The sequence below is a fragment of the Brassica napus genome, chromosome C8 (assembly GCF_020379485.1).
Source record: "Brassica napus cultivar Da-Ae chromosome C8, Da-Ae, whole genome shotgun sequence".
Lineage (NCBI taxonomy): Eukaryota > Viridiplantae > Streptophyta > Magnoliopsida > Brassicales > Brassicaceae > Brassica > Brassica napus.
In genome coordinates this window covers 12,467,246-12,528,193 of record NC_063451.1, presented here as the reverse complement: position 1 = coordinate 12,528,193, position 60,948 = coordinate 12,467,246, and the positions used below count along the sequence as shown (strand labels likewise).

General features: G+C 35.6%; 3 protein-coding genes and 1 long non-coding RNA gene across 4 annotated transcripts; 1 reads left to right on the top strand and 3 right to left on the bottom strand.

The window, feature by feature from the left end:
• Positions 1-16,768: 16,768 nt before the first annotated feature.
• Positions 16,769-18,624, top strand: LOC106415912 (uncharacterized protein At4g37920-like). Its single transcript, XM_013856724.3, has 5 exons — positions 16,769-17,027; positions 17,180-17,680; positions 17,758-18,002; positions 18,078-18,265; positions 18,340-18,624. Exons 1-5 carry the CDS (start codon positions 16,907-16,909, stop codon positions 18,497-18,499), a joined length of 1,215 nt encoding a protein of 404 aa, XP_013712178.2. The 5' UTR covers positions 16,769-16,906; the 3' UTR covers positions 18,500-18,624.
• Positions 18,625-22,175: 3,551 nt separating this feature from the next.
• On the bottom strand, positions 22,176-23,173 carry LOC106411724. Its single transcript, XR_001282419.3, has 4 exons — positions 22,874-23,173; positions 22,668-22,765; positions 22,347-22,480; positions 22,176-22,279 (listed from the first exon to the last, which is right to left on the bottom strand). It is a non-coding gene; the product is annotated as an uncharacterized LOC106411724 (long non-coding RNA).
• A 1,989-nt stretch (positions 23,174-25,162) lies between these two features.
• LOC106415509 (serine hydroxymethyltransferase 7) lies at positions 25,163-27,781 on the bottom strand. The gene is made up of 4 exons (XM_013856249.3): positions 26,601-27,781; positions 25,873-26,278; positions 25,680-25,781; positions 25,163-25,590 (listed from the first exon to the last, which is right to left on the bottom strand). The coding sequence occupies exons 1-4, from the start codon at positions 27,633-27,635 to the stop codon at positions 25,364-25,366; spliced, it is 1,770 nt and encodes a 589-aa protein (XP_013711703.2). The 5' UTR covers positions 27,636-27,781; the 3' UTR covers positions 25,163-25,363.
• A 19,784-nt stretch (positions 27,782-47,565) lies between these two features.
• LOC106412518 lies at positions 47,566-48,012 on the bottom strand. The gene has a single exon (XM_013853426.1). The coding sequence runs from the start codon at positions 48,010-48,012 to the stop codon at positions 47,566-47,568; it is 447 nt and encodes a 148-aa protein (XP_013708880.1).
• Positions 48,013-60,948: the final 12,936 nt, after the last annotated feature.

Sequence of the window (60,948 nt, the reverse complement as noted above, 5' to 3'; positions counted from 1 at the left end):
TCCCCTTGGAAAATTAAGTCACCATCGATCGATAGATACGGTTCAACATCGATCGACACTCAACCTCACCAACCAAACCACCTTCGAGCATCGACCAAAAATGGCTACTTCCCATCGATCGACACTAACGTCGACGCTACCAGAGACGGTGATTACTCAATTGGCAGTTAGGCAGATGATCGCTATCACGAGAGCTACGCAGTAGAGACAGCATACCGTGATCAAGGAGATGATGAACTTCATGAGGGTTTCACATACGAGGAACTTCTCAACATGCAAAGACGCGATGAAACAGATAAGAATTGAGCAGAAGCTGCTTGGGAAATAACACGTTTCAGCCATCCGATCGACATGGAAAGCCGTCCATCGATCGACATCAATCATTTAACATCGATCGACATCAACAATACAACATCGATCGACATCCGTCCAATACCAAAAACCACTGTAAGCGAAAAATATAAATTTGATAACCACTATTTAACTCCAGACAAATTTGGTATTTTCAGGGACCCAAATGCCTACGCAAGAGAAATAGACGGACGTACACTGCACATATCTCGAGAGGACATCGTAAACATCCTTCAGACAGCTAATGGAGCAGACAACGTGTTCATACATCAACGCAACATTCCAATACACCAACAGAAGGCTACAAAAGAGTTCTATGACACAGCTGGTGGCATAGACAAAAGCTTTAAACAAAGGACTCGCCATCCAACTCAACCATCGATCGACGTTGACGTCCTAACATCGGTCGACAGACGGCTAGAATTCGACAGAAGAGCTTTCGATCTTTTGGGTACAAGGAGATACTGGGAAGAGAAGGATGAATAGGGAATCTACATAGATGATCAAGGATACGCCAGAGATCTAGATGGACACACCATTCGTGTTCACAACAGAGATATCAAAAGACTTCGGGAAAGGGCTTCAAGAGATGAGCCAAGCTACATATGTCTTCCTGAACATGCTAGCTCATTCACATAAACCAAGCTAGTACCAGAGATCTACACCAAGGACGAGATCAATGGGATGTTCTATGGAGTCTGTGGAGAACAAGAGAAGAACAAAGAAGCCCTCCAGATGAAACTTGATGGTGTCTACTATCCACTGAATGATAGTATCAGCTGGCTGACTACTTGCATGGAGGAGATGAAGCAAGACATAGCCAAAATTCAGCGCGCGACCGACGTTGCTCGACCTACATCAATCGACAACCGCTTACACACATCGATCGACAGTCACTTACACACATCGATCGACAACTGCATACCAGCATCGGTCGATGACAATCCACCACACCCACATTCGATAGAGTCTCAACCAAATTTTCACACCAGGGCAGAGCTCTGGAATCTACAGAAGAGAGGCTTGATGGGAGATGTGATGACATCTATTTCCCAATGGATCTTAGCATTAGTGCTTTGACCTCAAAGATAGAAGCTATTCAAGGGGAATTGGCGGAGATTCAGAGTTACATTGCCCGTCGACCAGAAGCATCGCCATCGATCGACAGACGCAACAACAAATCGACCGACATTCATCAACAGATATCGGTCGACAAAGCTTCAAACCGTGGAAGGCTAGTACAAAAGATAACATCAGACATGTCTGATACACACAACCATGGAGAGGAGATCTCAGCTGACACATACTGACACATACGCCAGACTTATGAGACATCAGTTCAATCTGGAGAGTCTTGGAGATAGATTGCAGAAGATAGAAGATGCAACTACAATAATGAAAGACAAATGGCGCAGAGGAGATGAAACAATGAGAGACTTCACTGGTACATGGTTCAACAAGCGCAAAGAAGATATGGAGACTTGTTTCCCAACAAGTGCCAACTTTCAACATCATTAGCCCAATCACCTCCAAAGTCAAGCTAAATGACTATAACAAAGCGCTGAGTTGGAGGCAACCCACTATTAGGTAATATTTATTTAATTTTTATTATTATACTATTTATGTTGGTTTTTACTTATTGCAGGTCATAAAAATAAAAAAGAAACAAAAACAGATCCGAGAAGACGATTGTCCTTAGTATCGACCGATGAGACACTGTCGACATCGATCGACAGAACATCACCTGCATCGACCGATATCAACATCCTTACATCGGTCGACATCCATTCCGGTCAGGTATATCGTTCTAACTCGTTATATTGAGTACTTATGATTTATTATCAACATAACTCCAACTGAATTTACACTGGGGAAAGTGTAGTTCAAGTCTGGGGAGGTTTACTGATATTAGTTTATTTATGAATTAAAAAAAATATATATATATATTTTCAAACATAAAGTTTTTATTGAGTCAAGAAGAGGATAATGAACTTATTAGATTTTTGCTTGTTATCTAACCACTCTTTAGCACCATTCTAGACTTACTGATTGCAGATAGTACTAAAGATACTAAAGTGGATCAACATGTCAACTATGTTACACTTGCTGAGATTGTTTGAAGGAACCAAAGCTGACCTCCAACACTAAACTTGATACAACTGCTTGTCTTGGGGCATGGTATACATGGGATCAGATTCTTCAAACAAGTCTGGAAGGTAAAGCCTTGTGTAGATATATTTATCACCCTCTCTCTATTTTTGAAATATAGATATACAATAAAAATATTTATATATATATTTATATCTATTAGAGATTTATTTAGGAAGGAATACGAACATGACTTGGTGGCTACAACCATTAAGGCTTGCTTCACAAATAATCCTAGGATATAGGTCAAAAAGAAGTGTACAGGACTTGGTGGCAACCACCATTAAGTCTTGATTCATGGAAACCTGTCCAAACTTGGTCAATGATCTTGCAAATGTAAGCAGACTTTGACTAGGAGAGAAAATTAGTAGAGAGAGAGAGGATCTGAACTAATGTTTTCCTACAGGTCCAAATACTTGTTTGAAATTCCTTGCATCATGTGATCGATATTCCCAAGGTAAAGCCTACACTTTTATTTATGCTAAGAAAGGAGGTTGGTGGAGAGGAATGTCAGATAATATTTGCTAAGTTGTTGGCTAGGTGAATTTGGTTGCTAAACTAGGATATGGTATAATGTGCTTTTGTGATTAGGACTTTTTAGATGTGGATTGAAATATTGTAGAGGTGATGATTCTAAGTTTTAAATCATGTGAGTCCCTGCTGTTTTCAAACCTCTTTCAGAGAGACTGCCTATTTGTTTTCCTTGAGGACAAACAAAAGGGTAAGTCTGAGGGAGTTGATAGACCATGGATTTGACTCATTTTCATCCATGGTTTATAGGTGTTTTTACTATCTATTAGTATATTATAGAGTCTATTTATTATATTTATAAGATCATGAGTGATTCAGAGATAAGTGATGACTTTGGAGCATTTTGGAGATATTTGGAGCAAGCACCCGAGATGACCATCGAGCTCGACCATCGGTCGATATTGGAGGAGGAATATCGATTGATGTTCACACCTGAACATCGATCGACAGCGAAGCGGGCAGAAAGCCCGTTTGGTCACAGCCGACTTGAAGCCCAAGTCTTCACCGATTTACAAGATACCCCTGACGAGTTTTAACCTAACTATATAAGCTTTGCACCATTATTAGAGGCAAAGTGTGTTTTTCTGTGTTTTTAGTTTTATTACTTTCAGCAAAAGGTTCTACGATTGTGATAGATTGGAGAGAAGATCCAAAGTTATAATTTGTGATTGGAACTCCATTAATATCTATTTTACTATTCTATGAAGTTTTCTAACCTAATTTCTTTCATGAATTGCTTGGTCATGTCTGAGTAGTTCCACTGTTAGATTTAGGGTTTAAATAGGTTATGAAGGATTAGCCCCAACTATAGATTGCTGAGTTGTGGTAATTATCATTAGGATTGTTCATTAATGCCTATTTCTACATTAGCTACATAGAACTTGCCCTAAGATTGATAGATAAAAGCGAGAGCTTCATTCTCATCCTGAAAACATTCTAACTGAGTTAAGTTTCTTGCTAAGAGTAAGGCGAAAGATGATCTAGTGAGCTTAGTAAGCATTATTCAACCCGTGCATAAAGCTTAATTTGAAGCGCGTCGATCGATATTCATATTGGATAATCGATTGGCGGAGCAAAAAATGTATCGATCGATATCCCTATAGGATCATCGATCGACACTGCTATTGATCGAACACATTTGTTTGGGTTATTAGATCTAGTTAATAGACAAGTTCAAACATGCGATAGCTGATGGACTTGTTGAATTGATAGTTGAGCTTTACATTATCATGCATGCAACTCATTAGGCATCTGTAGGATTATAATTCCAAGTTTCCTGAATAGAAACCCTAAGTCTAGCTATTTCCTTTTAAGCACCAAAACCTCAACCAATCAATCGAGCAATTACTTGCTCAATCAAAACTGCAAATTTACATTTTAAATCTTAAAAACTTCCTACTTAACAAATCATATTAGATCTACTAGGTTCCCTAACTTCATGTGAATTCGATCCCTAAGTACTACAACTCGACCTCTTATTTGAAAGAATATAAATCACTCCTTATATATATATATATATATATATATATATATATTAAATATTTATTAATTTAACAAATAAATTATCCAAAAATAATATAAAATATAAAGTACAATATTTTTCCTTCCAAGAACACAAAATAAAATATACTCTTCAAAATAAAATTTCAAAAAGGGTATTTTTAAAATAAATTATAAATCAATATCAAATGTGTTTTCTTTAATAATATCTAAATCTATACTATATAAAAGTTGAGGCTATAAGCCATTGAAGACGTCTACGTAGGATGTTAAACGACCAATCATAATATGACAAATCAGATTTTTAATTTATTATTTCGAAAATGCAAATGTTTCCAAAGAACTATTTGTTTCATAATAAAAATAAATATCGAATAAGAAAAACTAATGAAAGTACAAATATTATACATATATTAACCTAATATATATATATATATATATATATATATATATATATATATATATATTAATAATTACGAAATTTAACATAAATTAACTAAAATAATCATTAATTTTAAAATGCAACAATTCAAACAATTATAACTATAAATTTAACTCATGATTTTCAAATTTAGGCTATATGCCTTTGGAAATATTCATATTAACATACATTATATATAAGCCAAGAATATAAATCAGTGAGAAACAATTCATTATATTTTCATTAGGATTAATAAATTCAATAAAATTATTTAAAATAAAATAGAAACTAATATCAAACAAGGTAAGTTAACAAAAGCAAAACATTATCAATAAATTTACCTTAATATATATAAAATTTCTCGAAATGTGTTATTAAAATAAAATACAAAATAAGAATTAATATTAAAAATACAAGATTTTCAAACAATTATAAGTAAATTAATTTAACTCATTATTTTCAAAATTTAGGCTATATGCTATTGAAAATATTCAAAAATAATTGAGAGTACACACATAGGATTAGGAAAAAAAACAATCAAAATCATAATTGTAGTTTATTATTTTAAAATGTTAAAATTTCGAAAATTGATAATACAAAATGGAATTCAACATCAAATAAGGTAAACTATTAAAAAAAAGTTGAGAGTATAAGCCATTGAGAGCGTCCACGTAAGATTTAAAACAACCAATTATATTATTACAAATAAGTATTTTAATTTTATTATTTTTAAATATGTCAATGTTTCCAAAAAATTGTTTATTTCATAATAAAAAATAAATCAATATCGAATAAGGCAAACTAACAAAAGTAAAAACATTATTCATATACTAAATTAATATATATATATATATGTTTGAAATTTAACATAAATTAACTAAAAATAATAATTAATTTTAGAATGCAATAATTCAAACAATTATAACTATAAATGTAACTCATGATTTTTAAATTTAGGCTATATGCTATTGAAAATAATCATAAATAACATACATTATATATAAGCTAAGACTATAAATCGGTGAGAAACAATTCATTATATTTTGATTAGGATTTAAAAAATTCCATAAAATTATTTAAAAAAAAATAGAAACCAATATCAAACAAGGTAAGTTAACAAAAGTAAAACATTATAATTAAATTTACTTAATATATAATATTTCTCGAAATGTAACATTAAAATAAAATACAAAATAAGAATTAATATTAAGAATACATGACTTTCAAACAATTATAAGTAAATTCATTTAACTCATTGTTGTCAAAGTTTAGGCTATACTATTGAAAATATTCAAAAATAACATATACTATATATGCGGCTGTAAGTCATTGAGAGTATATACATAGGATTAAAAAAAAACAATCAAAATATGAATAATCATAATTATAGTTTACTATTTTTAAAATGTTAAATCCAAAATTGATAATACAAAGTGGAATTCAACATCAAATAAGGTAAACTAATAAATAAATCATTAAAATTCAATTGATTCATATATATATATATAAAATATTTGAAATTTTAACAAGGGTTTCTTTCAAAAATGACTGAAAATTTCAATTCAAACACAAAAATAACCTATGTTTTTTTGAAACTTTGTTTTGTCCTATTCACTCTAGAAGTTCTAGTTATTCACGAAAATGCCATTACTTTTTTTTTCCGAAAATAATGCTTTTACCTTACCATCCTCATCTTCACCAAATATTTACAACTTTGCTATTGACATCAATACCTCAACCACCATGAACTACCAAATTGTGAGTGTTAATGCCCTGAAGTTACGTAGAAGTTTCGTGAGAAATTTGACTTTTTGTAGAAGACTTCTAAGGAAGTATTCCTGGAGAAAACTTCTACAGAAGTCTTCTGAAAGTCTTTCCTATAGTCTTGTCAATGCCGGAAGATGTCTGCATGAGTTACATTTGCTATTGAAAAATAATAGTAAAATATTTAATATCAATGAGAAGTAAAGAAGTCTTTTTGAGTTTAATTCGGGGTTTTGATCAAACCTTTGCCCACGAGAGAAGACTTCTAGAGAAGTCATCCAACGTAAGACTTCTAAACAAGTCTTCTCTCTAAAAGTCAAATATAGTCAATTGAAAAAGTAACTCAGCAGACTTCTTGCAACATTAAGAAGACTTCCGGAAGACTTAGAGAAGACTTCTTTTGAAGTATTCTCCAGGTAGACTTCCCTAGAAGTCTTCTACAAAAAGTCAAAATTCTGACCAACTTCGGTCAAATTCAAAAGTAACATGTTTATCCGAGAAGACTTCTAGAAGTCTTCTCTGAGAATTTCGAAAAAATTTCAATTTCAAAAGTAAGCCAATATTTACAAAGGAAGACTTCTGGAGATGTCTTCTGTAGAGTAGACTTCTTAAGAAGTCTTCCTTCGTAAATTTTCAATTGTAAAAATGACCTAAACAAAAGACTTCTTTTGAAGTCTACACAGGGTAGACTTCTTTTAAAGTCTTCCATGGATGGCTTCAAAAGAAGTCTTCTACGTAAATCTTTATTAAACTTCAAATTTATCCAAAATTAAAATGAATTTTTAATATTTTTTTGCTAATTCATGTTTATTAGTCAATATTGGGACTACTGAATCGAATTCATAACTTAATTGGTGATAATTATGAAGTTACAAGCATTGATGTTTAATAATGTTTTTAGCTAAACGGAGAAGTCTTCTGTAAGTCTTCCTCATAAGTGTTAACTTTCAAAAGTGTTAAGTAACTTCAAGAATATCAAGTCATGTGGTTTAATGTGTCTTTTTAAATCATAAGATATAATTTTTAACTTACATGAAATTTAAAAAATTTCAACTTTCACTTAAAATTCAAGTTTGATCTTTTGTGAATTTGACTAAGTTTTTTTTTGTGAAGTCTTCTCTCTTAGTTTAGTAAATTTGACAAAGTTTTTGTGTTGTTGTGTTTTGTTATGAGTGGGTTGAATGGTTAAAAAAATTCTTTTGATTAATATTTCTTGAAGTTTACAAAAGAATTCACAGCTAAATAGTGCACATACAAATCATAAAATAGACCATAAAAAAAACTATTACACATGGAACTAGATATCATTCCTCAACATAGATAAGCTTGGTCTCCACTTGACATCATTCCTTTGTACCACTTTGAGCAGAAGACTTCCCGAAGATTTCGTGGGAAGTCTTCTAGCATAAAATACATTAGAAGACTTCGGAAGAAGTCTGCCAAGAGTCTTTCGAGTGTTTCTGAGAGTCTTCCAAGAGTCTTCTGAGAAATCTTCCAAAGTCTAACTCATATCTGAAAAATCTGCATATTCAAAAGCATTCAAATGACTTCAAACAGAGAAATCTTCAAAAATATTTTTTTATGCTTAAATAATAAATAAAACAATCAAATTTGGTTGAATCTATAATTTTTTAGAATCTAATATATAAAACACACAATACATATCCAAAATTTGTATAACATTGAGCATAAAACTTTGGAAGACTTCCTGAAAACTTTGTGGGACGTCTTCTAGCATAAAATGCATTAGAAGACTTTCCACAAACTATTCCGAGAGTCCTCCAAGAGTCTTCTGAGAAATCCTCCAAAGTCTGATTTAAATCTGAAAGTTTTACATATTCAAAAGTATTCAAATAGCTTCAAAACAGAGAAAACTTCAAAAACATTTTTTATGCTTAATAATAAACAAAAAACTGTCACATTAGGTTGAATTTATAATGTTTTAGAATCCAATATATTAAACACAAAAATACATATCCAAAATTTGTACCACTTTGGGCTGAAGACTTCCTGAAGACTTCGTGAGAAGTCGTCTAGCATAAAATGCATTAGAAGACTTGTCTAGAAGTCTTCCGAGAGTCTTCTGAAAAGTCTTTCAACGTCAGTCAAAAACATTCAAATGGCTTCAAAACAGATAAAAACTTCAAAAAGATAATTTTAATGCTTAAATAATAAACAAAACAGTCACAATATGTTAAATCTATAGCTTTTTCGAATATAATATATAAAACACACAATAATACATATCTAACATTTATAGATCTACCTTTGAATGAGTGAAAGATGAGAACCATGTAATGAAAAACCTGCATAAAGAAGATAAATTTGTGAAAAAACATAAGAAAAAAATGAGAAATGGATTTAAAGTTGGTGTTTTGATGTTCAAAGAGATTAGAGAGAGGTTGAAGAGTTTTAGAGTGAGAAACATTACATTTTTGTTGCAGCCATTTGAGAGGAAGAAAGAGAATGTATAAATCTTCTTTATATATGGAGACAAAAATTCCAATTAGGTTAAATATTTTCAATATTTAAAAATAATTCAAATTTAGTAAAACTAAATTTCCATCGTTTTAAATGTTTATTAATACATGATTTCTATTTTTCTCTTTCAAAATATTTTTTATTAAATTTATTAATTAATTTTAAGACCTAGTACATGAGAAGATTTTCCCTAGAAGACTTCGGGAAGACTTCGATTTAGGCAGAAAACCTAAATTTTATTAAATTTAGGCGAAAGCCCTAAATTCTACTAAAATTTAGGCCGGATATGTCAGAAGACTTCTTGGGAAGTCTTCTATGAGTCTTCCAGACCCTATAATCAAATAACTAAGCAAAAAAACACTTTTGTAAACTTTTAAGATATTTAGAAAGTATTTAAATCAAGTTATTAGAAAGTCACTAATCACATATAGGTCAAATTTAAAAAATAAAATAAAATAAGATGAGATTTCAAAATCTAACCCTAAAAATACGATCAATACTACAACATATGTTACCACACCCTAAACCAAAGACTATCATGACTCAATCTACATTCACTCATCTATGTTAAAAATAATTCAATTTCTGTAAAACTAAATTTCCATCTTTTAGAAATGTTTATTAATACATGATTTTGACTTTTTCCCTTTGAAAATATTTTTTAGAAAATTTATTAATTATTTTTAAGATCTAATTCATGAGAAGACTTCCTCTGGAAAACTCCTGGATGACTTATGCAAGACTTTTGATTTAGACAGAAAACCTAAATTTTTCCAAAAATTAGGCGGGAACCCTAAATTCTACTAAAATCTAGGCGGGATGTGTCGGAAGACTTCTTTTTAAGTCTTCTGTGAGTCTTCCACACCCTAAAACCAATTAACTATGCAAAGACACTTTCTTAAACTTAAAAGAAATTTAGAAAGTGTTTAAATCAAGTTATTAGATAGTTACTAAACATATATAAGTCAATTTGAAAAAAAAAAATGAAGGTAAGATTTCAGAATCTAACCCTAAAGATACATACAATACTATAACATATGTTACCAAACCCTAAACCAATTACTCATGAGCCAATATACATTCACTCATCTATGTTGAAAATAATTCAATTTCAGATGAACTAAATTTACATCATTGAGAAATGTTTACTATTACATGATTTCAATTTCTTACCCATCAAAATATTTTGTATAAAATTATAAAATTATTTTTAAGATCTACTGGACGAGAAGACTTACAAAGAAGTCATCATGACTTCTTTGTAATTTTTCTCTAACTGAGGGTTATAATGGTAAAACTGTATACATGTTTTCTGTTTGTTCATAAGGGAGTTGTTGTAATTTACTAGGTTTTTGGGTTACTTTTGCATTTGATTGAATTTGGGGTACACTTTTGTATTCAAAATCAAGTGTTGAGTCACTTTTGGCAAATCCCCCATTTAACAAACAAATCAACCAAAATAATATAGGGCTTTTTGCAGAATTGACCTATAACTTAAAGTCAAACACAAAACTAACCTCCTTTTTTTTTGAAAATTGGTTTTGCCCTATTCACCCCACAAGTTCATATAATTTACGAAAATGCCATCAATTTTTTTTTTCTTTTTTTCTTCGAAAATGACATTTTTACTCTCTCACCCTCATCATCTTCAAGTAATTACAAGATTGCCATTGTTATCAATACCACAACCACCATGAACAACCAATTTGAAGCTCTTAATGCTCCCAAAATCGATTTACCCTTCTTCTTTTTCCATTCTTGTGAACTAAACACAACATATCTCTCACTTTCTCTCCACAATGAGCTAAAAAAATCCAAGATTTTGATTCTACATTTTTTATGGTTCATAGAGTCATAGAAGCTAACGATTCTGGGTGGGTTACTTTCGTTTGTGATTCTGTGTGCTTGGAGAAGCCTTATGTATGCTAAGGAACTTATCTCACCAATTTAAGGTATGACATCGAATTTTTTTCCAGATCTGTTCGTCAGACAACTTACTTGGGAAGTTGTCTGGCTGTAGACAACTTACCTGGAAGTCGTCAGGTCAACGCAGAGGTTATTTTTGCAATTGACTTTGAAATCTGTAACCTGAGACGACTGAAAGTTAAGTCGTCTGTTTTTGTTTGGTTTCAAAAAAAATTCCAAAGAACCTAGACGACTTACATTTCCGTCGTCATAGGTTAGTTTTGCATTTGACTGGATAATTTCAGAAGTTTGACTTCCCCAGGCGACTGACATTTCAGTCGTCTGGCGAAAATTAAAATAATAATAGTTTTTTTAAAAGTAGACGACTTAACTTTAAAATTAGTTTTGCAATTGAAAAAAAAAACTTCAAAATTTAATTATACACAGACGACTTATAATTCAGTCGTCCACGAGACGACTTACTTGTAAGTCGTCCAGGATTTTTTTCCGAGATTCTGGTCAAACCTCGTAAATCCTGGACGACTTACATTTCAGTCGTCTCGTGGACGACTGAATTATAAGTCGTCTGTATATAATTAAATCTTGAAGTTTTTTTTTTCAATTGCAAAACTACCTATGACGACTTAACTGTAAGTCGTCTACTTTAAAAAAAATATTATTATTTTAATTTTCACTAGACGACTGAAATGTAAGTCGTCCAGAAAAGTCAAAGTTCTGAAATAATCCAGTCAAATGCAAAACTAACCTATGACGACTGAAATGTAAGTCGTCTAGCTTTTTGGAGTTTTTTTTTTAGCCAAACAATAGTAGACGACTTATTTTTCAGTCGTCCGAAATAACAGATTTCAAAGTCAATTGCAAAAATAACCTCTGCGTTGACCAGACAACGTATAGTTTAGTCGTCTGGACAACTTAGATTGAAGTCGTCCGCGTCTTCTCCGCTAGTTTTTAAGTCTTCTACGTTAGTTTTTGAATAACTTATATTTTTAAGAGTGATAAGTAACTTCAAGATATGTAAAACTCATATTTACAAAATATGTTCTCTCCCTTAGTTTTACTAAATTTGACTAAGTTTTTCAACGCAAACTTATAATAAAATATGATATGCTTTGACTAGTTACTATTGTTTGTTTCCATCTCTTAAGTATTATTGTTATAGACAATAATGATGACTATTGTTATGAGTTGGAAGAAGGGTTAAAATGCTTCTTAAAATGTTGTATCAATATAAAGCTACCAACATTCTTGTTTATTAAGATGAGAAAAAGGCCATTGGAGTTTATTATTGCATATGAGAGATCCAAAGATAAGAAAAAGGCTACTGAAGTCTATTATTTCATTGATTTGTAAATGTGTAAACACATTGTTAGCACATTTAATACATCTTGGAAAACATTATTACTGATTTTACAAAAAAATCACAACTAAAAGAGTAGACATGCAATTCACAAAACAGACCACAAACAAAACTATTATAGATCATTTCTCTACAAAGACAAGCTTGGATTCCACTTGAGTAGACAAGACCACACGACTTTTAAGAAGTCCAGACGACTTCTAAGAAGTCCAGACGACTTCCAGGAAGTTCAAACGACTTTGTCAGAAGACTTTTAAGAAGTTCAGACGACTTCCAGACGACTTTACAGGAAGTCCAGACGACTTTGTCAGAAGACTTCCAAGAAGTCCAGACGACTTCCAGACGACTTCCAGACGACTAACAGGTAAGTCGTCCCAGAAGTCTTCCAGATCTGAAAAACCTGCATATTAAATCCAGATCTGAAAAACCTGCATATCCAAAAACGTTCAAATGGCTTAAAAACAGAAAAAAATGAGTGAAAGATTAGATAAATCTACCTTTACAGAACACACAAAAATACATATCTAAAAATAATAGATCTACCTTTAAATTAGTGGAAGATGAATACCATCTAATTAAAAACCTGCAAAAAGATAGATTAGTAAGAAAGACATGAGACAAAACTGGAAAATTCATATAAAGTTTGGTGTTTTCAAGTCAAAGAGATTAAAGTGGGTTTGGAGAGTTTTAGTTTGGGAAAAGAGTAAGAACTTTATACAACAAGAAGTTACCAAATACAGAAAAATCAGACATAAGAACTTACCAAAACGCTCAGATCTATTATGAAAGGGAGACTTCGTCAGACGACTTCCTGGAAGTCCAGACGACTTCCTGGAAGTCCAGACGACTTCCTGGAAGTCCAGACGACTTCCTGGAAGTCCAGACGACTTTGTCAGAAGACTTCCAAGAAGTCCAGACGACTTCCAGACGACTAACAGGTAAGTCGTCCAAGAAGTCTTCCAGATCTGAAAAACCTGCATATCAAATCCAGATCTGAAAAACTTGCATATCCAGAAACGTTCTAATGACTTTAAAATAGAGAAAATGAGTGGAAGATTAGATAAATCTACATTTATAGAACACACAAAAATACATATATAAAATTAATAGATTTACCTTTAAATTAGTGGAAGATGAGTACCATTTGATTAAAAACCTGCAAAAGAGATAGATTAGTAAGAAATACATGAGACAAAACTGAAAAATTCATATAAAGTTTGGTGTTTTCAAGTCAAAGAGATGAGAGAGAGGTTGGAGAGTTTTAGAATGATGAACATTACATTTTTGTTGCAGCCATTTGAGAGGAGGAGAGAGAATGTATAAATTTTTCTTTATATAGGGAGACAAAAAATCCAATTAGGTTAAATATTTTTGACTCAGACGACTTCCTGGACGACTTACATTTCAGTCGTCTGGTGAAGAAATTAAAACAGACGACTTACATGTAAGTCGTCCAGAAGAGTTTAATATTTTTAGCGGGAAATTAAATATTTTTAGCGGGAAACTAAAATAGAAGACTTTCCAGACGACTTACAAGTAAGTCGTCTGGTTTAAATTAGTTAAGCGGGAAAATAATTTTTTTAAAAAAATTTAGGCGGGAATATTTGGACGACTTACATGTAAGTCGTCTGTTTTAATTTCTTCACCAGACGACTGAAATATACGTCGTCCGAGTAAATTATTCAACAGACGACTGAAATATAAGTCGTCCACACCCTAAACATAACCCCTAAACTTAATTATCTAATTAAAGACTTCATAAAATCAAATCAAACTTGAAAAGTGTTTACTATACACATAAATAAACACATATAAGTGAAAACTAATTTTTGAAAAAAACATTTTAGTTTTCCAAAATCTAACCCTAACAATACATACAATACTACAACATATGTTTGCCAAACTCCTAAACCAAAGTATTTCATGATTCACTACTTCCACTCATCTATCTTCAAAACAAATCAATTTTATCATATCTTAATTTATATCACTTAAAACTGTTTATAATTACTTGATTTTTATTTTTCACACATCAAAATATTTTTTTACAAGATTTATAAATTATTTTTAAAATAAACCGGTACCAGACGACTTACACTTCAGTCGTCCAGACGACTTCCAACATCTCAGACGATTCAGACGATTTACTAGGGCTATATTCGTAAAAATGGCTTCTGTTTTTTTGTTTGGTCACAATGGGCTGAGCTGTAATTTTACTAGGCTTTTAGGTTAGTTTTGCATTTGATTCAAGTTTGGGTATAGGTTTGGGGTTAAAATCAAGTTGTGGGTTAGTTTTGGCAAAAACACCAATAATATAAAACTAGATCTCGATCCGCGCAACCGCACAGGTTCTTGTTTTTATTTATTTTTATATAAATATTTTGTTTTCAATTATAAATTGGTATATATTATAATATATATGTGTCTATCAATTTTTAAAACATAATAAGTTTACTGTATATTTTTTCATTGAATAGATTGTTTCAAACTTTCACATGTATTTGTATCTTCTTATATATATATATTTTTTCGGATTATTATTTCATTATTAAAATCGTAACTATATATATAAAGATTAGTAAAATATTATTTTATTGTCATATTCAAAGATATTGTAATATTTCATAAATTTATAAAGTTTTTAAAAAATTAAACTTTTCGTTTCATAGATTTATATTATCGAGTAAATAATTAAACATTTAGTTTTTGTTTAATTTTTAAAATAAACTATATAGTTTAAAATTTGTTTTCATTGGTTTAAGGTAGTAAATATTAAATATTGTTAGATAATATGATTTTTGTTATTTAAAAAAAAATCTTTATAATTTTAAAAGTTAACATCGAAAAATATTTAAATATTTAGCATATAGAGGTATAGTATTACATATTAAATTATATCTATTTAATTTATACTATCTATAAATCTAATGGATCATCTATGGTTTAAATCTAATTATTGATATCCCAATAAAAATTTCTGGTAGACCCAAAATTTAAATGATAAGATTAGATATTAAATGTAATATGACTTTCTAGGAATATGTCTATTAGGTCTATTTTTTAAAAAAATCACACATGAATCAAGGTTGTGACTTCTGTTTTAATATAAAAGATATAAAGATACAATATTTTTCCTTCCAAGAACACAGAATAAAAATATACTCTTCGAAATAAAATTTCAAAAAGTGTATTTTCAAAATAAATTTTAAATCAATATCAAATGTGTTTTGTTTAATAATATATGTTTAGAAAAGTCTATTTTTGTAGAAAAGTCTATTTTTGTAAAACAGTTTGTTGAAAAAACATTTATTTTAACGAAACGAAAAGAGAGTAAGTAATATTTACCAAAAGGAATGTTATAGAGGGTAAATAACTTTATTTTGTTGGGTTTTAGTGTCTTTTTTACAGATTCGAGCTATAAGACTTTTATGTGAGTTAATCCAGTAATATTTCAGTTTTTAATAATAAAAGTTAAACCTAGTAATTTTGTCTAAGATAATTGATAGATATAGCTTGCAAAGAAAGCAGAGTTTTTGATGTGAGTCCCTCGTTCAGGTTTTCGGGTTGGATTTATATCAGATCTTATCGGGTCCGGATCTTTCAGATCTTAAATATTTAGATCCAGTAGGATAATTAGAATTTGTCGGTTCGGGTTCAGTTCAGATGATGTCGGGTCCAGACTGGTTTGGGTCTTTTATATATTTTGACCCAATATGCTAATTAGAATTTGTCGGTTCAAGTGTGGGTTGGATCCAGGTCGGGTCATGTCAGGTCCTACCCGAAAATATCCAAAATACAAAAAATACCTGAAAAGATTTAAATATCCAAAAAATATCCAAAATTTTATTCAAAATCTGACTCAAAAACATGAAAAATACGCGAAATTTTATCTGATTGCCCGAATTATATTTTTAAAATCTAAAATTTTACCCAAAACCTAAAACTATACCTGAAAACCCAAACCCAAATTTTTTAAAAAGATATTCGTAATATCAAAAATATACCGAAACAATCATATATATACCTAATATATAATAGAAATTTTGGAGTATCCATGGGGTCAGGTCCAAGATCCGCAGGTCTTTCACAAAAAGATCCAATAGGATAAAATAGCATTACCCGGACATACCCGAACCGTTTTTTTTGGGGTCTGTTCCGGTTTGAGTTTTTGGGTCCGGATAAAATACCCATGAGATTTTAACTAGCATTGATCCTGTTGGGCCGTCTGATTGGGCTATGTAGAAAATAAAGTGTATTCCGGAAAGACCCACGAAGTTAAAAGAATATCTCAAAAACGTCAATAGAGCTCATTTCTTTCCCATCTTTTTGTTTTTGGGGGTAATCAAAACCAATAGACTAAAGGGAACGATTTTCTTTTCTTTCCCATCTTCATCCAGCTAAAACCCTCTATCCATCTGTCAGAGAAAATGGTTTCTGTTTCTTGCTCTTGTGCGGTTTCTAGCTTTTGCTCCGTAGAATATAGAGCTCCTTCCTTTTGTGCCGGAAGTCATGTGCGACTCACTACCCGTGCGCTTCAAATCGGACAAGGTAAGCTTCTATGTTCTTGATTATGAAGGATTTATCTATACCAAGTCTTGTTTTCCTTGCTTGCGAATCCGAAGATTTTCGATGCAAGTAATTTTAATTGGGAAAATTAGATAAATTTTATTTGGCCTTGTTGTTGCTACTACACTTGGTAGGTTATTTCCTAAACTTGAAGAATAAAAGTCCTCACCGGTTCGCTGTTTCCGCTGTTGTGGATGATAAAAGTGTTGTAACGCCTAAAGAGAAGAAAGACGAAAGTGTGGTAGATGAGCAGAAGATGGTCAAAGTTTGCGACAAGCTAATTGAGGTTTTCATGGTTGACAAGCCCTCACCATCTGATTGGCGAAGGCTGCTCGCTTTCAGCAAAGAATGGGATAACATCCGTCCCCATTTCTACAAAAGGTGTCGGGATCGAGCTGATTCTGAGGAGGCTAACCCTGAGATGAAGCACAAGGTTCTTCGTCTTGCAAGAAAGCTAAAGGAGGTTGATGAAGACGTTCAAAGGCACAATGAGCTTTTAAATGTCATCAAGACGACATCACCTGCTGACATTGGCCAACTTGTTGCCAGGCGACGTAAAGATTTCACTAACGAGTTTTTCGACCATTTGCACACTGTTGCCGAATCCTACTATGACAATCCGGATGAGCAGACTGGTAATATTCTTTTTTACTTGTTTGTTTTGGTTGAAACACCGTGTGCTGATTTTGTTATGTTTATTTTCTTCTGAAAGTCCTTGCATCACTTGGGAAGTTGTGTATCGCGGCTGTACAAGCTTATGACACTTCAACAGAAAGTATTGATGCACTAAACGCCGCGGAAATGAAGCTGCAAGACATAATCAATTCACCTTCTCTTGATGCTGCCTGCAGAAAGATTGACAGTTTGGCTGAGAAGAATCAGCTTGACTCGGCTTTGGTTCTTATGATCACAAAAGCTTGGTCTGCTGCAAAGGAATCCAACATGATGAAAGATGAGGTACTAAATGGATGATTTTACATTTTTTCTTGGAATCAATCTAGTTTGAGCCATCTGGTCTTTGTTTTTTGACAGGTGAAAGACATATTGTATCATTTGTACGTTACGGCCAGAGGGAATCTGCAGAGGCTTATGCCTAAAGAGGTGCGAATACTCAAGTATCTACTATCCATAGAGGATCCCAAGGAACAGATGAGCGCTCTACAAGACGCTTTTACCCCTGGAGAGGAGCTTGAAGGGACTGATGTAGACTACTTGTACACGTAAGGACAGAGAAAACTAAACTAGAACTGAGTTTTATATTATAGATATGGAATCTGAGGATGTTTCTGTGTAGGACGCCTGAGCATTTGCAGAGCTTGATAAAAACGGTGCTGGAGGCGTATCATTTCAGTAGAGAAGGGAGTTTAGTGAAGGAAGCCAAGGACCTTATGCATCCTGAGCTTATCGCCAAAATGGAACAACTCAAGCTGGTTGTTGAGAAGAAATATATGTGATTTGAGATTATAAAGATCCTAAGCTCTCTGTTTTTTTTTTAGTTTTTTAGTTTTTATTGTCGTGTATGTATATTGTGTTTTACATTCTCCAGGTTTCACTACTAGTTCACAAATATTCGATACCACCTTAAGGCTAAAGACATGTGTAGGGAACGTTGAAGGTTTCCCTCCGCAGCTCTTAATTTTGATCTATCTTTGGGATTTAAAGGGGCTTATTTGCTAAATAACCAAAAAAAAAAAGAGTAATTAGATTTTTAGTAAAAGGTTAGAGAGAGATAGAAAGAGAAATAAAGAGACAGAGAGTGTTTTTGGTTAGATAGTGAGTTTGTGTTTTTTTTTATGGTTATTAGGTGCAAATTCCCTATAAAGTTTGTCTTGCTTACTACAGTATTTTATACTTCCCCTATTTCACCATATAATTAGTTTGGCAAAAAATTTTGTTTTAAAATATAAGTATTTTTAACATTTCAATGTACTTTTTTTATTTATTGAATATATAAACTTTTTTATAACTGGTTGTAGTTATATATTAAATGAAGTTTTTTAACAAGTAACCAGTTTTCGATATTGATGCTTTTAAGTAAAATCACCTACAAGTTGACATTGAAAAGGTAATAGAAACGATTATGCGATTAGGCAAAGGTGCATGTGGCCTAATGGATAAGGTGTTTTGACTTCTTATCAAACGATTATGCGATCAAGTTGCACCGCGCATGTGTTAATTTGTTTCTTTTAAATTTATCCAATTTTAACAGTTTTTTTTGTCAAATAACAATAATCACTGCCTTCTATGAGCGGAAAATATCAGTTTGGTTGTACGAAGAGGCTGTACAACCCTACATAGATTCTTTCTCATCGTTTTCCTTGTTCAATAAAATTATTGATTACAGATTTTAGTTCCCACAGTTTTAAAAATTTTGGATAAGAAAAAGATATATATTATGGGGACGATTTAACTGAAAACATACTTATGGCTTCAAAAAGTATTTAGACAATGACTGGTGAAAAACGACCAAATGGTTTTTGGCTTTCTGGATGGAAAAAATACGAATGGCATAGAAACATTCTTCGACAAAGACAATGTGTTGGTTTTTATAACGCCTATGCTGCTTCATGGCTAATGGGCCACCCACACCCGTTCTCTCGGGGTGTGGGCCTCATCCCATCCGACTGACGGTGCATTAATTTTTCTAAGTCCTGAAAGTTTTGTTTACTAACCATGCAATCACAACCCGACCTTTCCCTGTATTTTGGCCTCACTCGCACGGTATCACGAACCACTTTCTGATAGGTCATCCATCTTTTTACTACTACAGTCCAAACACGATTAACTCTGGAATTCTAAACGGATGTGTGACAGAAAAGATAAGTCAACTTTGGTGACATAGATAGCCAAATCAATTCTCTTAAGTTTTTTCCATACACCACAAACCAGGATGTTACAATTCAACCCATCTCAAAGAACGCAATGTCCTCATTGCACCCCGTGAAAAGGTCTCAAGACACCTATCGGATCAGAACCAAGACGACTAACAAGATCTGATACCACTTATAACATCCCGACCGCCCACGGCTAATGGGCCACCCACGCTCGCTCTCTCGGCCCGTGGGCCCCATCCCATCCGACGGACGGTGCGTTAATTTTTCTAAGGCCCGAAAGTCGTGTTTACTAACACTACAATCACCACTCGATCTTTTCTCGTTTTTTGGTCTCACTCGCACAGTATCACGAACCACTTCCCGATAGATCACCCATCCTTGCACTACTCCAGCTCAAGTACATTTAACGTTGGAGTTCTAAATGAATGTGTGACGGAAAAGGTAAGTCACCTTTGGTGACATAAGTAGTCAAATCAATTCTCTTAAACTTTTCCATGTACCACAAATCAAGATATTACAGTTTTGTACATGTTATATAGACTAACGGCTCTTTTAAGGCAACACGATAACAAAAATGTCTGACCCAATTGCCCGATCAAATATCAGCCAGATCTAAATTGATCTGAGAACACATGAATCCAACAGGTAATGTGAGATCAGAAACTCGAAGAGATTCGTAAGGACTTATAAAAAATGTTGGAAAATAACAATAAAACCGACACACAAACAGTGAAAAAAAAAAAAAAAAAACAAAACGAAAAAATATAGAGGAGGACAAACCTTTTCAATTTATTTTAAGTAAAAGAATATAGTGGGACAAGAAGATAAAAGATGAGTGATTTACACTATAGGACACTTTCCGAGTTTTTATTTCATCAAAAGACATTTTCCACTACTAAGGTAGTTTTTTATTGTTATTTTACAGTCTTACCCTTCAACCAAATTAACCAAATCTTGTTATCTTCTTTTGCTTAGTTGCTTCATGCCCTGTTACATTTTGAAAAATTTTAAATTCTAAAATCTAAGAAAACACCAAAACAAAACAGTTTAAAGTCTTTTAATTTGACCCACATGTTTCGTTTATGACCAAAAGTTTTTAGATTTTTGACCAAATCCGAAAGAGATTGTCAGGAAGAGATGCCGGCTTACGACGGAGATTAGGAATCCAGGATGGCGAGACAGAGTAAGCGATGGGAGAAAGATGAACTTAAACGCTCGTGGATTGATGAACGTGTCGATTTAGTGTTAATCGGTACATTAGGTGGAGAAATGCAAAATCTTAGTTTTATGTTCTTCTGAAGGCTAAAATCATTCAGTGTATGAAAGTTCTACAAGTTTGAAGTGAAATTGCTGCTAAAATGAATAAAAATAAAGATTAACTGAAAAGAATTCATGGCGGCTGCATTGTTAAGTTGCAGAACTCTAGTGACTTTTTGAGGAAGACGAAGCAGTTAATTACGAAAATGCCAATGATTTTTTTTTTTTGGAAAATAAGCAAAAATGAGTCTCATGAATATCTAACCGGAGAGCTGCTTGTTGAAATCTGCATCAATTCTACCAGAATACACCGGTTTTGATTTTTAATACTCACATTTAATTCATATATTTTAAAAAAATTTGTATTACATTTGTGTACACCAACCATACTTGTGTACACAAATTACATTGGGTAACTACATAATATCATAGTACACAGTCCTGATTGTACACGTGTACATGTGAATGAAAGAGAGAAATTTTTCTTTGTAAAAGGACGAGGATGAGTGGTTAACGTGAATGAAAGGGGTGTTTGTGAATAGAGGTTATTTTGGTACTTAATTGATACTTGATATCATAAGTGTTTGATTTGGTGTTGCTTATATTCCCGATGTTATATGTTAATTGTACATGTGTACAACCATTGTTGTGATCAATTCTTTTGGTGTTGTACACATGTACAATATTGTATATTATCATAAGTGTTTGATTTTGTGTTGCTTATATTGCCGATGTATATGTTTGTACATATGTACAACCATTGTTGTGACCAATTTTGTACAATATTGTATATTCTTGGTGTACACATGCAAATATCAGTTTTGAACATTGTTAATACATTTTTGTTGCAAGACTTCCATTTCCTTTTTTTGGTAAACTGATAATATTATAAAAATAACAAGTTCAAGAGAATTGTCCAAACAAGCGATAGAACATATTACAACAACTGCCTACACCCATAAAACCCAGCCATCAAAACAATATTGATGCTGCAACCCATAAGGCAAGATCCAAAACACAAAAACATAGACCAACCAAAGACCAAAAAAACAAATCCATACTGCAACTGTACACATCCTTGACCTCAGAGATCAAGTAACTAACAGCCTCGAAAACAACTTTATCATAAGGTGAAGGTTGTTCCTGAAGGCAATCGAGTTGTATTAAGAAAGCATCATAACTACAAAGCAGCTAATATAAAAAGACTCACAATATTGAATCTTGCAACTTCCGCATAGATAACAATGGCTCTGAAATGGTTCTTGTTGTAGGATAAGCCAACGCTCTCATCTCAGCAGCAGCTGTATCTTCTCTTCTCCGCCACCGTTTTTCTCATTTTATACTCTGTAATGTCTCCAGGACCAACAACAACTTAGTTTCCTCCTATCTCAATTTCTCCGGAGAAAACAACAACCAAGTCGGATTTCAAGTGAATTTTCTCATAAGAAATCATCCAACCAAGCGAATCAATCATGATGAAATGCCAGAGAGAGAGAGAGAGAGAGAGAGAGAGAGAGATGATAATTATCACCTGGTGAACTGCTCTTCAACCCAACTTCGATAAGTTCCACTTCTTATACGAAAAATAAAATTAAACAACACTAAAACTGAAGACGCATGAAAAAGTTACTTTCATCCCAGGAAAACAAAAAGAAACAAAAAAAATCAGTAAGGGAATGAAACCCATAAATTGAATTTGGGAATTGAAATCAACAAGAACAGTTGTGGTTAACTCACCTTCACAAGAACAAGAACATAATGTATGACAATCTGATCCGCCGTAGGTTTTAGCAGAAAGTGAGGATTTTACGGTGGTGGAGGAGGCATAAAGCATTTCGTCGGATTTAATAGAACTAGCTTGTTTGAGTTGTTGTATAATCTGAATTGTTTGTTTTGAATCTAGATCAAAAGATCCAAAGGCTGAAAATTAGTATAAATCACATCATGATTTATCTATAGATTGTGGCCATTGGATCACATGTTAATGAGTGGTGCAGAACCACTCTCGCTTACGCCGATAAAAATTTACAAAAGAAAATTTTGGTTTGTTGCTTTAATTAAGACAAAAAGGTAAAAGAGAAAATTTGCTATAGGTTTTGCTGGAAAAAAGTACAATGAAGTGTGTTAGGAGCAACAAGTGACCTATGATAAAATTATAAACTTAGAAACTGTCCTAGAATGTAAATCTTTCATAAAAGATTTATATATCCACATGAAACCCGAAAAAGAAAATTATTACTCATGCCAAATCAATTCACTTTCCGCAAAGGTAAAAATCAATATCTCTTGATTGATCTCAATCACACATCAAGCTAAATCAGCAATTAAATCGAAGGATCATAATCTTAAGCCCGGTTTTTAAATCATAAACTGCCAGTCACATATATGCTACCCAGATCATAATCAATTCCCAATTTGGCTAGCAATCTGAAACACGTCGGGTCTGAGAGCTATTGTTGGAGGTTGACTTTACCTCTCTAAAATAGTTTTGAAGATCCGGTCCAATATTTCAAAGGCCCATTAGGACGATGCCAAACCCAAGAGAACAAAGACCCATCATAAGTCCAAAAGAAGTTACCGGCACTTTAATGACGTGAAAAAAATAAAAAAAATCAGAGTAATAAAAATGTTTTAATGATGGCAGATTCATGTTGGAGATCAAGCTTCCATTACAAATCCCAAACTTTCCTTTGTGACTCTTTTTGTTGTATAACATTGGCCAAATTCCAATTTAGATCCATACATAGCCATCTATTAAGAATCAAATATACTGATTCTTTAAAAAGGAATAAAGATTGAAACTACTAATTTTCATAATTATAAGAATATCGCCATATAACAAAAAATTACAGTAAAGATTAAAGAACCAATAAAATATCCTCAAATACTTTTACTGTTGCTTCACTATGACAAAATCACAATTTTGATTATGAAACCAAAATTGAGATTGTCCATTTTCTTCCATCTCCGTGTCAATGATAATCCATGGTGGTTTCCATGTCATTTGTTTCCAAAGAAAAACGGTTAGAATGAGTTCCTTAGAGCATCTCCAACCCAATACCTCTTTTTAAGGGGAGCAAAACCTCAAAATGAGGATTTGAGAGATATTTACTCCAACCATGAATCTTTAAAAAAATTCTTAAAAATTTATTTATTTGGATTATAGTTCTTTAACATTACAAAAGTTACTAATATTTATGAAAATAAATAACAATAGAACCAAAAAGAAGATAAAAAATAGTTTTGGGGTTGGGTTGAAATGACACAAAACTTCAAAATTTGATTATTTAAAGTTGGGTTGGAGATGCTCTTACCACTTGAATCTAACAGAACTAGATTGGTTGTTTTGTCATCGAACATGGTCACATATTCCATGCCGGAGATTGCACAAACGAATTGTAAAAAAACAACGTAACTTTCAATCTGTAGTATACAAATATGTTTTCAAAAAGAATGAAGAACAAATGACACATAAGCATCGAAGGTTTGATCATGGCTTGAATAGAATTAGGGTAGGGTTGAGCAAATGAAAGGTACGATCGCACTCGCAATCGCCAAAACCGTCTGGATAGAGGTTCTAATTTTATTTTACGTTTTAAAAATAAACTAAATAGTGGATAATCTTATATTATGTTATAAAATTTTAAAGTTTTAAATATTCAATTTAGTTTGTTTTTTATATTAAGTATAAGTTTTAAATATTAGTTTTAAGTTTTAAATAAACTAAAATTTTAAAGTTTTGGATAACACTTAAATTTTAAATAAAAAAAATTTAAAAATTTTCTTAAATTTTTTAGATTTTTAAATTTTATTTGAAATTTATTAATATTTTTAATTAAAATAAATACAGTTTGGGTATTATAATGGATATAGTTTTAAAGTATGTGTATTCAAATGAATACAATAATAGTTAACGTTTTAAACTGGACGACGAAAAGTTTTAAGTATTAAAAAACTTCACGAAAATTAGTTGAATATTTTTATGTAATTTTCCCTAATAAGAAACCTTTTAATTAGAGAACCAACTGTGTAGAAACATGTCTATAGATTTATCCCACCCTATGGAATGTGTACAGAACTACAATGAAAAAAGTGTGCAATCAAATTACAAAAAAAATAAAAAATATATATATATATAATTACTCTAATTTACAGGATATAACTCAAAAAATGCCCCGCGGAGAAAACCAAACAAAGCAGTTTGGTAGAATTTTTCTTCATTTCAATTCAAATCCGAGAAGCAGCAGGCATCTCATACTGCAAAGCAAATGCTTCAACTCGGTTTCTAAGATCACATATCTCTTTGTTAGAGCATAGACTCTTCACAAACTCCTTGTGTGACTTGCCATGTTCTCTCTGCAACGCACTCGTTATCTGAGCTGCTTTCATCAGAAAATCCGCTATTGTCTCGAAATCAGACTCTACACAGCCTCGAGTTGTCATCGCCGGTGTCCCTTATTGGTTAAAAACCCTCAAGTTTAGGCAAAGAAGCGATATATTAATGAATAAGAATGTGAAATGCAAAATAAACCCGTGAGCTTACCTATCCTTACACCTCCAGGAGATATTGTACCATTGTCACCAAATATAGCAGTCTTGTTCAAGGTTATATGGCACATCTCACAGACCTTTTCGTAGACTTTCCCTGCAAATCAGTCGCATAAAAAGAAAAATCAGACAAAACTCTAACATTAGGATCAGTGAGTGGTAAGGTTGAGTGACTTCTTGTAAGGTACCAGTTAAGCCCAAAGGAGTGAGATCCCAGAGCAACAAATGGTTGTCTGTGCCACCTGTAACCAGTCTGCATTTTCTTCTAAGCAGAGCTGATGCTAAAGCTTGAGCATTTTTCTTCATCTGTTGCACGTAAGCTTTGTACTCTGGAGTAGCCACTTGTTTCAAGGCAATGGCGAGAGCTGCGATATGGTTGTTGTGAGGACCTCCTTGTAGCGAGGGAAAAACAGCAAAGTTGATCTTCTCCTCTAAATCATAGTGTGTGGAACTGTCGCAATGACTGGAGTGATGGGCTTGCTTTCTTATCTTTGGTCCTCTCCTGTAGAAGATGATACCACCTCTGGGACCACGTAGACCTTTGTGGGTAGTGGAGGTAACGATGTCACAGTGATCAAATGGATTAGAACATTCCTGTTGATGACAAACAAAAGTGAGAAATAAAATGTACTGGATTAGTTTCAAACGATATCCACACCAACATCCAGTTATTATTTCCTTAAATTTAAACTTTATAATATAAGGCTTCTAACTAGTAATCAATCATTCAAACCTATTACAAAAGAGGACTTTGATTAGAAAGTAGTCAACCATCTAAAGCTTTTGAACCACGGAGTTACTTAGTCCCACTCAATAATACTTGAGTTACGATTCAAGTGCTAGGCAATCAAATCTAAAACCTAAGAGGTAATTAAAAAAAAAAAAAAAACAAAAGAAAAAGAAAGAAGATTCAAACCTTAGTGGCCACAAGACCGCTAATATGAGCCATATCACACATCAAAACAGCTCCACATTTGTCAGCAATCTGTCTAACCCTTGAAAAATCCCAGTCCCTAGGGTAGGAGCTGCCTCCACAAATAAGAATCTTGGGGCGGTAATCAAGAGCCTTATCCTCAAGCTTATCGTAATCAATATACCCAGTTTGGGGATTCACTTTATAAGGAAAGCTCTCAAAGAAGATTGATGTAGCCGAGATCTTCTTCCCAGCTGGAGTACAATAGCCATGACTCATGTGGCCACCGGAAGGAGAATCAAGCCCCATGATCCGCTCACCGGGAAGTAAAAGAGCGGTGTAGACTGCAAAATTGGCAGAGGTACAAGAATAGGGCTGAACATTAACACCCCATTTGTCAGATTCAAGACCAAAGGCAGCAAGAGCTCTTCCGATGCAGAGATTCTCAATCTGGTCGATGTATTGATTCCCGGTGTAGTATCGGGCTCCAGGCATGCCTTCAGAGTATTTGTTGGTCAAGTGACTTCCCAACGCTTCCATGACAGCTCGACACACGAAGTTCTCGGAAGCAATCAGCTCGATTCCTTTGACTTGCCTTTGCTTCTCCTTCTCCATGATCTCGTGGATGTCTGGGTCCGCCAAATGAAGAGGCTGATCTCCCCAGGCACGAACAGCAGCACGTCTCGATTCAAGATCCGTGTCGCCAGCGATCGTTCTCCTCGGATGTTTGGATTGAGCTAGAAGAAGCGGACAGTCTCGTTGCCTTTTGAGACACATATGGTGACCTAAGATTCTGAAGTGCTCATCCTCCTTTTCATCTCCGCCTTTCTTTGGCTCCTCCACGGCGGCGACTTTCTGTTCGAGTAACTGCAACGGAATCGGCGGGAAAGTGGCCGGCGATGATCGGAAACTGGGATCGACTTGTAGATTAATCGAATCGTCAGCAATCGGTATTCTCGGAGTCGGAGCCATTGATGATGATGCGTGCGAGCAACCAAACCCTAATGAAACGTTAGAATCGGAGCCACTCAAATCCATACAAATTGGAACACGAATCTTACAGAGAGAGAGAGATCTTTAATGGAGAAGACGAATATGTTTCGCGATTCGCTTTTTTTTTGTTTTCTGTGGTTTGGTAAGAAACAAGGACGAAGAGCGAACAAATAAGGAAACGAGTTATGTGGAAAATGATTTTGAGGAGATTACCGGATACGCCTTTCCTGCGAACTATGAATCTGGACACTTTCTCGGTGAGGCTAATAATTACGGTGACCGTGTTAACTGCTAATAGCCGGTAGCATTAGGATCCATTAGTGCATCGTGTCAAATCCAAAGTTCATATAGCCAATAAAGCAAGACAGATTCATTTTGACCGAAATGTAAACGTTTTTTCTTTGTTAAAAGGAAAAAAAAGTGGAAAGGATTAGATTCAATACAATTTTAGTGCGCGACAGAATAAACAAATACTGTTTAACCTCTTTAAATTTATACTCTATAAATTAATATACATTAAAAATTTCTATAAAATAATATAATTTTATAGTCCCAAATTGAGTTTTTGATTCAATTAGTATATCGATAAATTAATATTTCTATAAATTAATAAAAAAATTATAGTTTTGGTGCAGTCCCAACGTTATTAATTTATAGAGGTTTCATTATACAAAACATCTAAGGAAAAAAGTTTCTCAACTACGTCAAGTATTGTGTAATATGGTGGTAAACATCTCAAGTATTTGAATATGTCAATAACATCACTATATCTTTATGTTAATACATGCCACATGTACAAAGTAGAGAATAATATGGTAAAAACTAGGGGTGGACAAAAAAACCGAACCGAACCGAGTCAAACCGAACCAACCGAACCGAAACCGATTCAACCCGTACCAAAGTCTATTTCAAATCATTCGGTTGAAGATTTCTCTAACCTGAATGGTTCGGTTTGGTTCGGTTTTAAACAGAACCGAACCGAGAAACCGATGTGTTTTGTAATTATTTAAATTAAATATATTAGTAATATCAATATACTAAAATTCTAATACTAAATCACATATTTTCTATGTTTCATTTATTAACATATATTCTTCTAACCTAATATGTAATCATCAAAATATTTGATTTTTTAAAAAATAGAAAAGTTTGTATTCTTATATTCTTATATATGTAAACATGAATGTTAAATCTAAACTTAAAACGTAAAGCAAATTTTATTAAAAACAAAAATTCTTCTCCATGGCGTCTCTTTCCTCTACGTCTCCTGCATATTTTTCCTGCATCTAGATCTTTTTTGTGGTGTCAATTCTAAATAATGGAATCATGGGTTTAGAGTAGTAAAGATATAAATAAATACTTGTATAGTTTGTGTATTGACATATACTAGTTATTGATTTGTTGCATGCTTTTTGATGATATCACATAGAAGATGATTCATTGCAGTTTTTTTTAATTTTAATGATATAAAAGATATTTCTAATGATGCTTGTTTTTTTACTTTAGTTAATTTTCATTTGTTTTAATTCTTATATATTTTTTGTGACTTTTTTAAAGGTTTTTGTTTCACTTTTATATTTAATTTAATTTACATAGTTTATGTTTACATAATTTATGTTTTAAAACATATTTTTTTCTTAAAAAATTAAACTAAGAAGAACCTAATTAAACCAATCCAAAAAACAAACCGAACCGAATACAAACCGAACCGAATATAAACCGAACCGAACCAAACAAACTATGGTTTACTTCAGTTGGGAAAATACTAGAACCAAACTAAATAAACCGAACCGAACTCGAACCGAAGCGAAAAAATAACCGAAGTGCCCACCCCTAGTAAAAACTACACAATTAGGTTTAATTTATTTTATCACTAATAAATGGGGTCAATTCGTAATTAATAAAACTTAAACAAATTTTAAAAAATCAGATCCAACCCAGGATCCAACCTAACACGAGCCATATTACACTTCAATCTAATTACAAACCTATTTACATATCTCTCTATCCTCATCCTTTCTCCACAAATTTCTTCCTCCTCTTGCTGTGTCTTCAATTTATATTATGCTAAACATCAAAATCACTAAAAGGAAAGTTTAAGAAACAGAGAAATCAAAACCTTGTAAACATCAAAATTAGTCTCTTCTCAATTGATCTCTTTATCAGTATCATAGTAAAAGTTCTCCGTGTCTATAACGCCCCGACTGCTCACGGCTAATGGGCCACCCACGCCCGCTTTCTCGGCCCGTGGGCCCCATCCCATCCGACGGTCGGTCCGTTAATTTCTGAAGGCTCGAAATCATTGTTTACTGACCCTGCAATGACCACCCGACCTTTTCCCATGCTTTGGCCTCACTCGCACGCTATCGCGAATCACTTCCCGATAGGTCACCCATCCTTCCACTACTCCAGCTCAAGCACGCTTAACTCTGGAGTTCTTTCAGGATGTGCTCCGGAAAATGTAAGTCAACTTTGGTGACATAGGTAGCTAAATCAATTTTCTTAAGCCTTTTCACATATCACAACTCGGGATGTTACAATTCACCCCCTCTCAAAGAACGCAACGTCCTCGTTGCACCCCACGACAGGTCTCAAGACGCCTCTCAGGTCAGAACTGAGATGGCTAACCAGCTCTGATACCACTTATAAAGCCCCGACCGCTCATGGCTAATGGGCCACCCCAGCCCGCTCTCTCGGCCCGTGGGCCCCATCCCATCCGACGGTCGGTCCGTTAATTTCTGAAGGCTCGAAATCATTGTTTACTGACCCTGCAATCACCACCCGACCTTTTCCCATGCTTTGGCCTCACTAGCACGCTATCGCGAATCACTTCCCGATAGGTTACCCATCCTTCCACTACTCCAGCTCAAGCACGCTTAACTCTGGAGTTCTTTTAGGATGTGCTCCGGAAAAGGTAAGTCAACTTTGGTGACATAGGTAGCCAAATCAATTCTCTTAACCATTTTCACATATCACAACTCGGGATGTTACAGTGTCATTGACATCTTCATCCTCTGTTTTTTTTATAGTAAACAACCAGAACAAACTTTTTTTATTACTAGTTAAAACCAGAAGACGAGAGTAAAAGTTCTTGATTATGTAACAAACAACCTCTGCTTCACGACTCTTGGAAGCACACAGAGATGTTTCTTGTTTCTCAGGAACAAGGCTTGTGTGGGTCGGATCGTCCATTCAGTAAGAATGGGTTTCCAAGTGGAGCAGAGAGGAGATGTTATAAATGTTGGGTCTTGGAGTAAGATTTTCCTGCGTTTGTGGTTGTCGGAAACAGGAAAGGAGCGTTTCAAGGGGCTAATTTCAGGAGAAGCAGAGAGAGGAAGGAGGGGAGCGGAGTAGTCGTAAGTTGGAGAAGAGATGTGAAGGAAAGAGATCAGTGTCGTTGATGTTCAGATTGTTACATATTATCAATTTTATTTGCTTTCCTTGTTGAGTTCTCTCTCGAGTTTGATTATCAAACAACAGAAAATCCATCTTTGAGTTATCTTACGAATGTGAATTGATTTTGAGTTATTGATCTTCAAATGAAGAGTGTGGCTCGTATATGTGAAAATCGTTTCTACTTTTCCTCCTTTGTATGTCGCTCTCTGTTATCTCAAATTTGTTTCTCTACTAATCCTAAGAATGTCGAGAAATAATTGAAGGAAAACAAGGTAATATTGCTCGGGTCTTGGGTTGGATTTTTTTTAAAATCTGGTTTAAGGTTTATTAATTACGAATTGACCCCATTTATTAGTGATAAAATCAATTAAACCTGATTGTGTAGTTTTCACCATATTAATTTTTACTTTGTACATGTGGCATGGATTAACATAAAGATGGGGATGTTATTGACATATTCAGATACTTGAGATGTTTACCACCATATTACATAATACTTGGTGTAGCTGGCAAACTTTTTTCCAACATCTAATGCAAGATTAACTTTTGATCTACTCAAACAAATTATCGAATCTGATCTGATTTTTAGTGGTGGAAATTTATCTATACAGATTTATTGTATTTGTAGGAGTTTTGCTTTTTATTTTTAGATTGTTTTGTTTTTTCTTGAATTAAATCATTAAATGTAAAGTTCAACTATTTTTAAGAAAATATGTTTGGTGTTTCCTTTTTTGAGTTCTAACATACACTCTCATTGTGAACTATGAGATCAATAGTGTGGAAACTGCATTGCTCTTATGTGAATTGAGAAAATATCGTAAGGCATTCAAGTATTCTCTAGCTGACATTCCCGACATTTCACATGATTTGTGCATGCATAGAATACATCTAGAAGATGAATCGATGACTTCTGTAGAACATCAAAGGAGGTTAAACCCGAATCTAAAAGATTTTGTCAAGAAAGAGATAATGAAACTTCTAGAGACTGGTGTGATCTATGCCATATCCGATAATAGGTGGTTTAGTTTTGTTCATGTAGTTCTTAAGAAAGGTGGAATCACTGTCATAACAAATGAAAAGAATAAACTGATACCTACTAGAACAGTTACTGGTCATCGGCTGTGCATTGATTTTCGCAAATTGAATGCCGCTACCCGCAAGGATCACTTTCCACGTTGTACATTCCTTCAAAGCAGATTTTTTCTTCGCTTTAAGTATATTCTTGGTCCAACGATCAACAACTGAATCATCCTTGTCATTCACATTCTAACCACTCTGCTCCCCCTGATTCTTCTCAAACTAGTTATCTCGGCGGGCATTTCTTCCAAGATAATCTCAATATCCTGTGTAAACAATTTTTTTTTACATCAAATATAGTTAAACATATTGATACATAATTAACACATAAATGATATATCACCTTAGTTGTGGCAAGTTTCTCATTCATTGATGTGAGAGTGAAAAACTTGGCTCTACTTATGTTTTTGTACTTTATCTTGCACATCCGCTGTAGGATCGTCCACCTGCTTACGGTAATGGTTCAATACTGGAATTGTCTGAACGCCAAAAGCTACAAAAATATAACTAATTTTACCTAAGTTGTACCAAAAGCTACAAAAATATAACTACTTTTACCTAAGTTGTACCAAGTTCTACATATATAAATTGGACATTCCTAGGATATACCTCCAAAGGAATACTAAAGCTTGAAATTAACCAGTTCATTGTCGCAACCCCTCAGGACTTCTCCAATAACCAAGACACATCATCTTCTCGAATGCAAAATGTCCCCAGGAGAATGTTGTGCACAGTTGTAGATCATTGACAACTCTTAGGAAGAAACTTTCCACATACGGTGCATTTTTTCCAGTTTTTTTGGGGCCCAAGATGACACTGGATAAGAAGTACATAACTATTATCTTCAGATTATCTCCAAAGCAAGGCCCTTTCATTGCCAACAGCTTCTTCTCGACATGATTGAATGTAATATTCTGTCATGTTTCAAAATGCTTCTCGATGAATGATGTACAAGCCCATCCTTTCATATTTGTTGGGATAAGAATGGCAGTATAGTCCCGAAATTATACCCATTTATCTGAGAGAATATCTGATTGGAACACCATTGACAATGAACCATAACTCATTTTCCTTATGTACTTTAGCTGTCCAAAGAACAAGCATCCCCATTCATCCACTTGTGTTATGCCTTTTTCAATGAAAATATGTTTGAACTGTAGGTGCTTTTAGAACATCTCCAACTTCGTCACTAGAAGACTTTTCTCTTTACCAATGTAACGCTTTGATAAAATCTTAATTACTTTAACATACTCGGTTGGAGGAAAGTACATCTTCTATTCTTACATTGCTTCAGTTTCCTCCTCTACAACCTGCACTCCACACAAAAACAGAACAATCCAACATTCAAAGCTTTTACGAAGTTGTTCATAGTTATACAATCAAACAGTCAAAGTTTTACTAATTTGGACACACTTATACTATCCAAATTAGTTCAAGTTTTCCCACATTTTACAAAGTCTCGCCTATTTATTCAATTTCAACTAACTCCTACAACTTCAACTACATACTGTTGCGTTCAGCGCCTCCATTTCATGTTCAGGAACTGACACCGTTTCTTCTGAATCGTTCGAGTGTTCTTATTTATCTTAGCGGTTACAACTTGCTATTTGGAAGTTTCGACAGTGTCTGGGTTATTGTTTACGTGGATTACTCCAGGACGGATCGAGTTCACTCCAGAGCATGTTCCTGTGTTTTGACTACATACAAGTGGACTTATGAGTTTTTTGTACGCCTTGTCCGAGCTTTCTTCACTTCAGGAATGTTTGATTTCACCAGTTTTTGAATTTTTGTTTGCATTTCGATTGAGATGTAGAGAGCTTGATAACGGTCGATTGGAAAAAAATTGGATGACTAATGCAAACCTAAAGACACTTGATCGATTTTTAGTTTAAAAAATGGGTAAGAATTGAATTCAGATTTAACATGCGGACATGGTGCTGGAGTTTGATACTCCGGTTGGTAAAGTTATAATTAATTAGGTTTTCTTTAGTTTCTTTGTCTTTTAATTTATTACAATTAAAAATAAAAATAAAAATTATAAAAAAAGAGAAGAGTATATGAGAATATTTTTTTGGCAATAAAAGCATATCATACTTTGTTTCCTTCTTTCTCTAGCATCTTTCAGAGATAGAGAGACTTTCTTCATCAAATATTTTGTTTTTTGTTCGATTGTAACAGATCTTATGTTAATTCTGATTTTAAGTTCTGTTTGAGGATTTAATTTTCAGTGTTGTTGAAAGTCCTTTCTTTTTTTAGTTTCTCTTGTTTTTGCTTGTCGACAGTTTCTCTTGTCTTTGCTCCTTCCACGTGGTATTTGATTCTGTTTATTTTGTCGGGATGTATGATCACCGCACTTCCCAAAAACCATTCTAAGAGTTTAAATCTCTAATTTGTTAATCTAGCTCTTCTGTTATTAGGGTAAAGTATCTCTGATGGAAAGTGATATAGGCATGTTGGATATTTTCGTGCAACTAGACATGGTATCAGTCATGTTGGCGTTCTTTTGAGTAAAGTAACATCTTTGTCTATTTCTGATTACTCTTGAGTTTTTCCTGGATTTAACTTTCTGGTAATTCACGAATGGCTTAACAACAATCTAAGGTGAAGGTGTTTGTTGGGGTCAAAAACTGTTATCTCGAAAGCAACGTCTAAAATTTACATTTCTGTGCGAAAGCTTTCTCGAAGACACACTCTCGACAAAAGTTCTCGAAGCAAAAGACTCGAGAAAAATGGATCACAGAGTCAAACGAGCGGTCCAACTCGCCGAACAGATAAGTTGGATCGACCACGCCATCCAACTCGCCCGTTCGGCGAGTTGGACTAAGTCCAATTCGCCGAACGGGGGAGTTGGATCGAACGCACCGTCCAACTCACCCGTTCGGCGAGTCGGACCAACTCCTCTTGCCGTGGACCGGACCTTGTGCCTTTTCACCGAGCCTCGATGGATCGATCCCTCGTTTTGTATCGATCGGAGTTACAGTTGGAACTTTACAACAAGAACCGCGAAGACTCGTTTTCCCGAATGAAGTCCGTGGTTATCGTATAAACGGAAACGGTTAACTTAACACCACAATTGTCTAAACTATATGGGAAGTGTGGACTTCCTCGATAAGACGATGTCGTATCAAGCAGAGTTTTTGTGGGAACAGAAACCGTACCTGAACCGAAGCTCATCCAGACAAGCAACAACTGCCACAACTGCCTCAATAGAGCTACCTGCGACCAAGGTTCATTCAAAGAAGTGCATCTCAACCACCAGAAGGAATTTTGGCATGAAACCAACTTTCACAGAAGTCCAACTCAATTATTCATCACTGAGGCTTGGATTTACAAGAAAATCCTTACGGAGGAAGGAGTTATGGATTTTACAAACTAGAGGTTCCCCAGCCCGTTCAGTTGCGAGTATCAAATCTTAGAGGTAGATTTCAGCCCAACCATGAAGCGGCCTTCTCCAGAATCAATCATGGGATTCAATTTTAATTTCTTAGCTTCCCGTAAAGCCTGAAATCAGAAGAATTGGTCAAGGAAAAACCAAGATGCACTCAATCTCCCAAAACCGACCAAACCGACATTGTTTATGGAAAGTCTCCAACCAATTCAATTTGGTTCGACCCAGAGTTATATATGGAAGCCAGGAGATCATATCAGACATCCAGAGGACACATCCCACGATCCGAAAGAGCCTTTACATGATTTTACCATACACCAGCAAGCATGGGAATAAGAAGATCTTCATTTCGGGTAACTTGCATTTTTCGGATTCATTCTTGCTTGGAGGAGTTAAGGACCATCGGCTCTTTCTCTTTAAACCAGAAAAGACCACGACACTTGATGGTTATTTCATAAACCAGAAGCTCCAGTTTCGTGGTTATCTTCCCAAGCTCTCAAGATACAAAGAACAAGAAGTTTCCATATCTGGCCGATTTTATCATCAAAGCTCCAACGACCATATTCTTTATGTTTTAGATTATTTTTCCTTCATTAGAGTTTTAGAATGTTAGAATCTGTCCATGGTTGTGTCCTATATAAGCAGACCTCATTGTAAACTTTAAAAACCCCCTTGATCATTTTAAAATAATAAGAAATCGTTTTCTTTTAAACAAAGTTGTGTATTCTTTGTTGTTATTTCTCTAGTTCTTTGTGTGTGATTCACTAAGTTTTAAAGAAGCCACGTCCAGAGAGCCTTGTGTGATTCAAGACCTTCTGTTCGTCCATTGATTGAGAGAGTCAATCCATATCCATCTATCCATTTCATCCATCGATCCAGCTTGGAAGAGATACCTATCAAGCAAGCCGGATTCCATCCTCAATTTTATTCTCCATCCACTATTTTTGTTGAGAGAGACACACGTCCAACAACAAGGATCCATCAGCCATCTTTCTATCCCTCTTATTTGAATTGTTTTCATTTTGCATATCATTTAGTTTTGAATCTTAAAAAATCCATAAAAATCATAATTGCTTCAGCTTATCATTTATCACATAGTTTATTTTCTGCTCTTCATATAAAGATCATAAAACTCATAAAAAGATTCATCTTTGAATCAGGTACAAGCCGGCCGTCCCATTCCACCATCGCCGCCGCCTAGCCGATCATACCTCCGTCCGTCCTTTCGATCTGTCCAAGCCGATCCAAAACAAAACCTCAGTCAAGCCATCTGTGTAGCCTGAATCCCAGCCTGCAACATTTGGTATCAGAGCTCAAGCTCCTGAATCTAGTAATATCTATCCTTGCATCATATCTTATTGCATTTGTTCACCATTTAAAATCAATTAAAAAAACAAAAATTTCATATTGTTTGCATTTTCTGTCCGATTTTGAATTGCTTGTTCTTGGTCTTAAAACCAGAGATAGGCACGAAAAGGATAGCTCATTATCTTGTTTGGTTCATTTAGAAAACTCAAAAAAAAATTCCCTTGTTTGCATTAAGTTGTCTAGCTCTAGTTTCCTTTTTCGGTTTATTTGCATCAAGCATAAAATCTTTTTTTAAATTCTTGTTTGGGCAATTGTCCAAAATAACACTTCTGAAGTTTCTGTCTCAAAAATAGCCTTAGAAGGAGAAAATCACATATATGCATTCATTAAAAGGTAGAATGTCACTACTACCCTTGTGTTATAATGTATAATAAAAAAAATAAAAAGGAAATCGATTTATCTCTCTTCATTTCACGCGATACCCTCCTCACCGCACCTCCATCGTCTCCGGCGATCCTCTTCAAACCCTTACTGCGCCTTCATCGTCTCCGGCGATCCTCTTCAAACCCTCACCGCGCCATCATCGTCTCCGGCGATCCTCTTCAAACCCTCACCGCGCCTCCATAGTCTCCGGCGAATATGACTCTCTTCATCTGCAACGACGCAGACGAAGATCCAGCGAATAGGAATCGTGTTCCTCCTCTCTCGACACCGAGGCCTCCACTGAGGCGCCGCCGGAGAAAAATCGCACAGAACCACCACCGTCACACTCTTTACTCTCAAATTCGGACACAAATCCCGTTGCAAACAAATCACGATGTAAGCTTTTAAAATTAGAGTTTTCTCTATAAAATTTGGGGATTTTGAAATTAGGGTTTTTGATTTTGATTTCTACTTTGCATATTCATTTATGTTGTTTGTTCAACTCTATTGAATGTTGAATTTGATTTGTTTAGCTTAGCTTTCCTAATCGAAAAGTTGAATTTGATTTGTTTGGTACTGTTTCCTATTAACCCGAGAAGCTTGCGTTTGTTTTCCAGTGAAGCAAATATCCTTAAGTTGTTTGAGCTCAAAGCAAAGGCTTTTGAATTGTGGGAAAACAAAGTTGTTGGAGCTCAAATATTCTCTGACATAAACCATCTCTTTGAGGTATGTTGCAGATTCAAGCTTCTTTGTGAGTGATCTCGTTGTCTACTACTTCTTGCTTGGTGAAATCCGAGAGTTCCCGAGTGTGTGTTTTTAGTTCGTGTTGCTTTTGAATTTGGGTCTGAGGTCTGAGGTATTGATAGAGTTATACATATTTAGGATTGCCTTCTTAATTTTTCTTGTTTTACTATAAAAAATGACTTATATCCTTCCTAGTTCGTGTTGCTTTTGAATTTGGGTCTGAGGTATTGATAGAGTTGTATTGATAATGGATAGGATGGTGAAAGTATGTGTGTGTTTCTTTTTCTCAATTCAGGAAGGGTTTGTATTGTTTTAGGAAAGCCTTCCAGAAAAGTTTGAAATTTTTTTTCCCCTTGTTTACGCAGGATAGAAATACATGGAAGATTCAGTACCTCTCACACTAACTCTGCCTGAGCTGAAGTACCCTATTGGTTCAGAGCCAAAGGAAAAAAAGGTGTCAATAAACCAAGATTCAACCTCGATGTATATCTCCATTGTTGAGAGTATTCTAACAGCAGATGAGATTGAGAGAGTACGAGGGTTTTTGGGACCTGTAATGAGGCTCAGTGGGAGGAGTGAAATGAAATTATCAGGAAAGACTGTCTACGGTATTCTCCCAAGAAGCATCGTTACTGTAAAAAATAATGAAGCCTGGTTCCATTTCGCTGGTCAGCCAATGAAGTTCTCTATAAGAGAATTTCACATGGTGACCGGTTTGAAATGTAATGGTGAAGTAGAAGGACCACGAGGGGAATATGAGTGGGACTTGCTAAAGGGGCGTACTCATAAGTTAAGCGACGTGTTGAACCAGCTCAAAAAGACAAAAGTAGATGCTTCTGATGAGAGAGTTTGCCTCCTAATGCTCCTCCTGGTAGAGAGCATATTGCTGTCGAAGAACAACAAAGGGACTTTCCCTTTGGAGTATGTCAACAAAGCAAAGGATATGATGTATCCATGGGGAAGAGACGCTTACCTGGTGCTCCTGAGGTCAATTCAAAAAGCTGTCGCAAACCACCTGGAGGATACTTCAAAATTCGAGTTGCAAGGTTATCCTCTAGTATTCCATCTTTGGATACTAGAGTCCATTCCCTTGCTACGAGATAAGTTCAGTAATTGGGCACCGACTGTTGATGTTCCTGGACCGATTTACTTGTGTGAGAAATACACTGAGCTAGAAAATCCATCACTTGAACGGGTTTTACAGATTGAAGCTCATAAAAAGGTAAGCTTTTACAGTGACCTTGTTTTGATATCTTTCTCTGTTTATTTCGCTTCTTCTTTTTAAAAACTTATTCTCATTGGTTTTTCTTTTTTTTATGCTTTCAGCTGAAGGTCACATGCATCCTACCTCCTATTCCTCATGATCCAGAAGATGATGTCTCCATGGAAGACGAACATAGTGACGAGTTGGAATCTGTGAAAGATATATCCAAGAAAGGGTACAAGTTTAAAGCCGATGATTGGAAAAATAGGTCTGTAGACACATTGGACACATTGGATGCTCTTATTCATATGACGATTCATATGACGGAAAATGTGGAGACTAGCCAAGCTTCTACTTCGATTGAGGAGGACTCAGAAAATACCAAACTGAACAAGATCATCGAGTTAATGATGGAGAATGCCAAGAGCATGAAGGATCGAATGTCCTTACTGGAAGCAGAGAACATGGAGCTTAGAGCCCGTGTGTCAGAGTTGGAAGGAAACCAGAATGTTGCTCCACACACTTAGACTCCAGTTTTTCCCACTAATGTGACACAACAGGTAAACTCTCAAAAAATCTTGTTTTGCATTTGGACTTTTCAAGTAATTTTTGGAAAATCTTGTACTGTTCTTGAATGTCTTCCTAATTTTTGACACACAGCGATCCAGTGGGACACCTTTATCTCCAATGTCTCAACAGCCTGAGACCCCTTCCCTTCAGACTCAAGAATTCTCTCCTAATTTGCCACGAGAGGTATATGCTCAAGATATTGTTTTGCATTTTGAGTTTTGAAGTAATGTTTGGAAGCTTTTGAACACACTTGGGATGACCTTTCCTGATTTTTTGCAGACTGGGAGAGAGCCATTTAATGAGACCCCTTCCCTTCAGACTCAAGAATTCTCTCCTAATTTGCCACGAGAGGTATATGCTCAAGATATTGTTTTACATTTTGAGTTTTGAAGTAATGTTTGGAAGCTTTTGAACACACTTGGGATGACTTTTCCTGATTTTTTGCAGACTGGGAGAGAGCCATTTAATGAGACCCCTTCCCTTCAGACTCAAGAATTCTCTCCTAATTTGCCACGAGAGGTATATGCTCAAGATATTGTTTTACATTTTGAGTTTTGAAGTAATGTTTGGAAGCTTTTGTGCACATTTGGGATGACCTTTCCTGAATTTTGCAGAGTGGGAGAGAGCCATTGAATGAGACACCTTCCCTTCAGACTCAAGAATTCTCTCCTAATTTGACACCAGAGGTATATGCTCAAAAATATTGATTTACACTTGGAGTATACAAGTAGCTTTGTAAGCTTTTGTACATATAAAGGCATTACTGATTTTCTTGCAGAATGACCCAGAGCGATCATATGAGACGCCATCCAATGCTAATGAAAAAGAAAATCTTAGCGATGAAGTAAGATTTTTTTTTCTAAAATTATAGTTGATGGTATTTTGGTAGAGAAACTAATGAGAAAATGTTTTTCCCAGGATGCTACAGAGCCTGCGACTGTGATCATTGAGACTCAAGTTTTTACTCCAGTTCTGACGCAACAGGTACATGCTCAAAAAAATCTTGGACTTTTCAATTAATTTTTGGAAGCTTTTGTACTTGTTCATGATCCAAATCCTGTTTTTCTCTGCTTTGCAGGTGGGAACAGAGGCAACGAATGAGACACCTGTCTCTCCAATAGCTCCACAGAGTATTGAGACTCCAGTTTTTACTCCAATTCAGACGCAGCAGGTACATGCTCAAAAAAATCTTGGACTTTTACATTAATTTTTGGAAGCTTTTGTACTTGTTCATGATCCCATTCCTGACTTTTTTTTTTGTTTTGCAGATGGTAACAGAGGGAACGTATGACTCTACAGAGCCTTTGACTGGAATCACTTCAGCAACCAATAAAGAGCCTTTGACTGAAATAATTTCAGCAACCAATAAACAGGTAAGCATAAAAACTCTTTCATAGATTCAACTTAAACTTTGTTTAAGTTGATATATGTGTTTGTTCATGATCCAAATCCTGATCCTGTTTTTCTCTGCTTTGCAGGTGGGAACAGAGGCAACGAATGAGATACCTGTCTCTCCAATAGCTCCACAGAGTATTGAGACTCTATTTTTTACTCCAATTCAGACGCAGCAGGTACATGCTCAAAAAAAATCTTGGACTTTTACATTAATTTTTGGAAGCTTTTGTACTTGTTCATGATCTCATTCCTGGCTTTTTTTTTTGTTTTGCAGATGGTAACAGAGGGAACGTATGACTCTACAGAGCCTTTGGCTGAAATCATTTCAGCAACCAATAAAGAGCATTTGACTGAAATAATTTCAGCAACCAATAAACAGGTAAGCATAAAAACTCTTTCATAGCTTCAACTTAAACTTTAAATCGTAGAAACTCATTCATAACTACCTCTTTTATTTTATTACAGGACGATACACATGCTGTGCATAACACACCTTCCTCTCCAGTCTCTTCACTAATCTCACGAGTTATTGAAGAAACACAGCATCTTCAGACAAGTGCATCTTCACCACTTTCTACTCTCTTTGAAAACGGGGCAGATGTTGAGATTGCAACTAGCGATGACGCTACTTGTCGAATCTGGTATCCTGGAAATGTATTTGCTACAAATCTGTGTGATGGGGTAGAGAAGGTGGCAGTAACACTGTTTGCGGACCAAAAGAGAGTTACTGTAACAGCAGACAAAATCCGCCCTAAGCCACCCGCTGATGACAGAGAAAAGAAGTTTGAGATGATGGATAATGTTGAGGCATTTTACAGTAAAGGCTGGAGCAGTGGACAAGTCAGAATGATTCTGGGTGAGAACACATTTTCTGTTTATCTGAATAGCTCGATGGAAACACTTGAATTCAAAGCTTCAGATTTGAGAATTCATAGAGAATGGCTAGATGGAGTGTGGAAGATGGCAGATGAGGTAATTTATATATCTTAGATAAGTTGAACTACAATTCTCTATGCATATTTAGGATTGACATCCTGATTTTTGTTGTACTTGCACATACTCCATTGCATGAGACGGCTTCCAGACAAGGTGAAGCCAATCCAGATCAGACGCAGCAGGTACATGCTCAAAAACATCTTGGACTTTTCAATTAATTTTTAGAAACCCTTGTACGTGTTCATGTTCCCATTCCTGACTTCAGGATACTAAGGAGCCTATGAATGAGAACATTTCACAAAACATTTCGGACACACAGCGCCTTACTCGAGCTCGCGCAAAAAATTTAAGAGAGCAAAATAAGGTATTACTTATTGATGTTATACATATTTAGGATTGCCTTCCTATTTTTTCTTGTTTGACTATAAAAAATGACTTATATCCTTGAATAAAAATCATCACATAACGAAGAAACCAGAGTTCAAACTCACTTTGATGTCGGTGCTAGTGTGGAGATTGCATAAAAAGATGAAGACAAATATGTGAAATGGTATCTAGAAATTGTGTTGAAGACAGATATTCGAAATGGGGTTGAGATGTTGAAGGTTGAGTACTCAACACAGTTTCAGGACAAAGAGAAAAAGACAAAGAAACTTCAGGAAAGTGTGTCCATTGACAGTATCCGTCCTCAACCACCACCTGGAGATACAAATGGTTTTGAACTGATGGATAAGGTGGAGGCGTACCACAATGACGGCTGGTGCAGTGGAGAAGTTCATATAATTTTAAGTAATGACATATATTCTGTCCGTTTCAACAGTTCTACTGAATTCATTCAGTTCAACCTTTCTGATCTTCGCATACCTAAAGAATGGGTAGATGGTGTTTGGAAGATGGAAAAAGAGGTAAACCAAATGCCTAAGATCCACTTAGATTGAAGTTCACTTCAATATTATGATATATCGGTTTTGTTTCTCAGATAGAAGTACAGCAGACTCAGAGTGTGAAGCCAAGACAAGACGATCATGCAAAAAAGGTATGGAATATTTATACATCATATTAGGAAGACTTTCATGAATAAAAGATAAAATGATCCTGAATTTTGGTCTTTCTAAGATACTTTGTATTTGTTTTAAATTAAAGGGGAAGCCTGTTGTTGGTATGAAGAGGAAAGCAACTGCTCAACCAGTAGATAATGCAAAAAAGGTATGAAATATTTATACATCATATTAAGAAGGCATGCATGAATAAAAGATAAAATGATATTGAATTTTTGTCTTTCTAAGATACTTTGTATTTGTTTTTAATTAAAGGGGAAGCCTGTTATTGGTATGAAGAGGAAAGCAACTGCTCAGCCAGTAGATCGTCTTGCTTTTCTTCAACGAGAAGAGAAGAGGTGAATAGTACCTAGAAACCCTCCTATGCCTATAACACCTGAGGTTATCCTTCCTATTGATCTCATTTGTGACACCTGAATTTCCTCTGTTTTCAAGGCTTGGATATTGGATGCAGCTATGCGGCATACATTATGTGTAAGCAAATTTTGCCCTTGTATAAAATATTCGTAATTTATTTTGACAGAGATTTGATTGATATTTTTAACTTTTGTCAAGTACATGCCTCTCTATATCAATGGAAACAAAATAGAGAAAGATTTCTTTGAATACCTTGACTATGCAGAAAACAATCTAAAAAAAAGGTAATTAATTTAAAATATGTTTCATATCCATAACTATTCTTTGTGCATATGAATAGGAAGAGATTAGGTTGAGCTATACTAGATGTTCTTGTTATTGCAATTGTGGATTTTGTCAAAAAAGAAAGTTGGTTTCGGTGGTTACATAGCGTGATGTTATTCTTGTTTATTCGATTGTGTCAAAATTCCACTGTGTCTATGAAATCTTATAACTATATTGTTACTTTGGCAGCACGTAGATGTTGCATTTGCAATGCTAAATGAAAAGAGAATTGAGCAATCTTCTTGGTTCAGCGAGCAAGGTATCCCAAAAGCTTGCTTTGTACCAGTCCAGTTCTTAGAAACGGTTGGATACAGTTATGAAAATCTCCAGAAGCCAGATAAAAAAGGAATAAACATCTTAAAGGGTTGGGTAGGCGAAGTTGTGAGAGGTTTAATACGTCCAAATAAGATGTGGATGCAAGATGTTGACATTGTCTATGGTGTCGTTCATGAAAGACTTGTGGATCACTTCATTGGGGTGGAGATACATCTGATGGAGAACACAATCACAATCTTTCATTGTGGCGTTCACAAGGTTAAAGAAAACCCTCTAATCCAAAAACTGGCAGGTAAATGTTTGTGTCTGTTTAATGTCTTATTTCTTAGGATTTTGCTCTGTTATGATGTGTTAGGATTGTTGCTCTGTTGTTAAGCGCTCTGTTCTTGTTTCTCTATGTGAAAATAGAGTTATCATTGAAATGAGTAAGCATAGGATATCATTTGTCAAATTCAGAATGGCTTTCCAGAAACGAATATGAAAACATTTTTTTTGTGTTCTGACAGTGTTGATTCCTGCCATAAAGTTGGAAATGATGAATGAAGAGATAACGTCAACGATATCGTCCCGTTTCAAGTTAAGAAGGCAGAAGGGCTCCCGAAGATAAAACTTCCTTTCAATTGTGGTCTCTTTGTTGTCAAGATGCTAGAATGCAAGTCATTAGGATTGAAGAAAATATCCAGTATAAATGATGATACTGCGATGGATTTACGAAGCAAGCTATGTTGTGAGATGTTCGATCAGTTTATGGATAAAGATTTCCAGGAAGGTTGCAGAAGGTGATCATTCAGTTTCTGTTATATGTTTGTGTCTGTTTAATGTCTACTTTCATAGGATTGTGCTATGTTCTGATGTGTTAGGATGGTTGCTCTATTGTTTAAGCAGTCTGTTCTTGTTTCTCTATGTGAATCTACGGTGAAAAGTTTAAATTGTTGATGAATCATGCTTATGATTGGACAAAGTTTTATACTTTTGTAGATTTACGAGAGATTGAGCTGAATATGAGTGTGAATGAATTGAAAATAGAGTTACCATAGAAATAAGTAAGCATAGTATATCATTTGTCAAATTCAGGATGGTTTTCCAGAAACGTTAAAAAAAAAATCTGATTCCAAGGGTAATCGAACCCAGGTCGGGACAAGTGTTTCAGTTTCAAAAGATAGGTGGTTTAGCCGCTAGGCCGAGGAGAATCATCTGGTAGATTCTTCCACATAAACATATTTAACCGTACAAATTGTGATTAGCAAAATTTGGAGAAAAAAAAAATATACACATCTCCCAGGATTCGAACCTGAAATGTGTGGGAGGAAAGGCAGAATAAGGTCTACCACTAGACCAAGTGTGTTTCAATCGTTAGGTGATGTAAGTAATGAAATATATTTCTTTTATCTGTATTTAACTATAATTTAAAAAAAATTATCTGATTCCAAGGGGAATCGAACCCATGTTGAGACAAGTTTTTCAGATTTGGAAAGATAGGTGGTTTAGCCGCTAGGCTGAGGTGAATCATATGATATATGTGTCCACATAAATGAATTTAACCGCAAATGTTAAACTCATCATACTCACGCTTCACCCTCCTCCTATCCTTCACAAAATCAGCCTTCACCTTGTTCTTGTAAAGTTTAAATTGTTGATGAATCATGCTTATGATTGGACAAAGTTTTATACTTTTGTAGATTTACGAGAGATTAAGCTGAATATGAGTGTGAATGAATTGAAAATAGAGTTACCATTGAAATAAGTAAGCATATTATATCATTTGTCAAATTCAGGATGGCTTTCCAGAAACGAATATTAAACCGAGATTAGCCAGATATAAGACCACTAATCCTCTACATTCTAATCAGTGTTTTTGTTTTGTTTTGACTGAAACACAACACAAGAGATGATGATAACATGAGATTACTCATAATGTGGTTTCTTAAAATAAATCATAATGTGGTTTCTTAAAACAAATCATAATGTGGTTTCTTAAAACATTAAAAAAGAGAAGATCATAACATGAGATTACTCATCCAACAGCCACTTTTCCTCAAGCTTACACTAATCAGGGACTTTGACCTTCACATCAGCAAGCATTCCATCCGCTTCCATGAGTTATTCTTTGAGTTTTTCCAACTCAGCAGTGAAGTCAAATTTTCCTTTAGCCTTGATAATCTCTTTAAGCAACTCGATTTGGGAAGCAATGGAATTTGCTTTGCTGGCTGCCTGATGCAATTCAATTTCAGATAGCCTGTGTTCGTTGGACAAACGAAGAAGAGCCCTGTAACGTTCCACAGTTTTCGCCTTTCCTTTGTTGAAACCTTCGGAAGCATCAGATCCGTAAACCTCCTTTATGGGACGCTTCATCATCTTCTTTGAACCTTCCATTGAAACTTGATGCTGCAACAAAATCGAAACCAGGATGTTAAATCGAAAAGCAGCAGTTTACAATATAATAGATCTAGAGAAAAGTTTGTAAGTTGAATGAATGAGAAAAAACGAAAACTAATTCAGATCGAAAAGAATAAACACAGAAGAAATGAAGTCAGTAAAAAAGAGATTTGATATCGTCCCTTGTATATATAGAACAAAAAGTAACCCTTCGATTACAATGAAATGGTTTAGAAAGCAACCTTTCGATTATTGAACGGTTACTGAGATAAATGATGTCTCTTTTAGAAATGAACCGTTAAAAAAAAATCTGATTCCAAGGGGAATCGAACCCAGGTCGGGACAAGTGTTTCAGTTTCGAAAGATAGGTGGTTTAGCCGCTAGGCCGAGGAGAATCATCTGGTAGATTCTTCTACATAAACATATTTAACCGTACAAATTGTGATTAGCAAATTTGGAGAAAAAATAAAAATAAAAATATACACATCTCCCAGGATTCGAACCTGAAATGTCTGGGTGGAAAGGCGGAATAAGGTCTACCACTAGACCAAGTGTGTTTCAATCGTTAGGTGATATAAGTAAGGGAATATATTTATTTTACCTGTATTCAACTATAATTTTTTTAAAAAAATCTGATTCCAAGGGGAATCGAACCCAGGTCGGGACAAGTGTTTCAGATTTGGAAAGATAGGTGGTTTAGCCGCTAGACTGAGGTGAATCATCTGATATATGTGTCCACATAAATGAATTTAACCGCAAATGTTATATTATAAACTTTAGAAAGAAACTCTGATTTTCAGGATGGAATTCCAGAATAGTTGAATATTACTGTGTTTTTTTCTAGCAAAGAAGTTTGAACTAAAATTGAAATGAGATCAAAAGATAAGATTGTATAGTACAAAAAATAAGGAAATTTCAAATTGTGATTTGGAGTTTTGGAGAGTAATGCATTAAAACCTAGGTTGTATATTACAAAAGTTGGAAGACATCATACTTATTCAGAATAGGGTTCCAAAAGGCAAATGTATATATGGTCTGGTCCATATCATGTAACCATCAAATAACCAACATCCATGAATGATCAAAAAAAATGTAAAAAACATGGAAATGAAAAAAAAATAGAGCAACGATGAATAAAGATCTTCATCCTATAGGCCTCTTGCATGTGATCTTGTTGTGTCCTCCTATGCCACATCTGCTGCACTTGTGGGACTGAGATTTAGATCCAGGAACACCAAACTCACCAACGGATCTCTTTCTCTTTGTAGGAGGACGTCCACTTCTCTCTTTGGTAGCTGGAGGTGGGGAAGACAGTTCGTCAATATTCGCTGGATAGGTGGACGTTGACAACTCTCCACCAGGGTGTATGTTTTCGGCATAGGCTTTAGCCCACGTTTCTGTCAAGTGAGAAGTATTGACGTAACGGTTTTCATCTCTCTTAATATACTTAGCAGCAGCAATTGCATGAATGCAGGGAATCTTGTCAATGTCGAAAATATTACAAGTGCAATGCCGCTTCTCCAAATCAACAACATACTTCATAGTTTCATCCTTCACCTCAAACTCAATTTTGATCAACTTGATACACATTCAGCACCATTGCAGCCCCAAACCTGGATACCAACTTCTGCACAACTTTTGGAGTAACAAGGTGCTTATGTTTCGCAGCCGCTTTGCGTCGCTCAAAAAACCAAGTGGTGAGTGTCAATCTGATTGTCTCAAGGAGAGAGATCAGTGGCAACTCACGAGGCAGCTTCAACATAGAATTGAGAGACTCTGCAATGTTGGTAGTCATGATATTGTACCTGTTCGCAGGCGCAAAGCATCGTGCCCACTTCCTAAAATCTGAATCTTCCAGATACTTAGCCAATTCAGGACATTAATTCTTTATGCCCTTGAAGATTAACCAGAACTCGTGACACGTGTAGGCATCAGCAGCGCTTTCCACCAGAGGTAGCAAACCAGTCTTCGAATATGTAGGAGTGATGTTGCGGAGCAGAGGGATCCTGCAGATTCCATGGTGAGATAAGGGATAAACATCCTCCAGCGCTTAAGCAATGGAGTTAGCCCTGTCTGATACAAAAACAAGATCCGAAGCGTCCGGGATCATCTGGCTCAAACCTCTAAAGAACCATTTCCAAGAGGCGCCATTTTCTGCGTCGACCACTGCAAAGGCCAGAGGATATAGATGATAATCCCCATCTTGAGCACAAGCTGCCAATAAAGTCCCATTGAATTTTCCCTTCAGAAATGTACCATCTACTGCAATAACTTTCCTCATCAATGAGAATCCCCTTATCGATGGACCAAAAGCCACAAATGCATACTTGAACTTTCCAGCGGCATCCACTTGTTGATAAGTTAACGAACCAGGGTTTGTCTATGTGACTTTGTACAACCACCTAGACAAATTGTAATAGCTGTCTTCAGGAATCCCTCTAACCAAAAACTGAGCTTCTTCTTTCACTCTCCAAGCTTGTTTGTAATTGATGTGAACGCCATGCAGAATCCTGACCTGTTCAATGATCTGTTTCGGTTTGAGACCTTCTTTCTTTTCTCCATAATTTCTGCAAATCAAAGATGTTCATAAAGAAGACACTGCAAAATCAAGATGTTCTGGAAGGATTAGTTCTTGGTTAGGAAGCGTATCCTGAACAGTCTAAGAAAGAAGAAAATTATACAAACACAAACAGAAAAAAAAAGGAAATTAGAGATGATGTACCTGTTTTTCTCTCTGCACAGTAGAACGAAACACTGGAGTGGCATTCAATGAAATATGAGAAGCAAATGTATCACTAGTTTGCATGTTACAGCTTGCTGGATCAGTATCAACTTGCAAAAGTCAAGTTGTTTTGGAATGCTTAGTACTTGATTAGAAAGCCTATCCTGAACAATCTAAAATATCATACTAACACAAACAACCCAAAAACAAAAATAGAAACGATGTACCTGTATTTCTCTCTGGACAGTAGAAACAGGCGAAGCAAATGTATAAGAATCTTGATTGTTACAGCTAGGTGAATCAGCATTAACCTGCAAAAGTCAAGTCGTTCTGAAAGGCTTAATACGTGATTAGGAAAGGTATCTTGAGTAATTTAGTTGAAACAATCATACAAACCTTAACACACAACCGACAGGTTCCATCAAATGATCATCTCTTCCCAATAAAGCTTATGAGATGGCGAGTGTTTGCAATGGAGATGGGAGGGAAACCTTCAACAATACTTTTGATGTCAAGCGACATCCCATAACTCAAACCAATCACTTCCTCTTTGAAATATTCAGAGACAATCTTCATCAAATCTTCAAATTGAAGATCTTCTTCTATGGAAATGAAAGATGCATTCCTGTTCAAATCGACATGAAACTCCCACTGGAATGCATCTTTTGACCTCCATTGTCCACAGACGCAAAGAACCTCCATAGTGCTACAAAACAAAATCAATCAAAACATTCTCACATAGTCAATGAAGTACCAACGACTGAAACTTGTAAAGCGAAATCTCCAATTCTAGCTGTTTTGATACAACGAAATAATCTGATTCCTTTGCAGCCAAAGTGAATCTTAGCAGCATTTCCTTTAATACTTTTACGGCGGATGGCGGCGGATTCCTCTGATTACCGCAGCAACAGATCTGTGTGACGGCGGAGATAATGATGCCGACTCGCCGTGGTTGAACGACGCTGGAGAAGTGGAGATGATGACGGAAGAGATGATCGACTCCGATCGAGAAGCCGTCGGCAGGAAGATCTCCTAATTTACTATTTTCAGAAAAAATAAAATAAAATGTAATTAGATAATAAAAGAAGGGGTATTATGGTAAATGAATCTTTTAATGAAACCTAATTTTGTGATTTTGGGCCTTGAGTGCTATTTTTGTGGGAGAAACTTGGGTTGGTGTCATTTTGGGCCTTTTCTCTTCTTGTTTTGTTTCTTTTAAATTGAAAAACCAAGATAAATATTTATTTCCATTTTGTAGATTTCTTGATTTGCTTGATAAAGTTAAAAAAAATTAGGAGTTAATTTTCCATTTGTTTCAAAACTTTCAAAAAAAAAAAAAAATACTAAGTTTCCATTTTTTTGTTTCTTTCTTATTCTTCTTTCTTTCTTTTGTTAAGCCACGACTTGATACTCTTATTCTCTGTTTTTGAAAGGTACCAATAAGGGGAGAAGCCATGGCAGATTACTTTGAGGAAGAAAGTTCTTATGAATCAAGCCAAGGCTCCGATCTTGATGAACCCGACCAAGCTTGGTCCAATGAAGAGGATGGCTGTGATGGGTCATGTTCTGATGATAACTACTCTATGTTAGAGTATGGAGATGACCCTGCTGAAGCATATCCTGAACCAGAACCACCTGATTACTCACATGGAGATAGCAGCTATCAAAGAGAGTATGAGGGAGAAACTGAATCAAATATCAGTTTCAATAAAGGAGATGAATGCCATGGAGACCAAAATGAACGTGAGGATCATGAAGCTGACCAGGAATCAGTCTAGAGAAAGAACGTGAGCAAGAAGAAGATTTCTCTGAAACATGTGAAGTCTATGGAGGAGAAGTATGTTCTTAATCCGGTGAAGCACAAAATAAGAAGAGTCTTATGCTGAAGAGAGACCATGGTGTGATTACTCTGATCTGGAAGTTGATGAACAAGATGAAACTGAATATCAAATCAGTTTAGGCCATGTTGAAACAAGCTTTGAAGATGAGGCAGAAAAACGGCATGGCTTTGCTAAAGAGGAATAATCATTAAGTGAAGCTGGAGAAGATGAAGATGAGTAAGAGGCCGACCATCAGCCACATTATATTTGTTTCTCAGGTTATGAACAAGGACAAGAGTCTTACTTAAGGTGGGAACAAGACATGGAAGATTGGTTTAAACATCACAACATTCAAGAAGAAGAGAAACATTCAAGAAGAAGAGAAACCGATCATTGCTGAAGATACTCTTACTAACAATGCATTTTGGCATTGGGATCATGAAGCTTATTACTGGCTCGATGACCACCCAATAGAAGCTTCATGGGTGGACATGAAAGATATTATAACACCCGTCTCCTCCTCTCTCGAGAACAGTGTGTTACTACGGGTGAAATATCAAATTAAACTGATTTATAAAACCAAATAAAATGTCAAACCTTTTAATCAAATAATTTCCAAATAAAACGAGTTTATAATTTAAAAACCAAGTACTTTAAATCGAAAAGTTAATTAAGATCGAAATAAAATACAATGATTCCAAAGACACCAAACCGTCCAGATATCCGAACACTCGGCAAGCTAACCTGCAAGGGGAAGAGGAGGGGTGAGCAACAGAGGAGTTACTCCGTGAGGTATGGGATGCTAAACACACAAACCACTGACTTGAGTAAATAGAACTCCCACTATGGAAGTTTAGCTCTAACATGAACACACACGACGCCTAGCGCGTCACACAAACACAAACAATACAATGATAGCATATGGCTAGTCCATACACCCCGCATCTCCTCATATGGATATATAATACGTAGCGTCGCTAGTACAATATGTCTCTGTACCCCCGCCCTCTCAAGTAGCGTCCGTGGTACAAACGTCTCTGCACCACACGCCCATCACCAGTAGCGTCGCTAATCCAGACGTCTCTGAACCCCCGCCCGCACAATCAAAGTAGCGTCGCTAACCCAGACATCTCTGAGCCCCCGCCCGCGCACATAGTCCCTACTCATAACTATGTATACTTATACATATATATATATATCATCGCTTAACATCATACAATCCAATCAACGGTTGAATCCTCTAGACCCCTAATTTCGGTTTGTAATGAATGAACTTATTACCAATCAGGACTCAACAGACTCAATTCAAACAGACGGATCATGATTCGAAATCTAAACTACGATAGAGAAAATTCTATACTGGTACGGGATTTATATAATAGACCCTCACTTTAGCCAATAAAGAAGAACTAGAAGCGAGTCTGACTATAACCGAAATGACTTGATCAGCAAGAAAGCTAGGGTTTCGCCATGGATCTCGACTTCTCGCCGACGGCACACCAAACGAAATGAAAATAAATAAAGTACAAATAGAAAACTCGCACATAGATATGCGATTTCACGATGTGGAAGAGTTAACAAAAAGAGATGATAATGTCAAACCTACGGTTCAAGGATGGCTTGCTTGCTGCGCAAGAAACATGAAAGGCATCGCTTAACACTCTAGACCTCACTTCGGCTTGACGGAATCACAACTGCGGCGACATGGGCTGCACCTCCGCTGACTCACAGCTCATGGCGGTACAGATCCGCAACCGGTGGTGGTGAACGGAAACGAACTCGGCAACGCTCCTGCTTGGTTGCTCCTCTTCCATACACAAACTTATCAACAATCACAGAAGAAGAAGAAAGGTGGGAATGAAGAAGAAACAAAGAGAACGTGAGAGAAGAGAAGAAGAGAAGGACATGGGTGGTGCAAGCAAACGCACAATGACGGCTCCACATAGAAGAAGAAAATCCTATGATAATAAAATTAGGTTAATAGCTATTTATACATAGGATTGGTTTACGAATGGTTTAGATGGATAGATAATTTGGTTCAATCCAAATTAATTAAAGGAAAAAAAACAAACCAACCAGTTAAGGAAACCGGGTCGTTACAGAAATACTACGTGAGGAGTATGTAGTAGAAGCTGAGATCAATGGAAAGGATTATTTCGAGAGTACCGCTAATCCTTAACCAAGGCGGATGATATTGGCAACCAGGCTAAGCCGAAAGGTCAAGCTCAAGAAATCCCACGACCCAAAACCAAACCAGGAGCCTAAACTCATCATCAAGGAAAAAACCGAGCCTACATCACCAGAAAGGGTCAAAGAGGTACAAGTCCAAGCTCAAGAGCAAAGCACCAATCCATCACATAAGATCCATGAGAAGAAGAAACCAAGTAAGTCTTCTAAATCTTCAAAACCAGTAGAATCCGTTTGCTATAGATGTCATGAGAAATACCACTTTGCTGCAACATGTCCAAGTAGGCTAGTAGTGACTTCTCATTCACTAGAAGTTAACTCAGATTCAACTAGTGAAGTTATATCTCACTTAGTATGTAAATTTCCTACTTCTGGTATAATGCACTTGTCTTGTCCAAAGAATGATTATGCATGCCTAAGTAAGGACCAGGAAGACATGGGTTCAAGGTTAAAACAAGAAGAAATCATCCCTAAACCCGCCACTAGCAATCCATTGAAACTAGACGATGTTTCGGTCCAAGCACATGAGGAGGTACAAAATAATTTAAATGAATTAGTGTGCTCTGTTTATGATTCTTCCAAGGCTACCATGATATGCTTGTCTAGTCCCAAAAGGTATGACACAGGTACATCATTTAGCAAAGAACCTATGAAGCAAAAGAAGGTGGTCTTAAAGAAAGATGTCAAAGCACCTCCAAAGGAGCCATCCTTGCTTAAACACCTCTTTGGAGGAGATGGCACTACGACCAGTAGCATATTACTTCAGTAAGAACCCCCAGACCAATCACCAAACAGACAGGCCATGCCATTGGATGCACCAATCAAGCTTCCAAATCAGGTAAGTGCGACTATCCCTTGTTCGATAATCAATGATTTTGATATTATGCATACTGATTTATTATGCCCTTATAAGTTTGAAGAAAGACTAGGATGTTTAGAAAATTATGTAGACCAGAATCCTTGTCTTAGATCACACTTAGAGAAGAAGCAAAAAAATTTTCCATCTACTGAAATTGGAATTCACCAAACCGATTTATATGCTGATTATTCCATGACTGCCATAACACACTTGTCTTTTGCCAAAGATGTTGAGTTTATGACAGGAACCAAAGCTGAAGATTTTAGAGGAGATCTGTCCAAGACCAAGATCAAATCAGACCGGATCAGAGGGGTTATCTTATCCCACCAGTTCAAAGAAGAACCACCAGATGCACCATGCCTCACTAAAACAAAATCCTACCAAGGTAAGACCTTAGACTCCCAAAAGAGAGTGAAAGCTGACTTGCTCTATCTTGGTGCAGGTTATCCAGTTTCGAGGTCGAAAACTTTTCAAGGGGGAGGGAATGTTGTTGGCACAGAAACCGTACCTGAACCGAAGCTCATCCAGACAAGCAACAACTGCCACAACTGCCTCAATAGAGCTACCTGCGACCAAGGTTCATTCAAAGAAGTGCATCTCAACCACTAGAAGGAATTTTGGCATGAAAACAATTGTCACACAAGTCAAACTCAATAATTCATCACTGAGGTCTGGAATTACAAGAAAATCCTTATGGAGGAAGGAGTTATGGATTTTACAAACCTGAGGTTCCCCAGCCCGTTCAGTTGCGAGTATCAGCTCTTAGAGGTGGATTTCATCCCAACCATGAAGCACCCTTCCCCAGAATCAATCATGGGCTTCAGGTTTAATGTACTAGCTTGCCATAAAGCCCAAAATCAGAAGAATTGGTCAAGGGAAAACCAAGATGCACTCAATTTCCCAAAACCGGCCAAACCGACATTGTTTATGGAAAGTCTCCAAACAATTCAATTTGTTTCGACCCAGAGTTATCGATGGAAGCCAGAAGATCATATCAGACATTCAGAGAACACATCCCACGATCCAGAAGAGCCTTACATGATTTTACCATACACCAGCAAGCATGGGAATAAGAAGATCTTCATTTCAAGTAACTTGCCTTTTTCGGATTCATTCTTGCTTGGAGGAGTTAAGGACCATCGGCTCTTTTTCGTTAAACCAGAAAAGACCACGACAATTGATGGTTATTTCATAAACCAGAAGCTCCAGTTTCGTGGTTATCTTCCCAAGCTCTCAAGATACAAAGAACAAGAAGTTTCCATATCTGGCCAATTTTATCATCCAAGCTCCATCGGCCATATTCTTTATGTTTTAGATTAGTTTTTCTTCTTTAGAGTTATAGAATGTTAGCATATGTCCATGGCCGTGCCCTATTTAAGCATACCTCATTGTAAACTTTAAAGACCCCCTTGATCATTTTAAAGTAATAAGAAATCGTTTTCTTTTAAACAAAGTTGTGTATTCTTTGTTGTTATTTCTCTAGTTCTTTGTGTGTTATTCACTAAGTTCTAAAGAAGCCACGTCCAGAGAGCCTTGTGTGATTCAAGACCATCTGTTCGTCCATTTATTGAGAGAGTCAATCCATATCCATCTATCCATTCCATCCATCGATCCAGCTTGGAAGAGATACCTATCAAGCAAGCCGGATTCTATCCTCAATTCATTCTCCATCCACTGTTCTTGTTGAGAGAGACACACGTCCAGCAACAAGGATCCATCACCCATCTTTCTATTCCTCTTATTTGAATTGTTTTCATTTTGCATATCATTTAGTTTTGAATCTTAAAAAATCCATAAAAATCATATCTGCTTCAGTTTATCATTTCTCATATAGTTTATTTTCTGTTTGGTATCACTCAAATTACCCTCAAGAGTGAATTACTCTCTCAAAGAAGAGGTTCAGTTGTAGTACTTAGGGATCGAATCCACAGGGAGCTAGAGAACCTAATAAATCTAATCAGATTTGTTATGTTAGGTGGTTTAATGATTTAAATGTAAAGTTGCAGTTGTTGACCAAGTAATTGCTCGATTGATTGGTTGAAGTTTTGGTGCTTAAGAGGAAATAGCTAGACTTAGGGTTTTTATTCAGGAAATTTTGAATTATAATCCTATAGATGCCTAATAAGTTGCATGCATGATATTGTAGAGCTCAACACTTATAAACGAACCACTAGGCTCTCGGTTTCTAGGTTTGTCTATTGACCAGTGTCGATCGATGATTCTATATGAATATCGATCGATGCACTATTCGAAACGTTGACCGATTATTCTATTTGAATATCGATCGACACTATTGGTCAAGCGTTAATGCTCAGGTTGAATATGATCACTAAGCTCACTAGATCAGCTCTCGCCTTACTATAGCAAGTCTTAGCTCAATTAGAATTGTTTCAGGATGAGGTGAAAGCTATCGCTTATATCTAACAATCCTAGGGCGAGTTCTAGGTAGCTAATCTAGAATCAGGCATTAATGACAATCCTAAAGATTAATATCACAACTTAGCAATCTATAGTTGGGGCTAATCCCTCATAACCTATTTAAACCCTAAAATCTAACAAGAGAACTACTCAGACATGACCAAGCAATTCATGACAACAATAAGGTATGAAAACTACATTAGAATAATAGATAGATATTAATGGAGTTCCAATCACAAATAACTTTGGATCTTCTTTCCAATCTACTAAAAATCCTATAAAACTTTTCCTGTAAAATCAGTAAAACAAGAAAGCACACTTTGCCTCTAACATGTTGGCAAAGCTTATATAGTTAGGTTAAAACTCGTCAGGGGTAATCTTGTAAATTGGTGAAGACCTGGGCTCTAAAGTCGGCTGAGACCAAACGAGCAATCTGCGCGCTTCCCTGTCGATCGAAGTCAAGATGTGAACATCGATCGATTATTCCTCTTCAATGTCGACCGATGGTCCAAAATGCTTCAAAATCATCACTTTCCTCCAAATCACTCCTGATCCTATAAATATGCTAAATAGACTCTAGAATATAATAAATAGTTATTAAAACACTTATAAACCATGGGTAGAAGTGGGTCAAATAAATGGTCTATCAATTTACCCAGACTTACCCTTTTGCTTGTCCTCAAGCAAACACATAGGCAGTCTCTCTGAAAGAGGTTTGAAAACAGTAGAGACTCACATAATTTTAAACTTAGAATCAACACCTTAGACAGTCCTAGTCTCAGAAGCACACTATACCATATCATAGTCTAGCAACCAAGTTCATCTAGTCAACAACTTAGCAAATCATGTCTGACAATCCCCTCTACTGACCTCAATTCTTACATAAATAAAGTGTAGGCTTTACCTTGGGGGTATCGATCACAGGATGCAAGGATGCTCAAACAAGTATCTGGACCTGCAGGTAAACAATAGTTTCTATCCTCTCTCTCTACAAATTCTCTCTCTCAGTCAAAATCTGCTTATATTGCAAGATCATTGACCAAGATTGGACAGACTTCCATGAATCAAGCTTTAATGGTTTTAGCCACCAAATCTTGTTCACTTCTTTTTGATCTATATCCTAGGATTATTTGTGAAGCAAGCCTTAATGGTTGTAGCCACCAAGTCCTGTTCTAATCCTTTACCTATAGAATTCTTATGAAGCAAGCCTTAATGGTTGTAGCCACCAAGTCCTCTTCGAATTCTTTCCTAATAAATCTATAATATATATATATATATATTTTTTTTGCACAACTATATCTATAATTTTATCTATAATTTCGAAAATAGAGAAGGAGAGGGTGATAAATCTACACAAGGCTTTACCTTTTCAGACTTGTTTGAAGAATCCGATCCCATGTATACCAAGCCCCAAGGCAAGCAGAGTTGAGCTCAATTAGGTTGGAGGTCAGCTTTGGTTCCTTCAAACACTCTTAGCAACTGTAACATAGTTGACAGGTTGATCCATGATATCACTCAAATTACGCTAAGGAGTGATTTATACTCTCTCAAATAAGAGGCCGAGTTGTAGTACTTAGGGATCGAATTTACAGGGAGCTAGGGAACCAATTAGATCTAATAGTTATATGATTAAGTTAGGCAAATATTTTATAAAGCAGTAAACAAATATAGCAAAGCAGCAAACAAGTTGAATAAGACAATTGTTCAGCTTGGCAGAGAGCTGTTTTATGGAAGGATGGTTGCTAGATATAGGGTTTCTATTAAGGTAATCAGGATTATAATGATATAGAGGCTAATTGTTGCTTGCAAGATATTATAGAACTCAACTGGGAGTACAAATCTAACAACGTCCATTGTATACACAGTCTAATATCTGATCTTGCATCTCAACTCTCGTTTATTGATCACAAGAAAGTGTCGATCGATTATTCTATAGGAATATCAATCGATACACCTTTCACAATATCGATCGACTAATCTATTGGATCATCGATCGATATCGCTTCTAGCAAGATTTATGATCGGGTTGAATATGTGTTCACTAGTGTTCCTAAATCAACTCTCGTATGTTTCTAGCAATCCTAGCTCAATAGAATTCAGTTCAGAGAAAAGACGAAGCGTTCGCAATCCTATGATGAATATCACAACTTAGCAGTAAGAACAATCCTATGATGAATATCACAACTTAGCAGTTCTATATTTTGGGCTAATCCTTCATAACCTATCTGAACCCTAAACCTAACAGGTGGATCTATTCAGACATGAAGTTGTCACAGAAAATCATAGATGAATAGATGAAATTGCAATAGATATTATAAAAACCAAAGGAGTTCCAAGAGGACTCTAAAGGAGTTCATCTCTTCTCTCCTAACTTAGAACTATAGAATAAAGCTTAAAGAGCGTGTTGCCGTCAACAATGGCTTATAAATAACATAAATAGGGTTTATGGTCGTCCAAGGCTATTCTGGTAATTTGGGGTTGCTTCTGGGCTTCAGCGGTCATAAAATATGCTCAGCCCATATTCTGGCATCACTTTCGACCGACACCAATGCTGCAACATCGATCGACAGTCCTTCATCTCCTCGACAGCATCCTCTCGAAAGCTAACTCAAATATCTATCTTAAGTAAAAAAGATGGGCTCAATCTAACGGTGGGAAGGTCTCCATCCATAGCTAAACATCTGACGCATCTGTGTAGTTCTACACCTCGAAAGGCTCCAAAATCACCATATTTTCCAGAACGTACCTGAACCTGTAAATACTCTAAATAGACTCTATATAATAGTAATTAGTTATTAAAAAACCTATATACCATGGCTAATAATGGGTAAAATCCATGGTATATCAACTCCCCCAGACATACCCTTTTGCTTGTCCTCAAGCAAAACAGACCGGCAGTCTCTCTGAAAGAGGTTTGAAAACAGCAGGGACTCACATGATTTAAAAATTAGAATCATCACATCTGCAATATTGTAATCCACATCTAACAAGTCCTAATCACAAAAGCACATTATACCATATCCTAGCTTAGCAACCAAATTCACCTAGCCAACAACTTAGCAAATCTAGTTTGACATTCCCCTCTACCAACCTCATTTCTTAACATAAATAAAGGTGCAGGCTTTACCTTGGGAGTATCCATCACATGATGCAAGGATTTCAAACAAGTATTTGGATCTGCAGGTAAAAGTTAGTTCCTATCTTTTCTCTCTACTAATTTCTCTCTTTAGTCAAAGTCTGTTTCTATTGCAAGATCATTGACCAAGATTGGACAGACTTCCATGAATCAAAACTTAATGGTGGTTACCACCAAGTCCTGTTCACTTCTTTTTGACCTATATCCAAGAATTCATGTGAATCGAACCTTGATGATTGTCGCCACCAAGTCCCGTTCGAATTCTTTTTGTTGGAATCCTTATGAAGCAAGGCTTAATGGTTGTAGCCACCAAGTCCTGTTTGGATTCCACCTAACTAACACCTATTATATATATTTTTTATTTATATATATTTTTTTTCTTTTTCTTTCTTTCTTTTTCGTTTTTTTTTTTAAATATAAATATCTCTACCTATAAATCTAGGGTCGAAATAGAGAGAGAAAATGTGATAAATCTACACAAGGCTTTACCTTCTAGAATTGTTTGAAGAATCCGATCCCATGTATACCAAGCCCCAAGACAAGCAGTTGTGTCAGGTTTGGTGTTAGAGGTCAGCTTTGGTTCTTTCAAACAATCTCAGCAAGTGTGAATAGCTAACAGGTTGATCCACTTTAGTATCTTTAGTACTATCTGCAATCAGTAAGTCTAGAATGGTGCTAAAGAGTGGTTAGATAAAAAGCAAAAATCTAATAAGTTCATTATCCCCTTCTTGACTCAATAAAACTCTTTTGAAAACATTTTGATAGGATTCATGAACACACTAATATCAGTAAACATCCCCACAGGCATAAATTACACTGTCTCCAGTGTATATCTAGTCGAAGTTATGGTGAGAAATAATCATAAGTACATAATTTAACAAGTAAGAACGATGACCTGCTCAGTGTCGATCGACACAATGAAGTGACATTCGATCGTTGTTGATGAAGTGCTGTCGACTGATAGTGACATGGTCTCATTGGTCGATGGCTAGAGCAATCATTCGACACAATGAAGACAATCGATAATTGGATATGAAGTGCTGTCGATCGATATCGAGCTGGTCTCGTCGGTCGATGTGCTGAGGAATCGTCTACTCGGATCTTTTTTTTTTTTTAATTTCTAAATAGCTAACTAAAACACAATATTAGTAGAACCTCCCCCGGACTTAAACAACACTGTGACCAGTGTTATACAGTCTAAGATTGGTGGGGAAATAAACCATAAGGACAATATTGAACAAGGTGGAACGTTATACCTGATCGCTGATGGTGAGCGTCGATCGACACAGTTAAGTGGCGATCGATCGATACTCGTGATGCTCTGTCGACCGACAATGGCCTGTTGTCATCGATCGCTGCTGGTATATCAACTCTTCTTCTTTGG

Coding starts and splice junctions, on each gene's coding strand:
- LOC106415912 (XM_013856724.3), top strand. CDS start 16,907: ATGGTTTCTGTTTCTTGCTCTTGTGCGGTTTCTAGCTTTTGCTCCGTA. Junction 17,028..17,179: donor TGCGCTTCAAATCGGACAAG/GTAAGCTTCTAT, acceptor TACACTTGGTAG/GTTATTTCCTAAACTTGAAG. Junction 18,003..18,077: donor CCAACATGATGAAAGATGAG/GTACTAAATGGA, acceptor GTTTTTTGACAG/GTGAAAGACATATTGTATCA.
- LOC106415509 (XM_013856249.3), bottom strand. CDS start 27,635: ATGGATTTGAGTGGCTCCGATTCTAACGTTTCATTAGGGTTTGGTTGC. Junction 25,782..25,872: donor CACTCCTTTGGGCTTAACTG/GTACCTTACAAG, acceptor ACTGATTTGCAG/GGAAAGTCTACGAAAAGGTC. Junction 25,591..25,679: donor TCCTGGAGGTGTAAGGATAG/GTAAGCTCACGG, acceptor TTAACCAATAAG/GGACACCGGCGATGACAACT.
- LOC106412518 (XM_013853426.1), bottom strand. CDS start 48,012: ATGTGTATCAAGTTGATCAAAATTGAGTTTGAGGTGAAGGATGAAACT.